Source organism: Convolutriloba macropyga, chromosome 5, assembly GCF_964194025.1.
Source record: "Convolutriloba macropyga chromosome 5, txConMacr16.3, whole genome shotgun sequence".
Classification (NCBI taxonomy): Eukaryota; Metazoa; Xenacoelomorpha; order Acoela; family Convolutidae; genus Convolutriloba; species Convolutriloba macropyga.
In genome coordinates, this window is record NC_134472.1 from 26,516,497 (window position 1) to 26,588,585 (window position 72,089).

Here is a 72,089-nt window from a genome sequence, read left to right on the forward strand (position 1 = left end):
CATTCGTGACAAGACTGAGGATGGGACTATTTCAATTCATTACGTCCCTACAGACAAAATGGCAGTGGACATCTTCACAAAGTCCTTACCCGTTTCGAAAGTGGAAACATGCAGAGCAGTTTTGATGGGAGCAGACTCTACGCAATCAGCTCAAATCTGAGTGGGGGTGTTAGAATATCGATCAAACTATAGTCTTAAACTTAGTGAGAATTAGAAAGAAAGTTTGACTTACCAGATTAGAAAGACAAGCAATATGACTTCGATCAAAGAAATTATATAAATGAATCGTCAAGAAATGGTGCTGAGAATCAATATTCGGTTCAAATTGGTGAATCTAGATAACTATTAATAGAGTTAGATTAAGTGATGTAAAATCTTCCCAGCAAGTATTAAATGATGATGGTATCTCCGGAAGTGTGAATGAATTCTTAGAAAAGTGCAAATGCATTCCATTTATGGTTCCCTTTGCGACTGATTTGCAGAAGCAAACCATATTGGGTAACCTTTGCGACCCCCACTATAAATCACGGTGCTAAGATTAGTTTTGTATCTTGACTTTTTCACACTGATAATGGGTTTATATACAGCTGATTTTTGAGTCCTTTTTCATCCCCAAATTCAAATCACCATCTTGATCTAATAATCAGATCTCTCCTGTAAATCTCTAAATTCTTCATTTTGTTATTCTCTCATTTTTTGAGAAATTAATTCTTTTACTTAATTAAAAATTCTTTTTATTCCGCTTGCGAAAGTCCGTAACCCAACAGTCGTTTTGACGCTACTTTCGTTTGAGAAATACTCGGCAGATGCTACTTGGAAATCGAGGCGAATTGCAATCCTTTTGTGGATTATGGGAATTGTTTTTAAATTTTATTAGGATGCTGTGATCTTGAAAATAGAATAAATCTGATCCAATAGTTTGTAAGAAATCATAAATGATCCTTACAATAAAGTGGAAGAATCAAATTTGTTCCTATTCATGTGAAAAAACATACAAAAATTTAGAATGTTTAGCATCCTTTTTTGATGCAAAATGTTTAGCATTCTTCTTTGATTTTGGCGTTTCAAGATTTTTGTTTTCAATTCTGGTTTATTTATATCACTTAACATTCATCAACCAAAACAGTCAGCTTGCAAGACTCGCATTGACGACAATAATTCAACTCAAGGTTTTCGTTTGGTTATCGTTCAAAGCATACTTGGCTAGAAAAATGAATTCCTAAGTAGCAAGACAGAACATGAGATTGGGTTATAAGAGATGCTCAAATTCGATAGCTTAAGACCAGTTGGTGTAAAGGTTAGAACTATAGGATTGCATTTAAGAGATGTTGATTTGAGACCAATGCTGGTCGCAAAAGATGCTTTTGCATCAATCCTCTATCAGGAAATTGGCCTGTCAGTTTTCTAAGTCACAAGCATAAAATATAAAATATTCAGGTAGTTTATATTTTAGAGTAAAAAAAAATTTTGTTGGTTGTTTTCTTTGCAACTTAGTTGCTTCTGAGTTGCATGCTGGCTCAAATCGCAATGAGCCAACACAGTAACAGTGTTGCCTGCACAAAATTGCACAGAACTTTTCAATTTGCCTTACAAGGTTTGTGTCAGAGATGTAGAGGAAGTGGTTCTACAAATCACTACTTGAGATAAAAGAAAAACCCAGGGAGACTGCACCACTGGCTCATGGGGCAAGCAAGGATAATAGAAAAAACCACAAGGTACTGAAGGATGGATATGAGGAAGAAGATGCAGACATCATGTTGATAAGGAACATTGTATGCTTCCAACTAGCACCGACTCTAGATGCAACGATCCTTATGCTGTTACGAAATGATTGATTTAGGTAACGGCATAAGAGATAGAGCAAAGGCCGGGAATCATTTACAAGAGATTTTAATGTCAAGAGACGCCAATCATAATGAATTTGTGGCCCAGCAGGCTCGAATTTGGCCTTAAAAATCCGAGATCGGGACAACTTCTTTATCAGAGGATAAGCTTTGTTCATAAGCCTTCAAGAAGCAGGGACGGAGTCTCAGATGCCCTCATCAACGCTCTCATCCTCAATTGTCTGCTAATGAGGCCTGATTGTTTTGTTGTACAGGATTACTTCAACCCGGTAGTAAACTTCACAGATTTCAGGATCAGGATGCAGAAGTTCCAGGAGATCACGTCATAGAGACACAAGGTACGAATGGTTTTAGTTGCACTAGCAGTAAAGTTCAACATGAAGAAGGTGTCCAAGAGTGAACACTGCTTTGTGTTTGGCATCCCGGACACTCTTGCAAAAACTGCAGGGGGAAGGAGACAGCGCAATGTAGCCAAAAAATATTATCTAAAAAGTCGCCCCTAGAAATTACTAAAAATTTGATTTCTACTTCTGGTTGGGACTGAGAGCAAAAGTTGAAACTATGGATTAAAACTCAACAAGACTGACAGACGCTTTCCAATTAAACAAATGGAATGAGCATGCTGCATTTTATCTTATTGGAAACAATTTTAAATTTTAAAAACTCCAGATAAAGCACTGTATTACGAAACTAGCTTCACATTTTGAGTGAGAGTAGGAGGTTGTTCTCTGGTTTGCTCAGGACAATTAGAAGCTATTAAGAGTTAATTTTTTGAAATATAAACTGCAGGACGTAGTCATTCTAAGCATTGTCCTGCATGTACGCTACATGTGAATTTTGGCTAGCACGTAATATGTAGCTGACATATAGGCTTTTGTTTTTTCGAAAAATGTCGCAACAACATTTGCATTAAAGAGGCTCACTTAAATGCTAAATTTGGTTAATTCCTCAAGGTCATATCTATTATGTTCATAAATTATATACATTAATTTACATTCCACTTCAATCACTTTTTTCATTGCAATTCAACGCTTATCACTGGTTGCTTGTTCCACAAATGCAACCCTTGGCAATATTGTAGAAAAAGACAAACAGCTCCAGAGCTACCAAAGCACTCCAGCCTATCCACAGTCCAATGTTACCTCCAAAGTCTGCCATTAGAGACTGGAAACTGTAGGCTTCTTTTTCAGATATTCGCTCGAAGTTGAAGTGCTGGAAGAAGACCTAGAGAAACAAACAAATATGTTTTCTGGACTATTTGCAGCATTACATTTAAGGATATCGCGTTTTACCAGAATTGCGTTTAAATAACCCTTAATTGAGTTTATCCCATAAAACACGTATTTTTTGGTACTTCTATTGATTATAGATGGTTAAGACGTGCCCAAAAAGCAGCAAAGAAAACTGATTGCTGTAGAAGGCCACTTGAAGGACCCTGTGTCCACCTGATGACCATCTAAGGGGATAAAGATGATCACTTTCGGATGATAAATATTTTTGTAACCTTATTAATATACTGCAATCCACATGAACACGATTTCATTATTACTTCTCTTACATAATGAAGGTTTCAAAAAACTAATATGTACCAAATTTTCTGTTTCCACTGAAATTCATCAATGAAAAGCAAGATGGGAGATTGAGAAATGACATTTCTAGGGAAGAAATTGTACTTATGTAAAATAGTGTTGGAAATTGTACCTCAATGCGGACGAAGTTCTTCTTTAGGTAAACGTGCAGCTCCTCAGTTGCAGATTGTGTAGCTGCATCGTACGTCTGGAACACTTGGTTGAACCACCAGTGCAATCTTGCACTTTTCGACTCCTAAAATCAAAATTTTGAAAAAATTTATTCATTTTTCTTGTCCATATTATCGCAATTTTTGAGTGAGTTCACTCTTTTTAGCGGATTCTATCCCAGGTTTAGGTCCAGATCATAGCAGGTCAGGTTTAGGTTTGATCATAGCTCAATTTGGGTCAGGACCAAAACCTGGGATGGAATTATGCTTAATGCTCTCGATTGGTCATCAAGTGACAGCCATCATAATTATATGTGCCATTATATTCAGAGGCATGAAACTTTATAACTGAGGATATCTCACTATATTTCAAGTAAGGTGGCTGATTGTTATTACGTAATTTGTGGAGCGTCGCCTGTTAAAATCAGGAAAATGACTGTCATTTCACCAATTTTTTGGAACTATGAGATCCCTATTTTAATCCCAATTTTTGGAGGTACATTATCGTTTTTTAAGAATTACCTTGCGTAGGATATTGATCAAGTAGGGCGTATATGGCAATGTGGGCCACTCAGACTCCGAAACAGACATCTGGTACTTCTCACTTCGACACTCTGGTTCACATGGACAGGAGACAGAGGGGTCCTCTGCTGTGATTTTCTTGTACAATTCATTCAGACAGTTTCGTTCTGTCTCATCCCAACTCTGACAGATTTTATTGGTTCTCACTGTGTCATTTGGCTCATAGAACTCACCTAGAAAAAAAAGGCAACCAAGGTTGAGGTCTCACACGGAAGCAATTACATAGTTTCACAACTGAATATAGCGGTGAAATTACATAAATTTACCACTTTGAAAAAAAAGTATCCAAATTATGTAAGATAACAGGTGAATGCGATGAAATTACATTAATCCATCGCCTATCTTAGTGGTGAAATTACATAAATTCACCTCTTAGAAAAAGTGTCAAAAAATATAAGATTATGGGGGCAATTATTTTTTTGGGGGGGGGGGGGGGGGAGGGGGGGGGGGTAAAACGAGGTGAGATAAGGGGGCAATGGGGAATAAAGGAGGAAATGTTAGATTTAACCCCACTAAAATTACCCCCCCCCCCACTCTTATATCTTTTTGACACTTTTTTCTGAGCGGTGAATTTATGTAATTTCACCACTAGAGTAAGCGGTGATTTTACAAAAAATACTACATTTCACCGCTAAAATATGTAATTTCACCGCTAAAAATTGCAATTCTTATAAAAATTTAACGTTCCTGTACTACAGAAAGTAAATTGAAATTGATTTAAATTCAAAGCAAAAATCCTAGAAGTTAGTAAGAAGTTGGGCAGTGGAAAAAGTAGCGACTGACCTGCGGGAGGTACGAATCCGTGTAAGGCCGGTAACTTATAGTAAGTGGTGAAACGTGGTGACTTTTCTTAAGTTCACTGCTTACTCTAGCAGTAAAATTATTCAATTTCACAGCATTTCATCGCAAAATTATGCACGAAATTCGCGGTGAAAAAAAGAACCAAATTTTTACCGGTTATCTTACATATTTTTCCGATTTTTCCTCGACCCGGGATCCGATAAATCTAATGCGTTATTTCTTATAAAAACAGATCTCTCAAAAATTTAAAAACCAGCGCAATACGACCTTAAATATTGGATTGGAAAAATAAAGAAATCAAATCTTTTTGTTGCGCCACTGAACCCACCCGCTTTTTTTCGAAACCAACCCGCCAAACCTCGCTGGCGGTGTTAGATATTTTTCACTTAGATATTTTTATCGTGAAAGATTTGATATTCTTACACTATGAAAAATTAAAAATCCTTTGTATCAGATCTTACACGATAACAATTCTCCTAAGTTGAATTTTCCTCGTCGAAGATCTGATAAGAAACTTTATAAGATAATTATTGCTACTTTTTATAACAAAATTTTAATCAATTTTCTGACTGGTGTAGTCCCAACGGAAAGTTTGCCAATGTCCAGACTTTTGTGCTTCTCACCATACTTTCGTGCGTTTATGTTCAAACTTTCGTGCGTTTTTCGATGTTTCCAAACTTTCTAATTTTGAGCGCACGACGCCCCCCTCGTGTGCCCATCTTCGGTCTGGACATACTTGCTTCCGTCTGGGGCCCCAACCTGGGAGTTTTCAGTCCAAACGTAAAAGTGTCCTTTAGTAAGCAAAACCCAGGTTAAAGTCTCAGACATCTGCTCGGACCCTCTTCAAGCTCACGCCTGCGCATCGCAGGCTTTATTTTCTTAGGCTAAAAAATATTGCACGGCACAAAATTCTGATCAGTCGCTTTGGTCTGGAGCGCTCTGATCAGAAGATATGTGGGTCTGAGTCCTCAACCTGGGTAATAAAATTTTGACAATTAACAATTTTACACTCAAAAACTATTCTAAGAATAATTTTTTTGTTAAAATTGCCCTTCCTCATTTTTTTATGTTTCTCATTTATTTGCTATGTTGATATTTAGTACATGTTGATATTTACTAACATTGTTCAGAAACTAAATGGAAGCTTACTACGGTACATGCGACCCAATAATGCTTGTTTTCATCTGTTTATTTAACTATGCAAATTACTCGGCGCAATTTTTGAGAACTAAGCAGTTTTATTGATTTTAACTTTTGCAAGAGTTTTTTTGCAAACCAATGAAGTTGTCGACGCATTTGCAATGATCCCACAGTTTAGTCTGAATGCAAAACAGGTCACAGATCTCGGAACTGTATGGCCACTGTTCCCTGATGGAGTTGGGCACTGAGAGTTCAGTGGGAAATGACGTAATACAGGGTCCAAATTTTCCCCCGAGTCGCTCCACGATCTCCTTCCTGACTGCAACTTTGGCGACTGTTCCGGAGGACACTGTGATTCCGAATGACTCCGGGACGGGGAATTGATCAACAGGCACTATTGTCACCTGAATTGGTCTTTTACCAAAAGTTGATGTTGGTGAGGATTTATTTGTGACAGAATTCGCCTCCTGATTTTTGACCATTTCAACGTTTGTACAAAAAATGGAAAAAGCTAATATGCCCTCAAAGCTCAGTTAAAAACTTCAGCAAATGATGGTTTGGTTTGACATTATTAGACTTAATTATTAGAGTTTTAGAATTGACATTATTATTAGAGTTTTAGTTTTAATCTTTAGTATTAAACTGCCATCATTTGAGCTTAGCTGATTTGCGAATGAGAGCAGTTTAGATCAGAGGAGAAGTTCAAAAACTCGTGGACAAAATATGCAAAAATCTTGTTAATTTGGAAAAATTGCAATAATTACAAACTTGACATCAAGAGCGTGCTTGGCTTATAAAAGCACAAGTCTTCAGTAGTGTTGGAAATGATATTTAAAGTACTTGTTGGAAGAACGCCTGGGAGAATAACATGAAATTTTTAAAGATGTTTTTTCAAGCAAAACTTGAAGTTTTGAAGTTACGTGTCTCCATTTCATAATTAAATATTGCGATTTAGCGATTTAGTTTTAAACCATTTTTTTCTAACAATTGAACAAAAAAATGAGTTTACCTGAGCTCCCCCGTCATGAGCGAGTGATCCGACATAGTTGTCGAAATCGAGGAAGAGAGTGACCTTGAGCCCATACTGCTGTCCAGTTTTGGAACTGCTTCTGATCTGCTGGAACTGGCCCGTGTCATTGTCTTTCTGCTTGTTCAGAATCGTATTGAAGGAGAAACAGTTCCCGTATCTGGAAACAAAACCAGGTATCATTGCTCGCAATTTCTATGGAGTTTCGATGGCTGTTGTTGTTGTTGTCATCGTAACAATACTTTATATCGAGTGATGGTAACCAACAGATTTCCTCATTTTGACTCTCAAATAGGGATCAACTCTTGTTAGCTGGTGGACCTCTTGGTACTCATCAAAACCAATTGACTACACTGGAGCCTCTCATCAAAAATAGTCTTCATTATTTGCTCTTTTGGGTACCAACAAAATAATAAGGAGTGAAAAAACTTATGTTCTGATCATTTGCTGCGCTCTAAATTGACGCAAATTCTGATCAGACCCACTATTGCTCGATATTTTTGCTAATCAGATTGGCTCCCGCTCAAAAATTTTGATCAGACCATTTTGCGTTTAAACCTAGCGGAATCAAATCTTGCAAGAATTTTGCAAGATGATTAAAAACTTAAAAGCTTTTTGCAAAAAACTTGCAAGATATCAATCCAAGCAAAAAAAATTAATCAGGGTACTAATGATTTAAATAACACCTTTGAAGCAAATTATTGTTCATGAAACAAGTTAAAAAGCAGAAATCTAATTTCTTTCCCCGGGTTTAAAAAAATTGCAAAAATCTTGCAAGAATGTTAAAAGAATCCTGCAAGCCTTTGGATTCTGGAAAACTTTTTGGGTTTTTTTGGTAGCTAAAAATAATTGAAACCAACTAAATTGACTCTTTAAAGAGTTTCGATTAGCAGAACTGACTCAAATTGACTCTTTTTCTAAAATACCTTTTGAATATAAAATCTTACTAGTTTCTTGCAAGAATTTAAATACGAAAAACAATTTCCGACAAACAAATAGAAACATCTCGAATTAACCAAATCCTTCTTTTTAAAAATTTAAATTTACCCAATGAACAACGAACTTCAAATACAAAAACAATTTCCGACAAACAAATAGAAACATCTCGAATTAACCAAATCCTTCTTTTTAAAAATTTAAATTTACCCAATGAACAACGAACTTCAAATACAAAAACAATTTCCAACAAACAAATAGAAACTTCTCGATTTATCCAATTCCTTCTGTTTTAAAATTTTAATTTACCCAAGAAGCAACGAAAACAATTACTTTCAACTTTTTTCTCTCATTTTTTCAAACGCCTTTTTTTACTTGAGTTGAGATAATTTTCCTACAAACTGTGAACTATTTTGTACGTATGCTCTTATCTTTTAGGGTAATTTGTTGCCGCTTCTTTAAATCAAATTCATTGATAACCAGTGAACAATTCCAACGAAGGAGAGTTAGCGAATAATTTTAAAAATAAAGACGTTTTCTTCGAAACATAATTTTTAGAGTGTTATTAGCTTTCTCAATTTCTTAGCTCTAAAACGGGAACACGTTTCTTCATTTTTAACGGTCGTACAGATTGAGTACATAAGATGCTACAACATTTTAGAGAACTTAAAAAATCTCTCTTTATCATTTTTGTCCTTCCTGGTGTGCTGTTCCTGGATAAATAATATTTGTGATACTTTATGAAAATAACATCTTAATAAGACATCAAAATTTCAGCCATCAGAAAAAATTACCACACAATAGCAGAAAATAATTGCTGTGAACACTAAGTTAAAATTTTTGTGTCGCAGAAAATGGTGTTTAAGCAAAACTTTACAAACTCAGGCTGGAAAACACTGTGACCGGAGCTCAACAAGTTATAAACAATTTTTTCATGATTACTTAATGAAAAAGTGCATAAAGTTGTTTACATTACATCTATGTTCAAGAAACACTGTTTTTTGAAACGATTAGCATAAAGGTTACCCTGACAGCCAAATATTGACAAACCTCATAATTGAATTCATTTTGGGTCGCAGATATGTATCATCGAGGGGAACAATAAGATATCAGCCTGTCAGAATCATTTAAATGCAGCTTTTTAGACTTCCTTGAAGACTGATTTTACAGATTAATTTTTTAAGATGAATATTAATTTCAAAGAGATATTGACTCTAAAACTTTAATAATAAATATTTGCGGGCTTCTAAAGTTGATCAATTTACTAGAAAATGCATGGTTTTCGAGTTGACAGTTTTTTTCCAGCCGATTTCTTATATTATTTCTCTCCTCGAACCCACTAACCGGGTGTCTTAATGTAAAACGCAAATTCCTTTAAGATCAATATATTGCCAGTTAATTTCAAGATGAAATACCTGGATGTTACTCTAAATAAATTTTCATATGTAAAACTGAGATTAACTATGTTGTACTTAACATAACTCGAGGCCCTCAAACTCTATATGCTGGGCTGATGATCATAGGTCAAAGCTTCAAAAATAAACAAAGTCATCAAATTGATCTAGAAACAATCGCAGTGATGAACGGATCCACTTACCGAGGGTTTTGAATCTCCTCGAAGTCATTGGCAATGTTGCAGAGTCGACCATCAAAGATACACTGCACCACGAAGTCATCTAACTGAACACAATCAGTATGTATCAAGCAAAAGTTCTCATCTGAAACTCAATAAAGCTTACGGTGGAATGTCAGATAAAATTCAACCCTAGTTGAGAGGACCAAACACAATTTGTAAGAAATCTTCGCTATATTCGGTTGGAAATGATATTTAAAGTATTTGTTGGAAGAACGCCTGGGAGAATAACATGAAATTTTCAAAGATGTTTTTTCAAGCAAAACTTGAAGTTTTGAAGTTACGTGTCTCCATTTCATAATTTAATATTTTGATTAGCGATTTAGTTTTAAACCATCTTTTTCTAACAATTGAACAAAAAATGAGTTTACCTGAGCTCCCCCGTCATGAGCGAGTGATCCGACATATTTGTCGAAATCGAGGAAGAGAGTGACCTTGAGCCCATACTGCTGTCCAGTTTTGGAACTGCTTCTGATCTGCTGGAACTGGCCCGTGTCATTGTCTTTCTGCTTGTTCAGAATCGTCTTGATCGAGAAACAGTTCCCGTATCTGGAAACAATACCAGGTATCATTGCTCGCAATTTCTATGGAGTTTCGATGGCTGTTGTTGTTGTTGTCATCGTAACAATACTTTATATCGAGTGATGGTAACCAACAGATTTCCTCATTTTGACTCTCAAATAGGGATCAACTCTTGTTAGCTGGTGGACCTCTTGGTACTCATCAAAACCAATTGACTACACTGGAGCCTCTCATCAAAAATAGTCTTCATTATTTGCTCTTTTGGGTACCAACAAAATAATAAGGAGTGAAAAAACTTATGTTCTGATCATTTGCTGCGCTCTAAATTGACGCAAATTCTGATCAGACCCACTATTGCTCGTTATTTTTGCTGATCAGATTGGCTCCCGCTCAAAATTTTTGATCAGACCATTTTGCGTTTAAACCTAGCGGAATCAAATCTTGCAAGAATTTTGCAAGATGATTAAAAACTTAAAAGCTTTTTGCAAAAAACTTCCAAGATATCAATCCAAGCAAAAAAAATTAATCAGGGTACTAATGATTTAAATAACACCTTTGAAGCAAATTATTGTTCATGAAACAAGTTAAAAAGCAGAAATCTAATTTCTTTCCCCGGGTTTAAAAAAATTGCAAAAATCTTGCAAGAATGTTGCAAGAATCCTGCAAGCCTTTGGATTCTGGAAAACTTTTTGGGTTTTTTTGGTAGCTAAAAATAATTGAATTCAACTAAATTGACTCTTTAAAGAGTTTCGATTAGCAGAACTGACTCAAATTGACTCTTTTTCTACCTTTTGAATATAAAATCTTACTAGTTTCTTGCAAGAAATTAAATACAAAAAACAATTTCCGACAAACAAATAGAAACATCTCGAATTAACCAAATCCTTCTTTTTAAAAATTTAAATTTACCCAATGAACAACGAACTTCAAATACAAAAACAATTTCCAACAAACAAATAGAAACATCTCGATTTATCCAATTCCTTCTGTTTTAAAATGTTAATTTACCCAAGAAGCAACGAAAACAATTACTTTCAACTTTTTTCTCTCATTTTTTCAAACGCCTTTTTTTACTTGAGTTGAGATCATTTTCCTACAAACTGTGAGCTATTTTGTACGTGTGCTCTTATCTTTTATGTGGCTTTGTCGTTTTGCTTGTTTCTGAGAACAGTGTAAGTACAGTTTTTTTTGCATGACTATACCGGTACTCTAATATTTTATTTCGGTAACTCCGCCACTGCCGGTAAGTCCGGAATGAAAAAGGAGGAGGGAAGAACCAGAAAAATCACACTGGAAAATCTCGGAAAGTCGGTTTTCAATTGGACCTAATTAGATATGCCATCAGTTGAATAACTAGTTCAGCTCAATCAACTGCCGAATGCAGCCAGGTAACCAAGGAAAAAAACATCGGAGATTTTTTCAAATCTTTCCAGATACTTGCAGGTCGAATTCAAAATCTTGCTAGATTATTTCAAGATGATTCAAATCTTGCATGAATCTTGCAAGCAGATTGCAAATAGTATATATTCCGTTCCAAGATTGCTTGCAAGATTCTGGCAACATTTTGACTTCTTCGATCACCAGGGAATTTTGTCTCCGTTCAGACTCAAGTGCTTTTGAGTTTACCTCTGACAAGATTATCATCCACTTTTGAGGTTGTTCATGTAATCTCGAGTCCAGAAGAAAAAGAATTGCGCTCGAGTTAGTCTGATTAGAAGTCGATTTGGTACAGGACCTCAGAATGGGTCACCAATTGACGGGGTAATTGAAAAGTAGCCGGCTCTGGGAGTTACTTACTTACACTTATTTACTATCACAACTTAGAGTGCGATTTATATGACAGTATATTTTAGAATCCGCAAAGGTCCCGAAAATTTAGGGTAATTTATTGCCGCTTCTTTAAATCAAATTCATTGATAACCAGTGAACAATTCCAACGAAGGAGAGTTAGCGAATAATTTTAAAAATAAAGACGTTTTCTTCGAAACATAATTTTTAGCGCGTTATTAGCTTTCTCAATTTCTTAGCTCTAAAACGGCAACACGTTTCTTCATTTTTAACGGTCGTACAGATTGAGTACATAGGATGCTACAACATTTTAGAGAAGTTAAAAAATCTCTCTTTATCATTTTTGTCCTTCCTGGTGTGCTGTTCCTGGATAAATAATATTTGTGATACTTTATGAAAATAACATCTTAATAAGACATCAAAATTTCAGCCATCAGCAAAAATTACCACACAATAGCAGAAAATAATTGCTGTGAACACTAAGCTAAAATTTTTGTGTCGCAGAAAATGGTGTTTAAGCAAAATTTTACAAACTCAGGCTGGAAAACACTGTGACCGGAGCTCAACAAGTTATAAACAATTTTTTCATGATTACTTAATGAAAAAGTGCATAAAGTTGTTTACATTACATCTACGTTCAAGAAACACTGTTTTTTAAAACGATTAGCATAAAGGTTACCCTGACAGCCAAATATTGACAAACCTCATAATTGAATTCATTTTGGGTCGCAGATATGTATCATCGAGGGGAACAATAAGATATCAGCCTGTCAGAATCATTTAAATGCAGATTTTTAGACTTCCTTGAAGACTGATTTTACAGATTAATTTTTTAAGATGAATATTAATTTCAAAGAGATATTGACTCTAAAACTTTAATAATAAATATTTGCGGGCTTCTAAAGTTGATCAATTTACTAGAAAATGCATGGTTTTCGAGTTGACAGTTTTTTTCCAGCCGATTTCTTATATTATTTCTCTCCTCGAACCCACTAACCGGGTGTCTTAATGTAAAACGCAAATTCCTTTAAGACCAATATATTGCCAGTTAATTTCAAGATGAAATACCTGGAGGTTACTCTAAATAAATTTTCATATGTAAAACTGAGATTAACTATGTTGTACTTAACATAACTCGAGGCCCTCAAACTCTATATGCTGGGCTGATGATCATAGGTCAAAGCTTCAAAAATAAACAAAGTCATCAAATTGATCTAGAAACAATCGCAGTGATGAACGGATCCACTTACCGAGGGTTTTGAATCTCCTCGAAGTCATTGGCAATGTTGCAGAGTCGACCATCAAAGGTACACTGCACCACGAAGTCATCTAACTGAACACAATCAGAATGTATCAAGCAAAAGTTCTCATCTGAAACTCAATAAAGCTTACGGTGGAATGTCAGATAAAATTCAACCCTAGTTGAGAGGACCAAACACAATTTGTAAGAAATCTTCGCTATATTCGGTTTCAAACGTAAGAAAGATTCGGTATCGTCGTTTTAGGACGCAAGAGAGATTCCGTGTATTCGGTATTTAAACGTAAGAGATCGTGGGTAGGTTTTGTTTTTACTGCTTTTAAACGAAAAACTCATGATTAAGTTTGAACAATTTCAGACAAGAACTGATAACGTGGACTGTTCTTGATAATGATAACCTGAAAATGAAACATAATAACCTACCTGGACTCCGTAATGTTCCAGTTCAAATGCATCAAAGAGAGCAAACTTCCGGAAGTCAGAGTAGTCTGGCATTGACGAACTCTCAAAAACAGCCACCCAATCGTACCACTCGATTCCCTCGAAGTCCTTGAACCATTCCCAGTTTTCGTACCATTGATCGTAGTTCTCCCAGTACCACTCGTCGCTAGAGTTTATCATTTGTTCCACTTTAATTAATTTGCAGACGTATGAGAATTTAGTGTCTGTTAATGTTTAAAAAATGATGTTGTCCATTGATTCAATTAAATGTTAAATAAAAAACGGAGGAAAAAATGACTCTAAAATTAGGCTTTGCTTTTAAATGCTCGCTTTACGATACTTCGCATTAATTGTTTCTTCCTTCTGTATTGATAAATAATAAGAAACTTACGAAGACAGAATTCTATTGAACGTCTGATATGATTTAACTTTCAGGTGAAAATTTTTCACTCACTGCTAGCAAGAACCTCGTAGAGTTTTCAGAACAATCGAAGGATTCTTGCAGAAGAAAATGTTTAATCCACGAAATTTCTTTTGGAGATTCAATGAAGAAGGGAAAACCAAAATAGTTCAATTGCATGAATATAATTGTATAAGATACTCACTAATACTCGGCAGGCCAATGTTCTCTGAAACCACATTTCGGAGACACTTTCAAATATGCAAATGTGTCTATCAATGAAAAGAATTATACTCACGACCCAGACGATAACCAGGCAGGCTCTGAAACAATATAACACTGATAGAATTAAATAAAAAAAATAGTCAGCATATTAATTCTTGATGCTGAAAATTTAAGGTAATGAGGCATCATTTCACGATGTGCTTGCTAAAAAGATAACTTAGGACCAAAATTATCTGGAGCAAAATAAACAATGATCAGTCGTTGCTTTGTTCAAAATGGTTCCCTAATTGATTATCTGCATCAAATCCAATTATGATCAGAATTTGAATCATCCTTAAGTTTTATTATAGTTTAATGAATCTACGCAAAAGTAGGAGGTAGTTCTGATAATGCTCGCAGATGATAGCAGTTGATTACTTAAATTAAACTATTCGTTCGAACACACTCCACTGCTTACTACAGCACTCTTAGCTAAAAACTGGAATCAATACTTAGTCACTGTTTTTCGCAAAAGAAGTTTTTCATATGGACTTAAACAATGATTTTTTTTTGCAAAATTTGCTATTAATTACTTATTGTTTATATGTTATTATATGACATAGGTTTTGAAATGCCAAATTTTTTCACAACCACAGATATTATAAACTGCTAATCACCAATTTATATTTTAAACCCAAAATTAACAATCCGTGGGATTTTTATGTTTTTATTTACCACCCTTGTGATCAGCGGATTCAAATCTTGCGAGAACCTTTCAAGATGATTCAAAACTTGCAAGATTATTGCAAGAATCTTGCAAGGTGTCAATCCAGCCAAGAAAGTAAATCTGGGTACTGATGTTTTAGAAACACCTTTGCAGCAAATTATTGTTTACTAAACAGGTTACAAAATGACATCCATGGAAAATGTTTTAGTCCTGATACAAAATAATGCAAAAATCTTGCAAGAAACTTGCAAGGTTGACGACTTTAGAAAAAAATTCTAAGTACTTTTGATAGCTAAAACTAACTGAAGACCAAATGAATTGACTTCTACAAGGATATCGATCAGCGGAGCTGATTCAAATTGACTTTTTCTTAAATACGTATGCGAAGTCTTTCATGAATGAAAAAGGAGGCGGAAAGAACCACCAAAATCATACTGGAAAATTACGAAAAGTCGGTTTTCAATTAGACTTAATTAGATATGCCAACAGTTGAATAACTAGTTCAACTCAATCAATCAACTGCCGAATGCAGCCAGTTAACCAAGTAAAAAAATATCGAAGAATTCAAAATCTTTCAAGATACTTGCAGGATGAATTCAAAATCTTGCAAGAATCTTGCAAGCAGATTGCCAGTAGTATGTATTTTCTTCTAAACCTGCTTGCAATATTCTCGCAAGATATTGGATTGTTCGATCATTGGGAAACTTAGGTTTTTTTTCATTTCTGCCTTATTAACATAAATCGCGGAAAACAGTTACAAGCGCGAGGATATGTACTGGCCTAAAAAGCCGTTTGGTAAGTAATGCCCACATTAAACCATATTCACCTTCTGATCTCTTGTTCCTCTTCAAAAACTTTTTTCTGTCCTGCATGATCTTCTTTTTGTCGGCTGATGCATATCTCCTTCGTCGTTTCACTCTGGTGTCCTTTTTAACTTTTCTGTTTTTTAAAACTGACTTGCCCTCAAGAATATCTCGTTTCTTGCGAAGCTTTGCCAGATTCTTGACCATTTGTCTCTCAGCCAGGGACTTAGAGGTGTTTCTTCGTTTTCTTCTCACATGTTTTTGCAAAATTTCAGGATCGGCGTCACGTTTTTGTCGAAATGGAGCGACGGTTGCAGTTGAAACGTTGCTTGTGACAGGATCATGTTGAAAGTATGAGATATTGAATCCCATCCATCGCTCCGACCAATCCGTTATCAGTTCCACAATCACTATGCTACTGGGGGAGTCAAGTGCGAGTTGCCCGGCCAATATTGGGGGCAATGGGATGTCCCCACAGAAATCTTCCTGTCCCTCCATTGCAAGAAGCTCGTCAGTTTCCCCATCGTAGAAACGGACAACGTCTATGCATTCGCGTATGCCGTTTTCTTCTTCAAATTGAACTTCAAATGGAGGGTTAATTTGCAGTGACACAACTTTACCAGCTAAAAATGATAACCAGACATCAATACCCTGATAAACTGGGTAAAAGCTAATCTTCTATATAGAAAGAAAGTAAGTATTTCAGCAATCTAAACCTGTAACTTTCAAAAGAATCATTAGCTACACAAAAAATATTTTTATTAATCGATCTTTTATATTTCGATCAAAAAGAGCTAGTTTCAAAAGGGTTACGATTTATATTTTTTAAATCTCAGAATTGGTTGCTCGTAGTACTGACTATTTTATTCAGGGGTTGTTGAGCGAGTCGTCTGATTTACGGATTTTTATCTGACTTCCTGAATTTGCGAAACGTAATACACACAAGGGGTAGACGGGGAGAAGCACTATGCAACAATTAGACCGGATGGTAGCTTAGGTTGTCTAAGTTGCGTTTGGAAAAAATCATGAAAACAAAAAGGTGGGCTAGTCAACCAAAACGAGTACAGGAGTTGTTATTGGGTGACGATGATGAACGTACTAGAAGCCATTTCTAACTTAACAACTCGTACTATATCATGTTTTCCGGGAGAAAGATATACGTAACACTTTAACAAGAAGCCTCCGAATTTCATTTGAGTATTTTTTGAAAAATATTACCAATGGAAAAATGATTTTTTAAAAATCCGTGTCCGGACAAAACAGTCACAGACAAAACAAACCCAAATTTCACAATATTCCCGGACTAAACAGTCCGAGACAAAACAAAACCAAAAAAAGTTGTCAAAACAGTCCAATACATGCACCCAAACAAGCGAGTACACACAAACACACACAAAAACAAAAATACAAACCTCACCACCAAAAAAATCATCATTTGAAAACTGTTTTCGTCATCTGATTTTCATACAAAGTTCATCACCGTTCGTTTATATCTTGATTGCTTTTTGTGGAAACATGGGAGTGAACATCTCCAAATAATTGCATTGGTGATCGCAAAATTGAAACTAAAATCTTAAACAAATTTTCGATTTTTTTGAATTATCTTGTCATTTTCGATGTTTCTTGAGCATAAGGTGACTGATAAACTTTCAAAATCTAGCCGACATGCTATTAATGAGATTAATATTACACTGTTTTGGTAATGGACATATTTAAAGCCGCAATTTGTAGTAAATTAAGTTATTTTTCAAATTTTTAATCATTTCTGACAATCTTTGCACTCCGCTATTTTTTGTGCCTAACATTCAAAGGAAGCATCTCTCTTACACTAACATTTCAATCTCTTTGTTTCACCTACACATACAAACAACAATCTTTTCAAAAATGTGCACCTATACATAGACCCAAACAAGTGCCACAAACACAGACTGAAACAGAAAAACAAACTTTTCACAGAACAAAATTTTTTAAATTTTTTTTCGGCTGCTGATCTTCACACAAGTAAGTTGTTTTATGGCTTAATTGTATTAAAAAAAATCGGAGTGGACATCTTGAGGCAATTTTGTCGGTAATCGCAAAATTATCACTAAAAACTGAATTGAACATTTTGCAGAATTTTTTTCAGTTTGCATGTTTCATAAGCGTAATCAGCCTATTCCTGTTTTTTCTAAATGTCACAAATATTGGAAGCCAGAATTAAAAAACAGATACTTGGTATTGAATGTTTTTTTAAATTTAAAATGCAAGTTTTTTCAAATTCAGTTTTTTTCGTTTTTTGCACTCTTCATAAAGTTGTGTGTAACAGGTTAAGGAAACTTAAAAGCTGTCCCTAAAATTTCCTGTTTGATAGCGTTGGGAAGCCTTGGTTATGTGTAAATTTTACGTTTTGGCCCGTGAACCCTTTTAACTAACAGTACTTTTAAAGAATATGAAATTTTAATAATTTTTATTTGAACGGAAAGAAAAAGAATTTTTTTCATCATTCTCATAAAAATTGTTTTTATATACGGCGTTTAAAAACAATAAATAATCTCATTTTTCAATTTAAAAAACACCCAAATCTGGAAATGATCAGTTGGAAGCACAATTTCAAAATGCAGTAAAGTGAGATATTATTTTCTCAATTTCAAAAAATAAGAAGTCGTATAATATTTTCTTCAACAAGGCAATTCGCATTTTATTTATCTCTGCAATTCGTCTGTCTTTCTTTTTATTAGGTGAGAATAGTTTGAACTGCCTGCACGGGCAATATATACCTGCACAAGTAAAAAAGATTCAACTTTTAGTTTTTCACTTTTACTACTTCGAGAGCTCTAAATGCCTGAAGCCTTCATTTTTCCAAAAAAAACTTTTTTGATAGAGAGAAAATGACTGTTGGTACAAGTCTTTTTAACCACCAGAAAACCAGCAGACAAATAAAAGATCATTTTTCAACAGAATTTTGAGAAAAAAAAACGAAATAATTAAATTTTTCTTTTGGTCAATTTGTTAATGTTTGGGTTTGAAACTGTAAGGAATTGGTGACAAATTTCCATTTAACCTAAATAAAATCACTACAAAAGATTTTATGTTTGATTTTATCTTTAAATTCATTGCGATTTCGCATATATTTTCCCTCAATTCGAAAAACAGTTTCAACAATAAGTTTTTAGCATAGTGCTCAAGCGCTCCCATGGGATGGGTAGTTTTTTACGCAATTATTTCGGTAAGAACTGAGAATTAGAAACCCTTGTAAGGAAAATTTGGTTTCAGGTCTGAAAATATTAGGAAAGTTAGAAAAACATAAAAAGTTCAAAATACACTGTTTAAATTCAAAGATTTCAAGCGTGGACGCTTCAACTGATTCTGGATTTCTTTGTTAATAACTAGTCTGCTCAAATTATTGATTGTTATCGCTCCCTTCAATCTTTTTTTTCAACAATTTATCAAAAACAAAAAATGCTGTCAAATTGTTTGAAACTTGGTCCTTGAATAATCCTTTTTTTGCTGAACGGCCAAAAGGCCATAACTGCTCCAAATTTGAGCTTTCCTCCCCTCGACAACATTTCTACAAATAATATAACTTGAAATTTCGCTTTGATTTTCAAATCAAGCATATTTTATCTAAAATTGATGCCACTCACATTGATGCACGATGCGAGGATATAATGTACCCAAATCAGTTGTCTACAAATCAAAACATTGATTAAAAAAAACAAATGCGTATTTTTTTCGGCGCAAATAACCAAGCAATATGAATTTTACTGAATCAAAATGGGCCTTTCAAAAATTATGATTGTAATTTGAGATTTCATTTGTCGTTGAACAAACAGTCTCCGTTAATCAATTCAAAGACTTTTGTTTTGTTTTGCGCCATTTAAGTTTTTGAGAAGTTTTGGTTTTGAATTCATGATATCACCAAATTAGTATCAAAATGGATACCAACGGCTCTAAAAAAAACCAAACTAACTCTCCTGAATGAGCGACGGTTTTCAGTCTCTTCTGGCCGCAATAACATTGACCACAAAGACAATTTTGTATTTCAAAATTTCTTCATTTGATTTGAAATTTTCAGAAACAAGTATAAAACATGACGTTCCTGAATGATGTGTTTGTTGAATAAGATAAAAAACAATCAATGATTATATCATATGATGGCTCAACCAGCGCTTTCTGATCTGTATATAACAACTGATTTAATGAAACAATTTTTACGGAGTTCTTGTTTTGTTCCAATTGTTTCTGCAAAACGCAAAAATAGCAGCAAATAACAAAATTCGTTTGACTGGAGGCAGAAAAAGTTTTAAAATGAGGATTTCTGCACCGTCCCACACCATATTTTGCAATAAGAGCCATTTCGTGGAGAAACTAGTGCTCTAATTTTTTTTGTGAAATGTTGAGGATTGTTGTGTTGCTTGAAAATTTTTTTATCCTTTGAGTAAATTTATTTTGTTGACTGAATTTTTAGCCTTCAGTTGTCATTACAAAACTACACTAAGGCACCATTCAGTCTTCATAAAATATGGGAAGTAGAATATATTACTTCCATTTTTGCAATTAGATGTAACTATAATTAGTTGGTACGTGTTTAAAATTTTCCGCACCAGAAACTAACTAGGAATAATTGAATTTCACTCAGCAAGCTCTATATGTTCCAAAAAACACAACTCAGACAGGTAAAACACCACTAAAATTTTTAATATGTTAATTTTTTGAGCACGATTGCATTCAGTTAAACCATATTTAAGAAGCAAAATCATTGATTTATCCCCATTGGAAAAGAAAAGTTTTTTGCGAATTGAAAATTTTCGGTGATAAAATTTCTAAATAGTGTTAGAGAGCAAATTTTAATGAAACTTGAAAGATTAAAAAATACAGCCCCGAATGTTTAAACCCGAATGTCTAAAGTCGGCCCAAATTCTTATCGTATTGATAACTGTTGCCAATTTGATTTAATACGAATTTTTTAATTAAGTTTCCAATTCACGGAAAGTTAAAGGAATATCAATAGGCTTGACTCAAAATGGTATGGGTATGCCGGGTTATGATGTACAAAGATAGTACATGCTCAGACTTGATGCCATTGTGCTGCTCAGACTTAATTTTGTTGCAAAATGACATTTCGGGTCATTGCATGATGTATTTAGTCGTGTAAACGGTCCGTAACCGTTTAGCCCCCCAATCCTTCCCCTTGTTAATTAGTTCAAATTTATTCAGTTCATATTCATAATCGCTGTAAAAGTCATATCTTTTACTTTGAATTTTCATGACTTTCAATGCCAAGCTTTTTTATTCATTATCATACATGAGTTTCATCGTGCCACACTTAACTTTGATAGTAAATGCGGGTATAAACCACACCTTTGTAAGCTATCATTTAACAAGCATACAAGCTTATAGAAGAACATACAGCAAAATAAACTCTTGAAAATCAGTCGTTGTCTCTGAAAGCGGATCAGACCAAATAAAAGATAACAAATTTCGGCGCATCCTCGGTTTTAAAACCGAACCATCGACTCACAATACAGAGACAACTTAAAATTTCTGACTCGTAGTTTTTCACTAAAACTTTAAAAAATCCCAACACCTAGCTGAATAAAACGTGCTAGAGATGTTTTCCATCTGATATTTTAGCACTTCAAATTTCTAGGCTGTCAGGCTTTCTAAGTAAGTTACAGTTCGATGACCTTCCCCCTGCATCGTTCATTGCACTCCGAACTTTATGATGCAATCCGCTCAATGAAGTTCCCTAGTCCATGCGGCTAGATGTCCCACGTTTGCTAATAAGATTGACTGGGGCCTGAGCGGGTGAGGCTACGGGTTCTCTTTTGAACCAACGAATAGGCTGACGACGGGGTTAGTCGAACATATACATAGGTAGCAAAGCCTGATCTTTCTTAGATTATAGCACGTTCTAGTTCAGCTAAAACTCTCTGACCCTAAGTCTAGCGAAAGAACATTTCAAATTTCAGGGTTTGGTTAAGCCCTTCTTACATTCAAACAGATACTCTAGCTGATTCTGATTTACAGTTGTGCAGCTGCTGACACGCAAGTGCAAAAGTTTTTGGTTCTAGGCACAAAACTTGCTAAAAGGCTAAACAGTATCCTCAACAGGTTAGGGTGTTTCTTTGCGACCGTGATCAGACAAAACCCTCCCCACAGCGCAAAGCGTGCATAATGAAATTTAATAAAAAGCAGCATTCAAGCAAGATTTGGTAAAACATAAGACAATCAAACCATTAATCGCTGTCCACAACAGCAGTATAAATAGCATTCAAGTATTTTTAGATACAAAAAACAATTAATAAGCGTTCAAACAACATTTTAAGTGCTAACTTAAAGTGCAGTGACTCATAACACTCATAGTGCAATAATTTTTTTTGTGAATGTCATCGTGCAACCATAAACAAAGTAACCATTAACCAAAGAGAAAAGCCAGAACCATGTCAAGCAAAACCAAAACAAAGTCCACCTCCAAGGCTCAACTCACGCAACTCTTGAAGTTCAAAGTCATTGAGTGGGAAGCAGCACAAGACGTACTCGACGAGCAAATGCAGCAAACAGAAGCAGCAACAGACCTCGAAGAGCTCGTTGACGAATTTCGACAGCAAAAAGCGGAGCTTGATCGCATGTGTAACAAACTCATAGAACAGCAGTTGACACAAGAAGAATTCGACACTGTTAATACAGAGTCTGCACGGAGAAATTGCAAATGGCTGAGAACCAAACAAAAAGTTAGATTGCTTCATGGGTCAAACCATCAAAATTTCATCTCTTCCGACACCTCCTCGGCAGAAACCAACAAAATACGCGGCAAGGTGGTTGTTTCAGGAAGCAGACGTAAACAACCGACCGGAATGAGACGTAAAACGCCAATGCAAAATGCAGGTGAAAACGCTGAGAGCTGGGATGAGGTTTCAGTTCTGATGACCATGATGGTGTACCGTTCAAAAACAGTCATCGTGATCTTCAAACCGAAAGAACAAGTGTAGAAAAATACAATGCTCAGCAACAGAAACCAAAAGAGAACAGTGAGATACAGGAGCATCGCAGCTTCAGTGAAGATGCGAAACTGGTTCAGAGTTGTCCGATTGTTGATGTGAATGTTCCAAATCAAGGTTTTGCTACCCTCAATATTTCTAGCGATCAACCATCAGACACTGTTACTGGAATTCCGGTACAGCAACCGGATTTCAACATCAAGCAATGCCTGACAATTTCACTCAAACTTTTGCAGACAATCACTATGCGGAGGATCAGAAGCAGTCACGTCATTTGTTCGGTAGTCAAATGGATCACTCATTTCCAGAGACAAACAAAATGATGAACGCTCCCAACGGAGAGACCAACCGTCACTTCAATTTCATGCCACAACAGTTTTCTGAGCAACAGTTCCAACAACGACCCCAAAGTTCTGAATGGACCAACCATCAAGTGATGATGAATGCGTTCAGTCTACCAAAGATTAGTCTTGACCATTTCTCAGGCGATCCTTTGATGTGGCATCAATGGTACAGCTTTTTCAAGTCAACTAGTCAAGACAATCCAGCCCTTTCAACTGTTCAGAAAATTACATACTTGCAAAACTCGGTAACTCACAAAGCAAAAGACTTCATCTGTGGTTACTCTTACAGCGGAGACTTCTATGAGGAGGCTTTTCAGGAACTTAACAGAAAGTTTGGAAAGCCGCAGCATGTTGTGAGTGCGTACATCACACAACTTGAACATTGGTCTAGGACCAGAATGGATGATCCCAGCAGCTTTGGAAGTTTTGCGTCCTTCCTCAGACATTTGGTACAGACCTTTCAACTTCACCATTTTGAATCGGACCTGAAGGCTTCTGCGGTAGTTAAAATTGCCAAGGGGAAGTTGACAACATCAATGACTATTCGCTGGAATCAACATGTAAGGCGCATGAGAATAGAGCAGCCAAATCTGGCTGACTTTGCAGATTGGATAAGCACATATGCAGAGGCTTGCGAGGATGTCTCTGCACAAAGACCACAAAGGACAGACCGGGTTGAACGGCCTTCCCAAGGCCAGAAACACTCCAACATAGTTCTTCAAGCCAGCTCAAGTCGTCAACTATGCTCTGGTGATCACAACCTTGGTCGCTGCAAAGAATACCTGAGCAAGTCTGTAGCTGACCGTCAGCAATTGGTGAGGCATCACAACTTGTGTGTCAATTGCTTGAAGAGACATGAGAGTGGATTTTGTAAATCAAAGATTCGATGTTTTTGTAGACAGATGCAATGGGTTTCATCATTCAACTCTCCATCGAGACGACTTCAGGACTTTGCAGAGAAGTGATTTCCAAGCAACGAGTAAAGGGGGATTTCAATCCAGGAACAACCCGGTGCAGTCAAACTACGGTAGAAACTTCAACCATACAATGTCTCAGCTTTCGTCAACAACCAGTAACACGCCAAATACCAACAACAGAAGGGGATACAATCAAAACAGTTTCAACCCTCGTAACCCAAGCTATGGAAACAACAACTCGCATCAAACTGCCAATCAGCAGCACATCAATCCCCAGCAAACTAATGACAGAAGTAACACTCACTTTCAATCAGTGACTAGCAACCAACAGAATGATGATTCATCAAAACTTTCACGGGTGCAAAACCACTCTTGTAGCCGAAATCGGGAACCCACATGGGTCAGAGCTTTTATTCAACTACAGGCAATACCTGTCACGCTCTTCTACAAAGACTTCAACATAGAGACCTATGCATTTTTGGACAGTGGAAGTGATAATACACAGATCACACAAAACATTGCTGATGGTCTTCGGATTAGAGTCCCCAAAGATATAGAACTTCCTCTAGCTTCGCTACATGGGGAGCACACAGTGACAACAGCTGATGTCATGATTGGAATTGGTTCACTTCACAGCTCAAAACCGGTGACAAGTCTTCCTGCGTACGCAACCTCCATTGAGCAGTTCCAGATGCCAATTGTCCCCGCAAAAATGTTGAATAGACTTTGTAGAGACCATGATCATTTGGCAGAAATCAACTTCCCACAAATTCGTGACAACAAAATAGGAATACTCATAGGGGTAGATGCTTTTCTGGCTACTGTTCCAAGACATTTCACTACCGGCAAACCAGGAACACCCTAAGGAGTCAACACACTGTTAGGATGGACTTTGACAGGCCATGTGCCACAAGAGTACTTTCAAACAAACCATATAGGAGCAGCAACCACAACATCACTCTTTTCAACCATCTCAAGCGAGGTAGTGACGACCCGGACGAAAATCTTCTACATCTTTTTTGGACCTTTGAAGGTGGCAACTTTAGTCAGGGTTCTACGAGGGGATACAATGAAGAAGACCAGAAGGCAATAAAGACTTTGACAGAGACCACACATCACAACGGGGAAAGATATGAGATTGGACTCCCTTGGTGAGAAAACGTCACGCTACCCAACAACTATTTTATGGCAAGGGTTCAGTGGCACGCCCTGCAGAAGCGATTAGAGAGAGACAACCAACTGAAACAGAGATATATGACCACTATCTTTGAAGATATGGATAAGGGACACATAGCAGCTGTTACGAACCAGGATGCAAAGAACATTTGGTACCTACCCCATCATCCCGTCATCAACAAGCAAAAATCAGACAAGATAAGACGAGTGACAAATGCAGCCTCAAAATACAAAGGGGTTTCTTTGAACGATGCACTGCTAAGGGGACCGGACCTTTTGTGCAATCTACATGGACTTCTTCTACGGTTTCGTCAGTACAAGGTTGCAGTAACAGCAGACATAGAGGCTATGTTCATGCAAGTTGGAATCAGAGAAGAAGACCAAGATGCTCTCCGTTTTTTGTGGAGCGACAATGATCAGGAGAGGACATCCAAGTACCAACGACTCATCTTTGGAGCAACATGTTCTCCTACCTGCGCAATTTTTGCTCTGCAAACTTCGCCAACGATAACAGACAAGAACATCCAAAAATCTTTGACTCAATCACAAAACAATTCTACATGGATGACTTCATTCAAACATTCTCAACAGAGGAAGAGGCAGCAAATACAGCGACTGAGCTGAAACATAATCTCAAAACAGGGGGATTCAACCTCGCCAAGTTTCTCAGCAATAACCCTGCTGTGCTGGAAAAGATTCCAGAGGAACACAGAATTGGAGTTCTAAAGTTACAAAGGATACTTGGTCAAACATGGAACCCTGAATCCGATCAACTTCTTTCTGCGAAAACCAAACTGAGCTATGAAAGAGAGAATATCACACAGAGAAAGCTTCTCTCAATGGCTGTTTCTTTGTTTGATCCCATTGGAAAAATCTCGCCTTTTGCAATTCGACTGAGGTGCATCTTGAGAGAAGTCGTCAAACAAGGACACAATTGGGACCAGCTACTATCAAAGGAACATTACGACAAAATTCAGTAATGGATGGAAGACTTCCAGAATATAACTTCAATTCAAATCCCCAGATGTCGAGTTCCCAACGTCGATGGAACTCATGAGTTGCACATCTTCACAGACGCATCACTTTCAGCAGTATCAGCAGTGGTATACCTGAGGACAATCTCCGCTGACGGCTCAATAGCTACCCACTGCGTCATCAGCAAGTCCGAGGTGGCACCAATCAAACAGATGAGCATTCCTAAATTGGAGCTCGAAGCAGCTACACTGGAAGAGAACTAGCAAGCTTCTGTGGGACCGAGATGACAATAGATGTGAAGAGCAAAACATGTTGGACCGACAGCACAGCAGTACTCAGCTGGATCAAATCAAAGGATCGACAGAAGATGTACATCGCAAATAGGCTCAACAAAATTGCTGAGAACTCAAACAAAGACAAGTGGCGGCACGCACCAGGAAAAATGAACCCGGCTGATCATGGTACCAGAGGTCTAGCTCCATGCGATCTTCAAAAATTGTGGATAACAGCACCTTCTTTCCTGATCAAACCTGAGAGCGAGTGGACATTCTCCGGTGACAAAACAGCTCAAACACACGCCACTCAAGTTGATGTCAACTCCAGTGAAAAACCGTTTGTAGATCCACACAGATTTCCAAATTGGCCTAGACTCTTTGGCACAATTAGAACAGTGTTTCCAGCAGTGCGCGTACTGAAGAGGTTGATCAAACGCGACGTACCTTGCGAATTGGAGGACTTCGTGGCTGACGAAAACAAGGCTCGGAGCTTTCTCTTGAGGATATCTCAGTCCACACACTTCAAGAACACAGTTTCTCGACTTCAAAGTGGACTATCCCTAGACATGAAGGACAAACTATTACCATATACACCCTTTCTGGATAGCGACGGACTACTTAGGGTTGAGGGACGAATTCAGAAATCTGGATTGCCTTTTCAGAGGAAACATCCGGTGATACTCCACAGCAAGTGCAGAGTTGCCAAACTGCTTATTGAGAAAGCACATCACGACTGCGGTCATCATGGAATTGAACATCATGTTCGTGCACATATCCGAGCAACGTTCATGATAGTTGGAATCCGCAGAGCTCTAAGAACTTTAGGGAAGTACTGCTTCATCTGCAGACGCTGGCGAGCAGACAATATCAGACCGAAGATGGCTCCTCTACCAAAATTTTGCTTTCCGGAGCACTCCAAACTCTACCCATTTGTGAATACTGGAATGGACATGTTCGGTCCCTTTTACATTGAAAAATCCAGAACCCAGACAGAACTCAATTATGTCTGCATGTTTACATGCTTGGTCACACGAGCAGTACACTTGGAAGTTTGTGAGGACCTCTCTACTGACTGTCTACTAATGGCTATTCGACGTTTTGTATCCAGACGAGGATACCCTGATGTCATTGTTTCGGACAACGGGAAAAACTTTGTTGGAGCTAACCAGGCAATGAAACTCAATTTTCAGGAAAACTACAAACCAGACAACAATTACATACGTCTCCAGCTGGCCCAACAGAACATCCAGTGGACGTTCAACCCACCTCTGGCACCGCACTTCGGAGGGGTTTAGGAACGACTTATCCAGTCGGCTAAACGAAGCCTACTTGTTGTTCTCGGAAGTCGCCGACTAAACTTTTCAGTCTTCCATACAGTCGTAGCGGAGGCAGAAGGAATTCTTTATTCACGCCCACTGACGCATGTTGGGAGCACTTTGACCGACAAGGAACCATTAACACCGAATCATTTCCTGATGAGAAGACGCCACTTCTGTCTAAAAAAGACTTCAAGGAGTCACAGACCCTTTTGGACCACTATTGGTCTCGTCTTCTCAAAGAATTTGTACCGGAACTTAACAGACGGACAAAATGGCAGCAAGCCAACGCTGAGCTCAAGGAAGACGATGTTGTTTGGCTCTACAAAGATTTTACACCCCGAGGAATTTGGCCCATTGGTCGGATCGTCAAAGCACATGTGAGTAGAGATGGAGTGGCAAGAAGCTTCGACATCAAGACCAGTACTGGCATGGTGCAACGTCCCGCAGTGAGATTGGGCAAAGTCTTTGAAACTGACAATGATTCTTCTTCTTCGTTGGCAGCGGAGGGTGAATTAAAACTCCTTCAATCATGTCAAATTGATGCAAAAAAATCACTTAAGCGGAAACTTTTGAGGCAGTAAATTTGAATTTCTGATGTCAATTATTTTGTTCTTTTCTGATAAATTTATTTGCTAAGTTTTGTTGTTGCTTGCCGGAGTGTAAACTGTCCGTAACCGTTTAGCCCCCCAATCCTTCTCCTTGTTATTTAGTTCAAATTTATTGAGTTCATTTTCATAATCGCTGTAAAAGTCATATCTTTAACTTTGATTTTTCATGACTTTCAATGCCAAACTTTTTTATTCATTATCATACATGAGTTTCATCGTGCCACACTTAACTTTGATAGTAAATGCGGGTATAAACCACACCTTTGTAAGCTATTATTTAACAAGCATAGAAGCTTATAGAAGAACATACAGCAAAATAAACTTATGAAAATCAGTCGTTGTCTCTGAAAGCGGATCAGACTAAAGAAAAGATAACAAGTCGGGACGAACTGCATAGCCTCAAAGAATTATAATGAGTGCAAACTGTGCGTACAGAAACCTGAAATTCTTTTAAGATCCGATCTTACAGATCAGATTTTTGCTTTTTCTCTTTTGAAATGCAGTGATGTATCGCTGAAATGCTCTGATATTCTAGTCTAGGTGCGATGGTTCAAGGAAATGTCAAAGAGAGAATCAAATGAGCTGTTCTGCGAAGCTTAAAATGAGCTAATAATCACAATTGAGTAACTATTAGTTATTGAGGTACATGTACTGAAGCAAATATCAACCAAGACTTTGAAAAACAGCCTGAAAAAAAGCAAATTGAGCGGCTATTACAACTCTCACTAACCCTGTGCCTGTATCTCCCAGTAGCACTCGATGGAGTTATCGTAATGATCAGGATATCCAAAAGATGTGAACCACTTGGAATCGTCTGCCGCATACAACGTTGCCCAGCAATCCTTCGGACATTGCAACTGAAACCAACATCAAAAAAGTTTTCTCTTGAATACCCGTCCGCAAAATAGAACTAATTTAAAGACACAGTGGGCGATGTGATCTCACAAAGTGAGAGTTGTAAGAAATAAGAGGTTCTTTCCCGTGGCAAAACTTTGTTGAAAAGCGATTGCAGTGAAAGCAGTGAACTTCTGTTAGATTTGCGGTTATCAGCGGTGAACTTTTTATATGATTATAACAATTTTTAGCGGTGAAATTTTTATTTTCACCGATTAAGCGCTGAAAATAAGCTATGTGGTGAAAGTAAAAATTTAAGTAAAATAACTAAATAAGTAATAATTCAAAATAGAATGCAAAAAGATTCGCGCTGTCTTTTTACCGGTGAATTGACGTAAAATGTGCCGATTAAACGAATGTAAGTGCGGTTTACCGGAGTGTATATTCTTCCATCACTTACATTTTTTAGCAAGTTTTAAAGTTGACACCTCAATAATCATTCCGGAAATTTAGAGCTAATACAAGAATTAAGTTAAAGAATAAAGTATAAGTAAGTAAGTGCTATCAGTTTTTACAAACGTATTAAGGTTTTTTTTAAAATAAGTGGAAATTAGCTTCACAATTGAGTATAATTACTTAACATTTTGGTACCGGTAGAGGGTTGTGCTCTAAACATGAGAATATTTGGAATAAGTAAATATTACAGGTAGATCTGATGACTCATCCCACCCAGTTTCACACTCCACCTCCCCATCACAGGGAACTGCACACACTGGGTCATACTCCCCACACTCAATGTATTCGCTCAGACAGTCGCCCTGATACTGAGGATAGGGACCATCTGACTGGTTATCCCAGTAAACGCTACAGTTGAGAGTTTCTAACACAAACACCACAGAAAAACTGGATTACAATTTATTCGAATTCTCATGGGCAAAGTTTTGACGAATGACATATGTGGCTACCGTAAGCTTCTTTTGTCTGTTTCTGTAAATCTTGTCTGTTTCAGAGTTTGAAATTAAAAGTATCTTATGAAAGCAATTTTGTTCTCTCTCTTAATTCTTTTTTCAGACCCCCCCCCCTAACTACCGTAATTAAACCACAATCAGAGGGTATAATTTAATAAAAGGTGCTATGATGGGGAAAAAACTCCTTATTATTTAGTTATGAAACTTGATTACTTAAGAATTTCACCAATTCATTGTTTTAAAGATCATCCAATCGATTGTTTATCGTCAGACATTTGAGACAAAATTTTGCGGGTTTTGAAAAACTGTGGTTATAGAGCTCGCCGGTTTAATAGAAGTATTTCGACGAGGGTAAATTACCCCGATGGTAAATTGGCCCAGAACCAAGTTTTCCACGAACTCATGGACGAGCGTCTGGATACATTTATGCATCTCGACAACTAGAGTCCAGTTGTTGAGAAATTGATTACATTGAATCAAAATTTAACTGCATTGTAAGATTCCTAACACCAAAAGTGACCAAGATAATCATATTTGAGCAAGTGTCAAAATGACACCATAAATAAACAACTGCAACTTTTTGCTTTTGTTCTGTCATAAATACTACCTCCAGTTTCGCCTGGGATGAATCCCTCATCCCAACAGTCCTCACACTCACACTCTCCATCACACAACCACTGTGGTGACACACATTCCTGTCAACCATAACAGTGAAAAATAGCCATATTTTACCTTACGTAAATTACAACATACAATGTTTCAGGAAAACATTTTTTTCTTAGATTAAGATCTTGAAATTTCACGTGAAAACATATGTTTTCACGTGCGATTTCAAGATCTTAATCATAAGAAGATTTCATTTCCTGGCAGAGTGCCAAATTGTAGTTTTCAACTCCTTTTGATGCTGTTTTTTTTTCTAAATACACAAAATATCAGTCCATTAATATGACTGGGTTGCTTAGATCTCATTTCTTACCCCTGTTTCTGGGCACTCCTCGTAATTTGCTGGACACTCTAGATCCCAGTCGTATCCAAAATCCTCCGAGATCTGTAACATGAGCTGTGATTCCACATAGTCATCCAGACTAGCCAAATCTGCATAGTTCTTCAGTCTCTGTAGCTCTGAAAGACGCACAGGGTTGTTGTTGCAAAAGGTCACGGCTGGAAAGTCCGACTGTGACTCCCTGTCAATTGTGATCTGGGTTACCACTGGGTACTGTAGGAACTTCATGACCAAGCTATGCATCTGATACGAAAATAGTGCAATCAAGCCCAGGTAGGCGATCACCCAGAAGAATTTGAGGAAGTAGCCAGGGCTCTGGAACACATGTGGTGCAATGGCCTCGCCGAAGTTGGATGCGGAAGTCAGAGCAGCTTCTAATCTGGAATGTCCTGTATCATCAACTTCTTCAATTGATGGATCTGAGGCTGTTGATTGTTTTCCACCATCACGAGGTGTTTGGTTCCTTGATTAATGCTTTCTCTCGTCAAATGATCAGTGCAAATCCAGTCTGGCCAAACATTCGTCGAAAATCTGGTAAAATTCTGAGTTTTCTCTGAGAGGATGTTCCAACGTGTTAGACCTTATAATAAAGGTTATTTTTTATGGTAAAATTTGATTTCAAAAAGAACTAAGCATAGCAGAAATTACTAAAAACTAATGTGACGAAAATACTAAACAGTACAAAAACTGTGCTCACAATCATAGCAACTGGTTGCTTAACGGTTAAAAAAAACTTTCTCCTCGGAATCGAAGGCAACAAACAGTTTGAAAATGTTCTATAAAGTTAATTTAAAATAATTTAATTGATGTATAACACGTGCTTTTGCGGTTAGACCATATTGGGTAACGCACTTATTCTATAAACCTATTTGTCGTTGGGGCTATGTTCTTATGAGAAAATCTGCGATTTTAGTGACACTTTTTGAATCAATTTCTTGATTTTCCGTCCTTTTTTCATTTCGGAGGAGGGAAAATCAAATTTTACTGTGGCAAAAATGTATTTGAAGCAAACGTTTATATTTTACGGATCCAGGTCATTTTTGAGAAGATTTTGTGAAGTTGCATCCATATCGTTTTTTGTCAATTCAGATCATTGTTGGAGACTTAAGAAATTTTCGTTGGATCTTAGGGGATTCAAGAAGTATCACATTAAAAACAAAAAAAGATTTTGTGAAATTGCCCTTATAAAATAAGGATTGCCAAAGTTATCAAATGATAAATTGTCGCTAAATTCCCAATACGAAAAAGGAAATGAATATAATATCTATGTTTTGAATTTCTCTTTCTCTTAGCCAATAATAACGCAGTGTGGAAACCCAGAGGAGTTCCTGGTGAGATCTAGTTTTCTTCTGGGAAATCCATCATTAGGAAAACCAGATTTGTAATTCGAAATAGGATTTGCCTTGGTATTACAGGGAATGTGAGTAGTTGGAAGTTTACGAATGGGATAAATAAAAAGAAAGCGTTTCCAATTTTTCTCAAGAGTTACTGTTATTTGTAGCACGGGGAAGAAACCAAAGATTTTAAAAAAAAATGAATAAAGAAAATCGCAATCAAATTTTACCAAGACTTCGGTTTTTCAATTTCTTATAATTTAGGCCAGAAGTCTTATGATGGTGACATATTTTATATAACGTAGGCCACTCATATTTCAAGTTTCGTCTACGACACATTCTGAAACTTCGCAGGTTTGAAAACTTTGTAACTCTAGTTACATATATGCGCATTTAGTAAACATTTTCTTTGCCATCTTTCTTTGTTTTTAGCCATGTTCGTAAATATGAATGATTGTTGTCTCGGCTCTCATAGCTTGGACGAATTTGTATTGGTAATTTGATGATGGAGACCTTTACAAGCACAAATATTAGCCTTCAAAAATGACCTAAAAGGTCTGCCAAACGGTGAAGTCTAAGTTGTGTTTTATCTGAAGGCGAGAGAAAGCATTCCTTTTGTAAGGAGGAGGTCCATCGTCAATTTTGGTGGTCGTTCCGATGGTGGTTGCGACTGGGACTTCATTCGATCCGTCAGATGGGGGGTTTGCCCTCAAGTTGGCGTAATTTGTAAAGGTAATTTTAGTTGGCTCTGGCATGTAAAAGCCACGGACATTGTCCGTTGACATTTTGGACAAACTTTTCAATCAAAGTTATAGAATGAAACGCGGTCGAGTTTTTAATTCTAGCTTCGAAAGTTATAAAAATGAGTTTGAAAGCGTTGATTACCAGCGGGGCGTCTGAGTTAAGTTGTATTTATGAACAAAGCACGTTTGTCCATCTGACATTGATTGCTTTTTAACGTCTTCACAAGAACGTTCAAATTTGATTTAGCGCTCAAAATCTAATAATTTCTATGTTATAAGCTACAAAATTACTTTCTTTGATTTTTGAAGCGATGAGCAAAACTGACATTTTGAAGCACTGTTCAAGCAAAACAAGGATTACATTGCATAGCAATTGTTCATAATTATTATTATAAAACCTGTAGTTTCAGAGCTAAAGCCAACATATCTTCAAACTCTTTATCGAAAAATGAAAAAAAAAACAAGATTCAAACGAGATTTTATTATCACCATTATATAACTTGGGATGTCAACACAATGTATGACACGATTCAAGCAAAGGGTACCCCATATGTACCAATTGAGCAATTTTTCAACGCCTGAAACCAAGACGAGCATTTTTTTAAGGTGTTTAGGTTTTTTCTTCACTGCACGTTTTAGATTATATTGATCCCTGAATTTAGAAAAAATATGCGCTGGCCTTGTGATAATTTGACTTTTGATTGCTTTTTTATAGGTCCTATTCGGACATTTTTAGTTGCCACTGCAGAGTACAATAAAATTTCCTAACGAATCCCTTGGTTACTTTGCATGCTTGTAGTTCCACTGGACGGAAAATTTGACAGTTCATTTATGCAAAACTAAATTAAAAAATAATAATAATGTCAGCTAAATTCTAGCAATGTTTTCAAACTAATTTTATTTTTGATTTCAACCGTAAGCCAATTTGAGACAATTTTAAAGTACGTAATCTGTAGCTTAAACAGCCGATAATTAATTGACAAAAACAATAATCCCACAGAAAATAATTAGATTTCATATTGTCCTCTTAAACCAAAATTGCTTTTTCATAAGAGCTTTGATAACGTTAGTGTAACTCGCCACTTAATACAACAACGGTTAACAAAATTTGTTATTTGATTTTCAATAATGCAAGTTAAAAATGACTAAATCTGCTGTTTGCGCTTTCACTGTCTTTGTCGTACTTTACTAAAATTGGTGCAGTCTTCAGGGAGCGAAATGAAGGCATATTTTCATGACTTGAGTACTTGTCAACAAAAGCTTTTTATGACCAACAAATTTAATGACAACGCGGGAACTAAAACATGGATAAACAAACACAAACACAGACAGCTCGAAGCAGAGCAAAAACATTTGAACTGAAATACTACATCATATCATTTCACTGCACTAATTTATTGAATGATGAACGATGACTGATTTGAATGGCAACTGAAATTTTGAATGTCTCCGGCTCGACGTTCACGTCTCGTCGGTGGCGTCGTGTAGGGACCCAGAAGAAAAATCGAAGTTTTCAAAAAAATCCGGGCTTCTGGTTTGTCAACTTGTACGTTTTTCATTATTTCCATCTTTAGCATGAGAATGAGGAACTTGTTGAAGAGTTGTTGAGGAACTTGTTGACATTTCAGTTCACGGAAGCGCGAAATTAGGTGTTTTTAGCACTCGACCACGCATGACGCGTATTATATTGGATATGATACTTTGCTGCCGGCTTCAAGTAGTCTGTGTGTTTACCTTTTGTATCTCCTTTTATTTTTCTTGTGAATTAACTAATATGGATTCGGATTTTCTCCTCCACGAGTTTCTCTCGAGTTCGTGGTCCTAGTTTGTCCGCGCAGGGGACACTGACATTCAAGTTGTGTGTCAAAACTTGTCAAAAGTTCTATTGTCAACTGTCACGATTGGCTTTCCGGGCTGATTAATCTTGGATGAAGTGGGGCTCACTTTGACAATGTTGGAACCCGAGACAAGAACATCGTAAAGGCCTCTTCCAAATTTTTCTGTGATCTTGTTTTTTTCCGTGGGTTTTCCGGTTCAGTTTATCTGGACGGCCCATTCGGATGAAAAAATTGGGCGGCAAAAGTTGCATGTGCGAAAAAACTGTGGTTTGCCGTCATCACTTTTTAATCGCTCTCGTTGGCTTCGCGGGTCGTGTGTGTTATCCCATTGAGATTGATCGATTTGTCGTTCTGCAGAATGGCTTTCGGGGTGACTGTATCTTCTAAAGATTATTTCATAATGCCCTCCTACGAGAGATTTGACAGTTTAGGAGTAGTAAGTTTTACGGTTATTGGGGTGTTAGGTTTTCTACCAATATGCCTTTCCGTTGGCAATACCATTGTTGTTTTATGTTTATATATTTGAAATTGGCGTACTATAATCTTTAAGGCCTGCTTTATGTAGACAAATTTGCCGCCAATTTTTCCTCTTTATTACAAGCAAGTAAATTATTAATGGTCTGTATTAGTCTTTTTATCAGTTCAATTGTCCGATGATCAATAACTGGTGCTTCAATGATATCAATTTTGTTCAATCTCATGTTACAAATATTCTTTACTTGATATCTCACAAAAAAATTCGCTTGATCTAATCTGATTATACGTGGTACGCCACGATTTTTAGTATGCAAGCCAAAAACTTTGTTGGCTTTGTGTCGTACGAAAATCAATTTGTATTTCTTTGTTCGGTTCAGCACATGGTGTATGTGAGGTAAAAAGCATTGCTGGAATTACAGGTTTAAGATCCTCACCAATTGGGGTGTAAATTTTGCATTCTTTTGATTTAACATGCAACTCTCTGTTCATGTATGGCCACCGGCAATGTTTAGCCATAAATATCATGCCCGAATCACCCGGGTGGCTAGCGTGGATGTCATCTATCAGAACTTTTTGCAATACGTTTGAAATTGCTAATACCCCGTCAATGCTGAAGCATCCGCAACGTTCAAGCTGGTCCCGCCATAACGAATGTATATATAGGATGATGAATTTTTAAATCCCAATTTTTGGTTGTTTAGGACGCAATCGCGCACCTCTTTTAATATGGAGTCCTTATTAGAAAATGAAGCTATTAAACTCTAACTTAAAACTTTCCCTGCTAAATTGTTGAATGCTGGGAATGTGGGACTATTGGTTAGCTGGGTACTGATATTAGACGAAGCAGCCGGTGAATTGGGTATTGAGGATGTTGGAGGGTTTTGTTTCGAAGTCACGGCAATTTTTTTGATCACGTTTTTTCTAGAACTAGCAAAGAACAACTGATTTTGACTAGCGAATCAGTCAAACACACTGAGTGTAGTTTTGCATTTTGAATTTGTAAATATTATTGAGTTTCTATTAATTTTTGGAATTCATTTCTAATGAATTTCGTTTCGCGCTTTGAGAGCATGCTACTACTCTTAATATATTAGGTAATATTGATTTGAGTTGGATTTTTGTGAGTGTTGTGTTGTGCCGTGTTGATTGGTCTTTGCGGCGCGGAATGTGCATATTTAGAATTATTTGGATTTAGACTAGTATTTGATACTCGAAATTGTTGAGCAAGTGATCAGTTAGAAACCCGCATGCGTGAATGGGGCGGAAACGTCTTAGTTTTGTTGATTGAGTTTTTTTACGGTATTGTTTAACGTCGTAGCTTGAAGTGTGGGATTGTCTGTTCTATGCAAGGAGTGCAGTTGGGGTGCGGATCGTTTTGAAACTGGATTTTCTCATCATATGCAGATACATTTTTGGCTGTTTGATTTGAGAAAAATAATCCACAAGAACCTTTTCTTGCGCCTGGCATACGTTCGAGAGAAAATTGATATGGCAAAAGTCATCTAACCAACGGATTAGAGGGCTTCTGGTAGAATTATTGGAACTGTTTTCTATTAATTTTGAGAGTAGGGCTCTATGATCAGTAATCACTTTATATTAGTCATTTTAAAAAAAAATTGTGAAGTATTCGAGAGACTAATCTACTCGTTGCAATTCCAATTCATTTACACTGTATGGCTCATGAATTTAGAAAAGTCGAGAAAGAAACTATTGGCGTCCACAAGTCTACTGTTAATTGCTCTAAGGCCGCTCGGAGGCCGGCGTGCGAAGAATCACATTTAACTCGCGCTTGCAGTAGAGGGGTAAAACGAAAATTTTCTTGAGCACTCGCGGTGCAATTTTTTTCCTTGAATCAACTCTCGTGTTTTTCAATCTAGACAACTTGTACTGATATGCGTAGAAAAGGACGTCATGGATGCCTTATTTCAGCAAGATTCGGAATAAATTTACTAAAATAATGTACTAAACAAAGAAATGATCGAAGCTTTTTCAATGTTTTTGGTGCTTCAAAAGGCAATATTGCACATGTTTTGCTTCCGATTGGAGAAATTTCTGTATGCGAAAAGTGATAGCCCAGTCAATCGTTTCCTAGTTTTGCAAATTGTCAATTAACTATATACAATAGAAATCCATATCTAATCAAGGGAGACAATCAAAGATATACTTCTTTTCTTCGTCTTCTGTAACTGCTAACTATTAGCATGTCATCTATGAATCAATAAGTATTTTTTAGTCCAATTAAAGTTTAATCCACTGCATTTTGGAATTCCGCCCACAACAGGCCATAGAGTCAAGTTTGAAATCGGTATGTGTCTTTCATATCGCAGCCTATAATGTTGCAGTTAGAATGTTTAGCAGTTTTCTTTATCAGGCACAGAATTTCTTAAGTGTGATTGTACAGACTAAAAAACAAATATTTAGTTTAAGTTGTCTTGGATGTTGCACGTTTTTTGAGTACGTTCAAGGAAACACGCGAGGTTTCAATAACAAAACCGTACAAAAAGTCTCAGCCGCCAAAATTTTTTAATTTTTTGTCGGTTCAAAAATCTTGAATTTTAAAAATTTATGATATATTTTTTTGTCTTTTCCGGACATTTAGACGCTTGCGACCGTAAAAATTGCTAATATAAATTCGCTGTCCTTGGCATGTATTTTAGTCATGTATTATCATTGAATTTTAGTCATGTATTAGCATAAAATGGGCAACGAATTGAATTTTTAAAAATAGTTTTCTGAAACTGTTGTTGTAAAAGGCTGTTTAATTTGCGAGGACGGAAGGAACCCTGCTTAAACATAGCAAAATGTGAAGTTTCCGTCGTAATTTTGATCGCTATTTTAGTTATTGATCCAACCCCAGGTAGTGGGGAAGGTACAAAGTTCTCGAATGCGTGTTTTCTTCTTTTGTTCAGTCAATTTTTGTCGATTAATATATTCGTCGTAGTAAATAATGAATGGTATGATTAGAAAGCTCTCCAGGTTTAAATTTTTCAATCAAAAAGATACCTCAGACTTTCTCTGTTTTCGACGAGTTGTCGAGGTTCAAAATTTTTGTGATAACTTGAAACTTAGGTGCGTTTTAGTTCGCTTTTAGGATTATTTTTGCTTGAAATTTTTTCCACAAAACTGTTAATTCGAATCATTTTGGCCTAAAACTATTTTCCACAAAAATCTTAGTTCAACATTTTTGCAGCAAAAAGGAGAAAAAGTCTGTGTTAGTAAAAGAGGAGCTGAGGTGAAGGCTAATTTTGGTATCATAGCGGGGTTTACAAGCCAAAAGATTCTATTTCCAATGCTGGGCACTTATTTGAAGTTCTTTTCCATAATTTTTGGACCCTATTATATATTCAAATGAGGGCTTTGTTAAACCCAATTTGCGATCAAAAGACGCCCAATCTATCTGGTTTTCTGTTAATCATCCGTCATGATTCTAATGGCTTCCATACCGTGTTTCGCGACTTTTGTTTTTTTTTGTTTAAATTTTTTCTGGTTTGCTTATCTTTGTTGCGTTTTTCTAGTATAATGTCCTAACTATGTTAATTGAAAAACAATTAGCTGTATAGAATTAACTGAACCTACCTAATGCAATGATTGCATATCTAATAGTCGTTGAGACTTTGAAAATAGATTTTCGAAGAAACCGAACGTTAATGGTTTTTAATCTCAAATCTGTAATCTTTTGTACTTTCATGCTAATGACTTGACAATGGTGCATAAAGTTGAATTAAAAATCATTCTATTTGGTGGTTTTAATTCTAACTATTGGTTTTATGACTTTGATGCCAATAGTTTTCAAAAAAAATTGTGACTGATTGATTTTTGTTCATAATTGTGGTTCTTATTTGAACTCCTGTCTCCTTATGACAGTTTTTAAAACTACCATTGGAGTTAAAAACATCAGAGTTTTTAATGGTGAAGTTTTTCGGAGAATAAATAATGGTTTCAGTGTCTTCGACACATTCCTCTGGTTCTTTTCTATTAAATTTTTGGTTTTTGTGTGGATTTGTTGTCCTTTTTGTCATAAGAAGTGTTCTGTTCAGTAAACTATCTCATTTATTGGCTTTCAATCAATTTCTTCCACGTATACGATAAGGTGTTTAACGTTTTCCGTCAAAGTTGTTGATTCTGAAGCTACGAGTTGTCTTTCAAGATTAGTGATTTTCGTATCTTAGTTCATATCTGAAGGTTTTTCTGAAGTCACATTATCTCTATACTGAGATATCTCATTAGTGTTGAAAAGAAAGACAAATTAACAAATCCAAAGTTTTCCTATGTTTCCCAAGTTTAGCAACTTCCCAAGCTGTATAACCTATATTTTTAATGAATTCGACACTCTTCTCTCGCTTTTTTGGATTATAACTGTAATTGTTGTTTAGTAGGTATTTTACTGATTAATGAAATGTCCCAAAAGCTTCTCTTCCTTTTGAGTAAGGTATGCGATCTGTTGATAGCTAATTTCTTTAATGAATTTGATTTCATTCTCTTGCAAGAATTTCATATGTTTTTTTTTCATTTTTTGCCAACTTGAAACTTAGTCTCATCAATGAGAGGTCCCATCCAATGTCTTTTGATTTAAACTTCACTTCATTTAAAAGTTTTATGTTACAGATGATGCTTTATATCTTGGAAAATACTCGTTTTTCTTAAAATTTTGATTGTTTAATTTTTGTGCTTCATTTTCTTAACTTTAGAATTCTTGTGTTAAAAACAGTTCTCATTTATTATCAAATTATGCCCATGAAAAGGTATACGAAAAAAATAATATTTGAAATAATAACAGATAAATTTTAGATAATAGCTGATTGCATAGACCGTTCAATATTTTGTTTTTTTTGTAATTGTTTGAGAATTTTTTTGTAATTGTTTGAGTGTTTCAGTTTTTTCTAATTGTTTGAGTATTTTTTTAGTCTTGTTCTATGTTTGGTCTCACCAAAAAAATATTCCTTGTGGACTTATAAGTGAGTATATCAAGAACTTTTAATTAAAAGCTAATAGTTTTTACGACATTTGAAACTTTTTGTTCATCTGTTTGCCCACTGATTGTATATTCCCATTAATGACAGGTTCCATCTGCATAGTTTTTGAGGACAAGGAAACTAATTTTTATAGTTTATATTTTATCTAATGGTTATTTTAATTTGAATACGCTTTGAAATTTTGATACTGAGCTTTACTTTTTTCGTTTTACTGTCGTTTTTATTGGTTCCTACTCTTAATGGCAGGAATCATGACCTCTCTAACTGGCATGGCATTATATATTTTTTGGGTAGTTTACGTTTGAACCATTTTTAATACACAAACATCTATCTGATTTTTTTGCTTATCTATATATTTATTAGACAATTAAGTCAAAATGTAGATGAGCGGGACGGAACATTACATTACAGTGCAGAGGTATACCCAAATCGTCACGGGCATATATGCCCGATGTTTGTATCTCGTGTTCGTTTTACTAAATTAATACATTGAAAGTGGTACAATATTGCGGAAAATAGCTATTTTAGCAGAAACCGGCAAAATGGAAGGGAATATAGTCTCCCGTGTTCGCAAAAGTGTCCTAATTTTAGCCGCGGAATACAAGTACAAACTTAATAACCTATTTTTCGCGCAAGTTGTATCACGCATCCGCTCCATTTGTGTATTTATTTTTCGCACGCAATGTAGCTCGATTTCGCATATAATCTGCAATTAAGCCTAACTTAATTAATACTTATTTAATTAAGCCTAACTTATTACTACCAGTAGTACTTTATTACTACTTTATTACTACTTTTAGTACATTATTACTACTTATTTCTACTTATTAGTACTATTTACTACTGCTTATTAAAATGGGCCAATCCCACATTGATATACAAAGTCTTTGCTGTGCGCGGGATTTTTCGGAAAAAAATCAGTTTTTGTGGTAGCATGTATTTAAAGCACTTTAAAGCTTTGAAGGCTTCAATTAAATCTTTATTAAAGTGCTCATTGCATGCTCATATTGCATGCTCATAATAAATACCTAAATTGAGCGGAAACGTGCTACAAGATTTGTTACCTAATTTTCGCACCGAATGTTCTTTTATTTCGCAAAATTGGCGGAACCCATTTGCGAAAAGTAAGATACAAAGGATGGCATCTAATTTCGTTCATTGTATGTAACTAATTTTCGAGCCAATTTTACTAAGGCGGAAATTTTGGGGTATACCTCTGCATCGTAATGTATATGCGAAAGCAAACCACCGAGACGTTATAATTTAAAAATTGGTCGACTAATACTCTTCATGACCAACTCTCTTCCACATATTTGAATTTCGCTTGCAGAAGACATTACTATTCCACTTTCTTTAACTTTTGATTGAATTGAACACTTTGCATAAGATATTGCATGGCAGATTAAAGTTTTAAATATTCCCATAGACTAAAAAAGGATTTCCCTCGATGAATGTTTTTCTATGGGCACTATTTTAAACGGAAAAATTTTCTGTTTTCTGTGCAAAGACGTCGGCTGACGTAGACAAGTAGTATATGTAAAGCATTAGTTGGTGAAAGCAGATTGGTGAAAAGCAAAATTTAAAAGCTACTTTTCCGGTAAAAAATTTCAAATCAACGTTAGAGTTCAAAAATTTCAAATCAACGTTCAAATCAACAAAATTTCTGCTAAGCACCTCTGAAGTAGCTGATATTTATTTAGGCGGTACAAGTTATGGACAAATTTTAGTCAAGGACATCAAAATCGGTTTCTTTAGATCACGCGTGGGCTTCTTTACTTTTGATAAGCGGATGTCTATATATTTGAGAAAAGATAAATTGAGGAAATCAAAATTAAATGGGAACGAAATGAAAATGTAACATGAACTATCTCGATTACGATAAAAACAGAATTCGAATTCGTAATTTGATGTAACAAAAATGTCTTTCAACGTAAATAGAGAGAGAGAGAGATAAATTATTTACACATTTCAGAATCTAATCATACAATTTTTCTCGGGAGAAAACAATGATAGAAATTGATCTGCTTTCCTGTTATCAACAACCCCTACCCTAGACAATGAATTTGTTCGCTAAAGTTTGTGTGCAGTCTTTTTCATGTTTTTCTAGTAAGTTTTCTTTAGAGCTCTAACAGACAATATTAGGTCAACGCTTTTTTTTGTTGATGTGATTGTTTCGGACTTCAAAATTTATTCCAAAGGAGTTGTCTTTTCTACGTGCCAACCATGGCATTTAGATACCCTACTAATTGAAGAGTTCAAAATAATGCAAAAATCGTGTATCTTATAACATTAGAACCTTGATTCAGTTTTTTTGCCAAGATTCATATCTTGCAAGGTTTCTGCAAAATTATTCCAAGAATTTTGCAACACTTTTCAATTAGGTCTCAAGAATTTTGCCAGATTCGAATCCCGCTATCACACATTGCCAATTCAATTATATAAATATTACTCTCATGTCCTTCAGAAGGGATAACAGGAAACAGCTCAAGGTCAAACAAACTGTTTCAATTGAGTTCACGTTTCAGATAACTCTACTGTGCTGTAGCAGCTACACAAACTTGTCTGAACACCTTCAACAATGCTTTGTGTTTTTCGTCCTGCCTACTTCTCTCGTCCAGATCTTGTTTCGATTTCTTCTCAATGTACACGAGGCGTTTGGCTAACTCTGCGTTCTCATTGTACAACTGGCGAACTAGTTTGTCATGTTTACTCGCGTCCACCATCTGAAATTTTTTTAAAATAGTTTGTAATAGTTCTTCATCTTTTGTCCTTTTTCTATAATATTTTACAATTTTACTACTATGATATACGGCGCAGATGTTGGTAGGATATGTACAGGTTGGGATTATTACGCCAGCTCTCAAAGTTTAATAAGTTATTTTTAAGTAACCCATGATACTGAAGCGCTCGAAATTAAAATTTATACGAAAATGAAATATGTTTTTTGAGAAGCTTTGAAAAAATCTCTTACAAATACAACTATAACCAAAGAATCAATTACAACAAACTGAATCAAGGGCAACCTGTATTTGATAGATTTTGCATGTTAAAAAACCGTTGAAATGTTTATAACGTTTGAAATTTTAGTATAAACGTATTTCGGCCTTTGAGATGTGTCCAAACTTGAAATCAAATCTGTATTCTGAAAGTAAAAGAATTAACCGATGATCAAAAAAATATTTAGACGCAATACAAGACAATGAATGGCAGTCATTATAATCAACTATAGCGATTAATCACAAAATAAATGAATTGATTTGATTGAATATACAACGGACTGTCCTATTATGGGACAATAATTGGTATATGCCCGTCTTGAGGTATTAACCTGTTGTTTACTGTCGTTTAGAGTTTTCTCAAGTGTTGTCTGTAGTTGTGCCACTTTAGTGTTGAGAAGAGTGTTCTCCTTCTCCAGGTTTTTACTCTTTTCACCTGTCTCAAACTTCTCATTGGCTAATTTGCTCAACATAGAGTCCACCTCGTCACGTGGCAGAGTCTTGATTGCTGTCGCGGCTGAAAAAACGGGACTGAATCAACCCAGAACGGGTCGCCGTAGAGTTTATCGGCAATAAAAGTCGCCGGTTGGAAAAGTCGCCGGAAAATATTCAGGCCCCAATTATGTATGCTTAGGAAATTAATTACTTCCATAAGGCCAAGCTTTTAGCTATTAGTTAGTTTTTATTAGCTATTAGCTAGCTTATACCCTTGGATGAAACGGTTATAAATTATTTATCAGAACTTGAAATTGTTTGAAGAAATTCATCACAAGTTTCAAAGCTTACAATTTTACAAGTGGTAACGAACTTTCGAACAGTAAGCATACCAATGCTTATAATTACGTAGATCTTTACGCACGTTTTCTGAAAGACATTATCGATGAGGAAAATATTTGATCTCCTGACCCTGGGGTTTTGAGATACTTCATTAAACCGACTCAGAAACAATATTGGTGAAGTGGCAAAAAATCAAGACCAGTTGGATCATTTTCATTACCGATATATTGCATTTTGCTTATTTTCCAACACTCTAAGGCTTGACTAAAAAATGGGCTTCAAATTTTTACCAAAAAATAATTTTAAAAAATTGAGTTAAAAATATAATTTTGCAACTCAAAGGAGACGGCAATTTACAAAAATGTCGCTAACGTGGCTAGCTGACTTTTCTAAATATTCTCGGAAGGAAGGGTACAAAAACTGAAGTTTTCTAGCTTTTCACTTGAAAGATTACGGTTATCCTCTTAATTTTTGCTCGAAAATTGAACACATATTTCCTTTGGAAAAAATTGGACCCCGACAATGTTTTTCGAGCTGTTTCTCATAACCACGATGAGGCAGTTAAGCAGGAAATTGCAAAAATTGGGATAAATTGTTACACAATAAAAATATTGTTATCTTAGATTCCAAATTGAACAAACTTGGTAAGCACTTTGATGACAAAAACGCCATCATATCACCAAAAAAAGTTTTGCTGTACCTTATTTGAAAGGCCTATGAAAATATCAACAGAGAGTTGCATGCAAATAATTTAGGGAAACTGTGAGCTGCCTCGGACATAATGATTAGATTGTTAAATTCAGTCAAACAATAGAAAAAGAATCTTTAAATTCCCAAAACCAGACCATCAGTTGCCCTCGCAAAATGATTTTTTTTTAAAACGTGATCTTAAAATGCACAAAAAGTTTGGTTGTCAAAGTTTAAAGAACGACGTTCTCACTAAAATTTTTCCTTTGATTTTCGCATTTTTGACAGTTTTTAAACTGCTTTTACATAATATTTTTTGTAGTTTTTGTTTTCCATTGAACTTAGAATGCAGAAGGAATTCACATCAAGTTAAATTTTTAAAATTTTAGTTTTTGTTGATGTTTTATGTGAGTAAACAATGAACCCAAAATTTTGACCAAAAAACTCATGATACTGTGTGACATATTAAGCAAAGATGAAAAGGCTAGTTTGACCATTTAAAGTTTGAGAATTATTGGTACCAATCGATTCATTCTTTTTTGATTTAGGACCAATGAAAGGTTCTGTTTTTAAAATAATGAGCACTAATGCAAAAAATAAAAACTCGGAAATCTAGGGGGTTCCAATTTCTACCTGAAATGTTAAAAATAGTTTGAGGCGTGAGCGCAAACTTATTTTCACAGTAACAGTTATGAGCACAACAAAAAGAAACAAAACCACTTTTCCCCGCAAGAGCTCCACAAGAGCTTCACCTGCGCAACTCTCAGCTAATGAAAAATAAAGAAAAAATAGATTGTACAGTATGCAATAGCAGTAAGTATGACGCAAATCAAATACCTCATTTTTCTGAATTTTGACACTCTTAGGGCCAATTTTTGATGAAAAACGTTTCATTGTTAAATATTGGAGGACACCTGAAAAAATCGATGACAGTATTTCATTCAACAAATGTCTTTGAAAAAAAATGCTATCGATCTGATTCAATCAAATTTAAGATCCAAAATTAAGACATAAGAAAAAAATTAAAACAAAAACATCAAAGATCAGAAACAGAAAAGGACAGGGAAAATACAAAACCCAGACACAGCTCAAACCGACAAAATAATTGCCCATCAACCACAAATTGACAACTTTAGGACAAAACTTTTAGAACAAAACCTTTGAAGAAAAGTCTATAACCCAATCTTATAATAGAATTGTAACCACAAAAAATTAATATGAGAAATAATTTGTTACCCTCACAGCAAACCATTATTTCGCTGCCTTAAAACCACTTTCATGAGAACAAAAATACATGGCTTCTCGAATTTTATCAAAATTTTATAAGGTGCAGAAAGGGGTGTATTGAAAACGTGATTTTAGTTGGTCATATCCTTTCGAGCAAAGACATTCCTAATTTTGCGCCCAGAAGTTAAAACTGAAACAAAAATGAGATCAAGGGCATTTTTTGGAGACACTGGTGGTAAGGGATTTTTTATCCCATTCAATTTCAGTGTTTATTGATAAATCATGTGGATGCCCGTGCACTCAAAAGTAAAAAAAAAACGTTGTAATGATGAAGGAAAAACCACCTCGAAGGAAATCAAAATTAACTTTGACCAATTTTAGGTGGCACTCAAGTAGTGTAATCAAAACAGCTAACTCATTGGCTCCAGCGAAATCCATATTAAATAAAAACTTTATTGAGATATTTTTCGCCTTTCCTTCATAGAAAAAATCCTATGTAATGTATATCAGAATGCGTAATTTTGACAAATTTATATGGTTGTAATAACAGAAAAAAGCAAGAAAATCCGCAAATGTGAGCGAAAAATGAAGAACTTGTGTTTTTCTATATTTCTTTTTAAATCCTATATTGAGAATTTTTTATTACTAGAGAGAAAAAAACTTCAATTTCAGACGAGGTGTTCAGAAGCATAAAACATTGCCATGAAGCAGCCATACAAAAAGCATTAAACAGAGTTATAGAGTTATAACACATTGATGGTCAGTATAAAAGATAACATTTTTACAAAAGGAAGAGAATTTATTATAGTTTATTTTAACTAAATACCTCAACAATGGCGGATACTTTTGATGGATACAGTGCTGCACGTTTCATGCCATCAACTTTCCACGCATTGACAATGTTAAGAAACGGACTTCAAGGAGGTCAGAAATTACTCTCTTCAATGATCTTCTGCGCTTCAGACTCGTTATTTCTCATTGCCCTCTTATTAGTCTCTTAATAATAATTTCTTAATAATATTAATCAAAGGCCTCACAAGATATATATTTATCAATGTGATATCTATCATTTATTTGATACCCCTATCTGACACTTTTTACATACATAACTGTTTACTGTTTTGCGCGGAGCTGAGGGGATTATGGTTTGATCATTAAAAAATAGAACCCTTACTTAGTTTATCAGGCGTCATCCCTTCCATCAGAGCAGCGCCTTGAAGCCGCGATTGGACGGTGTCTTCTTCAATTATAGGACTTTCTTTAGGCAATTGGTCTAATCTTCCTGCATTGGACTGCCTTAGTTTATTTCTACCAACTGGTGTAGAACTGACATCCGGGAGGTTTTTGACGAGTAGTTGATGACATTCAAGCTGAAGGTCAAGTGCCTCACTGTTCATGAAGACAGTTTCGTCTACCAACGCACTGAGCTGTTTCTAAAATAATTAATTAGGACCTTAATGATTAGACAAAATGAGTCTGCATCCCTGGTGATTCCGGAATTTTTTGTTCCGACCCATTTTAGTGGGGGGGGGGGGGGGGCTAAATGCTCAAATGGGTTTTTTGTTCAGTCAATTTTCGCCGATCGATATATTAATTGTACAGTGTTGTGAGTGGTATCATTAGAAAGCCTGTCGTGTCAAGCGTAGAATTTCAAGTTAAAAAGATTTTTTTTTGAATTTATCTTTATCCGAGGAGAAAAGGAGGTTTAAACATTTAAGAATGCCATTTTCACTTCCTATGTTTGGTTCACACTTTTCGTATTTTTTGCTGAAATTTTGTTAATGTTTGCTCAAAAATGTGAAAATGATACAAATGCGAACCATAATCTGTAAGTTTGATTTACGTTTAAAGATAAGAGAGTTGCTGAAAAGATAAAAAATACTTTTGAAGAGAAAAGAGTGTTGTTTTACGTAAATTTGTTTTACGATCGAAGATGAAAGAGAGTTGCCGAATTGATTGAAACATCAGTGTTGGCCAAAATTTTGGCTAAATTTTTTAAAAATTCTGAAATTATTTTTTCATTCTTTTTTCCTGAACAAAAGTACCAAATATTCCTATTTAGCCCACTTTGTACAGAATTATCGGTACTGTATACATAAACACTGCTGACATAACTTTCGCTTACACAGATAGGGAACATTTGTACCTTTGGTTCTTCAGAAAGTGTTCCTGAACTAATAACATTTTAGCGGTCTTTCATTTATTTTTGATATTTAAAGATTTCCGATTGCCAAAAAATCTTATACGCACTCATCTCGAAAAAGGAATTTCCTAACAGCCGCACAGCGATACAAAGGCCAGTTTTGATCTTATCGTTGACTTTTGCGATGATAACAGGTCCGTATGCTTTTTTGGGTCTGACTTTTAACTTTTTTTTTCTTTTTTCGTCCCAGTTAAATAAAATTGTCCCCTGAGGCCAAGTGATTAGATATTAGTTTTCTTGAGTAAAACTCACGATTTTTATTGCCTGGAAAAACAGTTTTTGTAATTTTTTTTAAAAGTCATGAGGTTTTATAGCAATTTGATATAATTTTGTGGTCTAGTGATAAATTATATACGATAAAAACCTCTATTTCGCTATCTAAAGAGCTTATAATGAAACTCACAAATAATTTCAGTTGACAACTAATAATTTTTTGAATACTGATAAATATCCAAAATTCATCGTTTATCTTTGAATTTTATTCAAATTAGCTATTTCGGAGATATTTGGAACAATTTTTTTTTATTATAAGGGACAAGCAGCAATAGCGTGACCAGTTTGGGTCTAAAAGAGGAAGTTTACAATTAAAAACTCCTCGGATTGTAATGGCGCGCTCTCAGTTTTTAAGAAAAATATTCTTGATGTTGTTTTTTTTAATTTGTTACCCAACGGAATGACATCAAATCCAAATTCTAAACGTGCAAATAAAAACCAAAAAACGTACATGATAATTTCAGAAGAAATTCTATGGCTTTTTCTGGCATGTACACTGTTTAAGTAAAATTGACCGTAAAATTTGAAATCTGCCTGTTTTCGTTGTTTTAGCAGCCTTTTGCCAAAACCACAGTAATGGCATGTCAATTTCACCTTCTAAGCAGTAAAAAGTCAGTCTATTTGTCTAAATAACAGTCAATCTAAAGCTGATGACTGTTATTTACTAAAAATTTTCAAAAAAAAAATTTAGAAATTATTTTTTACAGATTTAACAAAGTTACTCTTATAATCTGCTTCTTTTTTAGCGTATTCTCAGCAAAACATACGTCGCATTCTCTTTCAAGAAGATTCGAACTATTGCAGTTTTACCGATTGAGTAATTGCTTTTAAGCATTTTTGGTTATTTATCTAATAATCACAGGTTTTATATCATATTAATGTTGAATGAGGGCGCAATTAATTATATCTAGTATTTTTTATTATGATTTTAGCGAATAGATTATGATTTTATAGGCGTCGACGCCGTTTTCTTTAAAAATTTATTTGAATTTTTGAGTTTCGCCCATGTTTGTTGTTTTTAATCCTGTAGCTTCTGGATAACAACAGACTTCATCGGCCTTATATGGAGGTAATAATTGATTCATTTAATTATTTCAGATTATAGCTATTGGTTTCTATTACTTTGAAATTAATTTTTTTTTCGAAAAGTATAAACGTATATGTTATCTTCGCCCTTTATGTTTCTTAGTTTATTATTATTCTCAATAATGGCAGGTCCCATAACTTTTATGGTGAAATTCGAGTCAATTTGTGCAGTTTAGTTTTTATCTAATGCTATTTTGGCTTTATCTGTAAATTTTTTGGATCTTCTCCATTTGTTCCCCCGCCAGTACGTTAAGATCCCAGCTACAGAGGACGTGTCATTATATAATATGTCATTATGTATAAATATGTCACGTAGGTCAAGAGGTGTCACAAAATATGAACGAACCCACTTAGCTGGAGCAAATACGTAAAATATCCGTTTTTTTTTTAAAAAGGTAGCCAATTTATAAAGGTAGTTTTCGTCGTATTTATTGCTTGTTTATTTAATTCTGTTATCTCTTTGTTCTTCGTCTCCTTAATGGTTCAACAGCCTTCTCATGGTGCATTTTTTAATGTGTATAGTGGTTTGGGCTTAATGCATTTTTTTAATTGGACGCACAACTTTTTTTTGAATAGTATACGATCTTTTAAATGCTTTCAATCTCTTCCTAATTTGGTGGTCATTCAAGTGAAAAGTGTTGTTAAGCAGGGTCGGGACATTATATGCGAACGCACATTTCCCTTGACTCCTTTTTTGTATAAGATCTGATAGAGAACTTACAGAAGATAAATTTCTCCTTCACGATGAAGTTTCTGCTAATCAGATCTAACAGAAGACAAAATTTCAGCTTATCAGATCAGACACCAGAACAAAGTTTTGCAAGAGTAATTTTGGTCTGGTAAGATCAGATAAAACAGCTTAAAGGAAGAACTTTTCTCAAGCTGGAATCTTAATTGTGTAGGTTGGGATAAAAAACAACTTATAAGATAAAAGTTCTTCGTACGGAAACTATAAGACCTTATAGGACATGCCGTCTTATTTGATTTTACGTTAAAACGGTCTATAAAAACGTCAGATGTTTATAAAAACATTATATAACAAGCTATAAAAAGCAAACAATCAGATTTAAAAATAAACTTAAAAAACAAAAAAAAAACAAATTGCAACAGTTTTTTCGACTTAAAATTTCTTTGAGTCTCAACCACTTCTTATAATGTGTTTTGTCAATAAGCGCCTGATTCTTCTTTAATCTTCTTTGGACTAGTATCAGAATCTTGAATTGCAGAACCCTTGTAGTCTTGTGGATTAAAATATTCAGAAATCTCGAAATCTTGAAGACCGTTTATGCTGTGACTGAAGATAGTATTACAAACTAAAACCCGTTTTTGCGGCAGCAAATGTTTCTTTTTTTGAGTTGAAAAATGTTATAAACTTTTTTAATGTAAGACCTAATGAGGCATATTTTTTAATGTGTAAAATCTGATGTGACGAATTTTATCCTTTATGATCGGATAAGACAGAACTAAAATCGTATAAGATCTGATAAGATGAATTTTTGCTATTCAAGATATGAAAAAGTAAAATGGCATCGAGTAAGATCTGATAAAAGGGCGTTTTATCGTGTAACATCTGTTTTTATCTTATCAGATCTGACAAAAGGATGCACCCTTCAGATATCCCGAAAAAAAAACAACTTTAAAGGAGATCAAAAAGTTTGAAAGATCTTACTCAATACCAATATAATCCGGTAGAGTACCGAAAACCACCCAAAGAGTCCTCCAACAGAATCACTGTTTTAACGAATTCAGAAAAAAATCGGAGCCTTATAAAAAATAGAATTTGTGGGTATACTCTATTTTGCCCCTCCACCCAGCTAATATCTTTTACATCCTGGGGCGCACGTGCTTTTTCACATAATAACCTGCTATATAACAACATATAAATTGTTACGGGAGGTGTAAAAAACAGTGGGGCGCAAATTATAACATGCACTTAAAGAAGGTAGGAGGCAGGTAGGGCGAAAATCGATGGGGGTAATTGCAGTTTAATTAGCGAGGAAGGGACTGCAAAAATGACTTCATAAATTTGGATTGTACAAGCAGTTCCTATATACCATACATTGGAAAGTAGGATATTGTTAAAATGCATCAGAACTAAAATTTAGTAGAACTATCTTTATTCAAAACGGCATAATCGAAGGTATCTTTCGATTTTGAAGATGCGAAAATGTTTATCTCAGTTTTGAGTTTTGATAATAATAATAATGATGGAGAGGGTAGAGGGTGGTTCGGATAATAAATGTTGTTAGAGATCTTACGGTATGGTTTGAAAGGTGGGAAACAAGTTGAGAGCATTTGTTGGGGGTTGGTTAAGGGGTTAATGTGGAGTTTGGAGGATAAATGCAGGTTGGAGGGGGTCAAAGAATGGGGTTGGGGAGTTGGCGCCAGTGAGGTTATTGTTTTTTGTCACTTTTTTAGGGTCAAAACTTCTCACAAATGTGATCTTGAATTTTACCGGTCTCAATTACTATACATTGAAAACCAAGCTACTGTTAGTGCCCAATGCTCAAAAACAGAAATGAACGTCCTAAAATAGACAGAAGGTAATGTTCGCAACGAAAGACGTAATGCTTACTTACTAAACATCAGAAGCTAAGCTGAAGTCAACGTCCAATCTTTGATACCGAAGTTAACGTTCTTATACATAATTCAACATCTTAAAAAAAGTTAAAGTTCAATCATGAAGGGTTTTGCTGCTACAAAAAATCTGAAAAAAAGGATCTATTCTGTTTTGCCCCCCCCCAGCGTGGGCTTATATTTTTTACGCCCCCAAGCGCACGCGCTGTTAAAAATTTTTCATCGAATTGTAAAATACCAAAACACTGGTATCTGCTTATGCAAACATAAAACGACTAACGCCGGACAATTTGCTCTCAAACAACAGGCGGGTTAATTTAGTAATTTAATTCAGAGGGGGCGAAGAAAAACGTTGCTTTATGAGTGCGCAAAAATACGAGAAGAGCGGAATTCGAACCTGCATCTTCTGTCGTTCTAGAGTTACGCACTTACCACGCAGCTATCCGGTCGCAGTAATCTCCAAGTTAACAATCTCTTTAATTTCTCATTAAAAGCAATAAGGTCAAGCAAAAAATCGAGAATTCAAACGTGAAAGAATCACTCAAGAAGTGAAAGCCAAAAAACGTTTACAATAATTGCTTCAAAGTTGTTCAGCCCTCAACCCTCAAGTTGATAAAGAGCAAAAGACATGAAACAAATTATACCTTTTCGGACGTGGTTAAAGTTACAGCAGGGTTCTCAGTTAGGTCAAGTAGGATCCTCAACTTCTCCTCTGGGTTATGACACGCTTTCTATAACAACAGAACACTTTTCAACTTGGAAAGAATGAAACACATTTTTTGATGGTTAAGTAACTTTCATTCAAAGCATCTGAAATGATGAGGTTAATTAATCTACAGGCCGTAGAAATAAAATTTAAACTGAAAAAAAAAAATTCAGAACAATACGTACTGTTATGAATGAAACCATATTAACAACCGGGTTTGGCAGAATCATCGAAGGAAAAACCCTTAATTTTTTTAAAAGAAGATTAGATTCATCTAGAATCTAAACTTAAAGTCTCGATCAATAAAAACTGCAACTAACTAATGATCCTAGAACACGTGACGAGTCATTGTCCTGGTTGAATGAGTCGTTACTACTTAGAAGTTGGATCGCAAAATTCTCCATCTTCGTGTTCAACTCGTTCACGTTGTCAACCAAGTCTTCACTTCGGCCCTTGGTGAACAAAACATCCATCACAACAATTGTCAACTTTATATCAAAGTTATACTTTCTCTAAGTTATACAATCAAACAGTTATAAGTTAGTTTTAAAATAATAGTTATAAAATAGCTGATAGGTAATACCTGTCCAGTAGAGGATAATATGACGAGCTGTTTGGCTGAAAATTTCAATCTAACTTACTTTAATATCGGATAGTTCGTGGGCATTTTGTTGGGTTTTGGGCACTTTCAAAATCACTTCGTGAACGTCGCTGATTGCTTGAGGAGTATTGGGTTTAAGAACCTGAAATGTGTATATTTTAAAAGATAAATTAAGAAACCTCGTTACTTCAGAGTATTGAACGTTACCATAATCATTCAGAAGATAGAAAAACTATGTGAAAAGCGGGAATACGAGAATTCGATCCAAAAATTTTATTAGATTTGAGACATTTTTTATTTTGCCTGTTAAGTCTGTTATTTTAAGTCTGTTATTTTTTATTTAAATTTAAGTCTGTTAGCTTCAAAAAATCCTCTTGCGATCGCTATAAAAAATTTATCAAGAACAAAATCGTTTAAAAACGTTGGTTTAATAACTGATTCCGCCACAGGAAACATTTATCTTAAGCGTGAAAAGGTCACATTGTAATTAATACTTCTGGGAAATGCTTGAAACTTTGTCCAAATAAAATAAAAGATACACAATTCGTTAAAAGGGAAGAAATACAGAACTCTGATTAGGGATCAAAAACCACCGACAAAATTTTAAAGTGTCGAAAATCGGAGAGTCACGAACAAAAAATAGGACAAATTATTAGCCGTGCATCGCATCAGAAAACAGTTCAAGACCAAAATCAAATGTTTCAATAATGCGCAAAAAATTCTAACATAGCCGGAAAATAGCCCCATTAGACGCTTGTGGCCTTCCATGAATTACAACAACTAAAGAAGTAAGATAGACAGATCGACCATCGTTCCATTAATAGACCACTATACTTTTTGGGTTAGGTTCGAACTGTCAATTTTATGACACATACGGTCTATAAGGAAAAAGTCCTAAAAGAGCTTTTTCAAAATTGATATTCAAAATGAAAACTGAAGTCTAATAATCAAGAATCTGTGCATATAAGTTTGGCAGTACTTAGATGCACACTATTAACTAGTAACTTTTCATAAAATTTAAAAATTCATAAGTGAATTTAGAAGTCATTTTTTTGAGTGAGGTAAGTCACGCAATTGACCTAAAAGCAGAAATGACGTCACGTACACAAATTTTACCTGCAAAGCAGTAGAAGTCACTGAAGTCATTGAAAAAGTCAACTCCAAGAAGTCAAATCGTAAGAATCATCGATGGAGACGACGAGTTAAAAAAACATAGGTCCTGACGTACAATTCAAAGAATTTTAACTGACTGAACAAAAAAGCGACCTAGAATGGACTATGAGTGAACTGGGAAAACCATTTCTGAAAACATCAGATCAAAAAAATAAAAACTGAAACTAAATGAACTATGAATGGATTGGGAAAACCATTTAGAAAAAAAATCTGATCGAAAAAAACTGAAAAACAGTAAAACCCAAAGTTAAATTGCGGGAGCTGAACAAAAAACCACTAGCGAGAAAGCGAGTGTTTGTTCAAAAATCATGAAAATGTATCAACAGATATTAAAAAAAAGACAGCGCCCCAATACAATTCAAATTCTTTGAATTGTAAAGAATCACGATGTCCCCAATAATATCTGCTATCGCCTCGCGGCTATTAATAAAACACTTTGAGTTAATATAGAAAAAGTAAAACCCTTCTCTAAATTGGAGAGGTCTCTGTTAGTGAATAGGGAACATTCGAAAAAGTAATTTTTGTTCTCATTTTTCTCTCTGCGAAAGTGTCAAATCACAGAATTTCGTACACTATGTCAGATGTGTTTCTTTCTAAAAATTAGTGATAAGATTGGTGTTTTAAACAAACGTTTTTAGAAAGTAATGTAATAAATAGCCGACTTTGCGATCAAGTGAATTTATCTCAAACATTTATCTCTGACGAGTAGTTAGATTCGGTATTAGCTAGTTCGATAGCCGGAGTGTTCTCAGGGAGTATAGCTAAATCTTAACTGAGAGAGAGGGGAAAGGAATAGAAAAAAGGAGTGAATGGGGGTTTAATTGAGGCGGCTGGATTAGAGGAAGGAGTCTTATGTCTCCAAGATTAGGAGCGGGGGGGAGGAGTCAGAGAGATGAATGAGGTAGATCTAAACCGCCAAGTAATATGATCTAAGAGAAACTTAACGAAAAAATCTAACGAAAATTTAACGAAAAAATCTATGAGATGAAGTCTTGCTGGTATGAAAAAATTGCATAAATAACACCAATAGCACTATTACTTCCAAATTTAGTTTGAGAGCAAATAAATCGTTCAGAATTTCTCTTTGTTTTTTATCATCTGATCAGATGAAATTAATGCAAGCGTTGCCAAAAAGTGCGTTCGACTGAAATTTAGAGAGGAAATTCAGCAAAAACGGGAATAAGTTACATTAAAATTATTCAGATTTTATTTTTCCAATTTATTTTTCTTGATCAAATTTTCACTTTTTCTTTACATATCGCCGATAAAAAGGAAAAAACTTTTTCTTAGCCCTCAGGATCTAGTTGTGATTTATACAAACATTATCCGAAAACTGAAAAAGGGAAACAAGTCAAAAAGAAAATCAGAAACATTGCCTTGAGGGGGGGGGGGTGATGACAGATCGCGCTGAAATTTAGAATCAACGCAAAGCCAGAAACCTAAAGTACATTTAGTTAGGTTAAGTGCAGTTTAGATTGTCTCTAGAATTTCTTTACTTTCTGTGGTTGTTTTAACAAATTTAAAAAAAAATAACTCGCTCATTTATTGCGAAACTGATCACATTAGAAATGAAGGGTTTTTGAAAGATGAAAACAGATTTTTTTCAATTCACATGCAAATTACAAATTTTCTCTGTATCATTCAAACAACTCCTAAAAGTGAAATGAAAAATTTGATAACAAAGAATGTGCCTCAATATTGCTAAATCAGAGCTTTTAAGGACAGCGTGTAACGTTTTCTGATTTATAAAACACAAGTAGAGGCAGAGTGCAAAAATTGTCGCGAATGTTAAACTAGAACGATTACTTGATATGCGCTGCAAATTGAGTTTTAAATATGTTTCAAAATATTTGCGTGTTTTTTAAATTCTAGCTTGTAACACATCTGCTAGATTTTAAAAAACAAATTGGCCTATTTTGCTCATGAAGAACTCAAAAAGACGAAACTTTTGGATAAATTTATGAGAATTTTTTTCGAATTTTAGTGTCAACTTCACAGTTTCAGATACAGTTGCATCAAGAAGTTTTCAATTAATGTTTCAAACAGAACATGAAGAAAGACTTAAATGAGCCGTGACACAAGTAAAAATTCGAAACTAAAATTTTGTTTTTAAATCTAGCTGGTAACACATTTAAATCTTGCTGGTAAATGTCCACATTTAGTTGTTCAAGAAAAACATTGCAGACTCAATTGGACGCTGACAAACCTGGAGTAAGGATCAGTTGCCAAAAAAAAATAGAAGTGCTTTCTTTATGTTGGTATTTGTGTCTGCGAGTTTGATTGTGTAATGTGGGTGGTGTGTGTGTTTTGCAAGTTTTGTCTGAGTCTGTGTCTTTCAATTTGTACGATATTTATCTTTCTAGAATTAAGGTGTTAAAGGGTTTTCGTTTTGTCTGCCCAAAAAAACTGCAAAATTTTTCAGTTCAAACCGTACAAGTAATTTTTTTTACAAGAGGTATGTTGGAACATACTGTTCTACGCAAAGACTCGCACGATTCATCTTGTTTTTATCGATACGAGATGATACATGTGTCAGGGAACGTTTACCTCTACTCTATTTTATCGTCTTTTGTGTAACGTTTCCTTAAGCTAAATTAATTGACGCGTAGAGTTGACAAAAGAATGACGTGTTGTGGCAAACTTTGGAGCTTTTAATGTTTTACCTTTTTTTAATGAAAAAAATGAAAGAAACAAGCATTTGTTAACATGGGCATTCTCAAGTTTAATGTTTCTGTTCATGATGAAAGTATCGCGACCCTTATTTTTTGCTCAAAAAGAAGTGCTTTTAACATATCTTCTTAATTTAAGAAAAAAAAATTTGCTACCACAACAGTTAGTTTCGAGATTTTCATAAAGTTTATAAAAACTATTTGTTAGCGATCCGACGGGGAAAAACAAGAAAGAGGGAAACGTTTGGGAGATTTTCTAGCCCAAAATTTTCTAGCTCCGCAAAATTTGACCACTATTACTTGAGTAATCGGCAGTTAAAAACTTGACATTCAAGTATTGTCTTAAATAAGGACTCGCTTCAGTCATTGTTCCGACCCTTCTTGAGGGGGGGGTGGAGGAGGGAGGAACTATATACTCAAATGTGTTTTTTTGGTTCAGACAATTTTGGCCGATCGATATATTCATCGTAGAGAGTTGAAACTGGTATCATTAGACAGCTTGTCAAGCGTCAAATATGTAATTAAAAGGATTTTTTTATTTTCGTTTTTTACAGGGAGCTATCGAGGTTTAAACTTTTGAGAGCGAATTTTTGACTAAAATTTCGCCAATTTTGCAAACAATTTGTAAACATTTTTCAAGAAAGTGTTGTTGATCCTATTTTTAAAGACAAAAAATATAAATGGCTTTTTTAGTTTAATCTTTTGTCAAAAATTTTGGCTAAATATTTCACAAAATTCAGTCTTTTTGATCAAAAAAAGCACGAAATAAGTTTCTTTAGTCCACTTTGATTCAATTTGCAGGAACTGCACACCTAAATACCACCAAAACGACCTTTGTAGACTCAAAGTGGGCTTTTTTTACTTCAACTTCCGTTGAGAGTGCTCTGTAATTAAAATTTTGCCATTTTTTGCTATTTTTATTCGTTGATTATCAAAAACGCAACATTTATTTTTGATTTTTTAACTAACAAAATATCTATATCTATGACGTTCGAAACATTAAGTGTTCTTAATGGAAGAAGAGCATTAGCAGGGCCAGTTTTAGACCAATCTTGGACTGATACAATCCAAAAACAATTCGGATTGTAATCAGTCGGATTTTTATTGAAAAAAATTCGATCTTTATATATTATTTAAAAAACAGAGCTTTTCAAATCAAAGCTCACTAGTGATAGGTCCTATTAGCTTCCCAATTAACTCTAAACTAATTATCTAGTATATTGCTTGAACACTCATGGTCGTTTTGACTCTTGAATATTTTTGGTTTTTTAAATAAAGAATGGCTTATTGAAATTTGCCTCCTTTTTTCTTTTAATTTGGTCAATTTGTAGCTGAGTGTCGGTAAAGAAAGAATGCTTCTTCTTTCTAATGAATTAAAAGTCAATTTTTATTGCGGTTTTACGCCTTAAGTTATGGTTTTCTGGTTTTGATACTACTAGATTTCACATTTTTTTAAAAAAAATTTAGGTATTTGCCAATGTTTCATGTTTTCTAGATTTGTCACAATATCATGTTATTGGCGTTCAAGAAAAGACTAACTTGATAATACTAAATTTCTTAAAGACATAGATTCTGGTTTCTTGCGGCTTCGACGCTACTTTCTTGAAGAAATTAGTTCAATTTTTTAATTTTGTCTTTAGATGTCGCTTTTACTTTGTCTTTTTAGTCGAATGAAGTTTCCGGAAAGACCCAGTTTCATCGTCTTTTCATGGAATGATAGATGAGCCAATTTTTGCATATTAGAAAAAAGCTGATGACGTTCATGATTTTGAAAAAAATTGTTTTCCAAGGTTAAAAAAATTTCATTGGTTAAAACGTCTCAAGGGCTTTTTTTAAAATAATAAACGGAAATAATTTTTTTTTCGTAAAAAAAAACAAGTATTACTTAATTTTGCTTTTCTTTTCTTTTTTGTCTACTTGTCACCTAGTTACATTTAATAGAGGTCGGATAATACTTTATCGGTGTTCGAAGAAGGAGAGACCGAAAATATTTTGAGGGCCAAAGTACGGCTTTACGGCTTCGAAATTGTTCTCTGGCAAGTTTTAATTGATTTTTGGTTTGTTGTCTAATTGTTGTTCGTTTTTAACCGCAAACAAAATTGAATACCAACAGTTCTTAATTCACTTCTATAGATGCATTAGTAATTGTAAAACAGAGGGATTTTTTTGTTGATTACAAATGGCTTTCATTACGTTGAAATTAATTGTTTTTTTTTTAAAATAAGCGAATTTCTCAACTTTACTGTTTTTTTATTTTTTGTCTAATTGTTGCCAAGCCTTGTTATGGACTGGTCTCAAATGTTTTCCGGTGAATTACAAAGTTTTTCGTTTAATTTCAGCTTTATTTGGTAAATTTTAGAGTTTTCAGCTTTGTTTTTTAAAACGGACATAAATTTTTTGATGTAATTAATGTTTGTTGTTGTTGTTTGGTCTTGCTGTTCGCCTTGACTGGAATTCTTAATGTTTGAGAGCAAATAAATCCTTCAGAGTTTTTCTTTGTTTTTTTCATCATCTGAGCAGATGAAACTAATGCATGCGTTGCTAAAAAATGTGTTCGACTGAAATTTAGAGAGGAAATATAGCAAAAACGGGAATAAGTTACATTAAATTTATTCAGATTTTATTTTTCCAATTTATTTTTCTTGATCAAATTTTCACTTTTTCTTTACATATCGCCGATAAAAAGGAAAAAACTTTTTCTTAGCCCTCAGGATCTAGTTGTGATTTATACAAACATTATCCGAAAATTGAAAAAGGGAAACAAGTCAAAAAGAAAATCAGAAACAAGTCAAAAAGAAAATCGCGCCGAATTTTAGAATATACGCAAATCCAGAAACCTAATGTACATTTAGTTAGGTTAAGTGCAGTTTAGATTGTCTCGAGAATTTCTTTACCTCCTGTGGTTAATTCTGATAATTTAAAAAAAAATAACTAGCTCATTTATTGCGAAACTGATCACATTAGAAATGAAGGGTTTGTGAAAGATGAAAACAGATTTTTTTTCATTCTACATGAAAATTACAAATTTTCTCTATATCATTCAAACAACTCCCAAAAGTGAGAAGAAAAATTTAATAACAAAGAATGTGCCTCAATATTGCTGAATCAGAGCTTTTAAGGACAGCGTGTAACGTTTTCTGATTTATAAAACACAAGTAGAGGCAGAGTGCAAAAATTGTCGCGAATGTTAAACTAGAAAGATTAGTTGATAAGCGCTGCAAATAGAGTTTTAAATATGTTTCAAAATATTTGCGTGTTTTTCAAATTCTAGCTTGTAACACATCTGCTAGATTTTAAAAAAACGAATTCGCCTATTATGCTCTTGAAGAACTCAAAAAGACAAAACTTTTGGATAATTACATGATAAATTTTTTGAAATTTTAGTGTCAGCTTCACAGTTTCAGGTACAGTTGCATCAAGAAGTTTTCACTTAATGTTTCAAACAGAACATGAAGAAAGACTTAAATGAGCGGTGACACAAGTACAAACTCAAAACTAAAATTTTAGTTTTTAAATCTTGCTGGTAACACATTTAAATTTTGCTGTTAAAAGTCCACATTTAGTTGTCTAAGAAAAAACATTGCAGACTCAAATGAACGCTGACAAAACTGGAGTAAGGACCAGTTGCCAAAAAAAATTAGAAGTGTTTTCTTTATGTTGGTATTTGTATCTGCGAGTTTGATTGTGCAATGTGGGTGGTGTGTGTGTTTTGCAAGTTTCGTCTGAGTCTGTGTCTTTCAATTTGTACGATATTTATCTTTCTAGAAATAAGGTGTTAAAGGGTTTGCGTTTTGTCTGCCAAAAAAAACTGCAAAATTTTTCAGTTCAAACCGTACAAGGAAATTTTTCCAATGCTTATAAGTTTCTCCGAATTGTTTCACTGATAGAACCAAATGGTTTTTCGCAAGTTTGAGAGGTATGTTGGAACATACTGTGCTACGCAAAGACTCGCACGATTCGTCTTGTTTTTATCGATACGAGATGATACATGTGTCAGGGAACGTTTCCCTCTACGCTATTTTATCGTCTTCTGTGTAACGTTTCCTTAAACTAAATTAATTGACGCGTAGAGTTGACAAAAGAATGACGTGTTGCGGCAAACTTTGGAGTTTTTAATGTTTTACCTTTTTTTAATGAAAAAAATGAAAGAAACAAGCATTTGTTAACATGGGCATTCTCAAGTTTAATGTTTCTGTTCATGATGAAAGTATCGCGACCCCTTATTTTTTGCTCAAAAAGAAGTGCTTTTAACATATCTTCTTAATTTAAGAACAAAATTTTGCTACCACAACAGTTAGTTTCGAGATATTCATAAAGTTTATAAAAACTATTTGTTAGCGATCCGACGGGGAAAAACAAAAAAGAGGGAAACGTTTGGGAGATTTTCTAGCCCAAAATTTTCTAGCTCCGCAAAATTTGACCACCCACTATCACTTGAGTAATCGGCAGTTAAAAACTTGACATTCAAGTATTGTCTTAAATAAGGACTTGCTTCACTCATTGTTCCGACCCTTCTTGAGGGGGGGGGGCTGGAGGAGGGAGGAACTATATACTCAAATGGGTTTTTTGGTTCAGACAATTTTGGCCGATCGATATATTCATCGTAGAGAGTTGAAACTGGTATCATTAGACAGCTTGTCAAGCGTCAAATATGTAATTAAAAAGAGTTTTTTATTTTCGTTTTTTACAGGGAGCTATCGAGGTTTAAACTTTTGAGAGCAAATTTTTGACTAAAATTTCGCCAATTTTGCAAACAATTTGTAAACATTTTTCAAGAAAGTGTTGTTGATCCTATTCTTAAAGACAAAAAATTTAAATGGCTTTTTTAGTTTAATTTTTTGTCAAAAATTTTGGCTAAATATTTCAAAAAAAAATTCAGTCTTTTTGATCAAAAAAAGCACGAAATAAGTTTCTTTAGTCCACTTTGATTAAATTTGCAGGAACTGCACACCTAAATACCACCAAAACAACCTTTGTAGACTCAAAGGGGGCTATTTTACTTCAACTTCCGTTGAGAATGCTCTGTAATTAAAATTTTGCCGTTCTTGTTCTTTTTTTATTCGTTGATTATCAAAAACGCAGCATTTATTTTTGACTTTTTAACTAACAAAATATCTATATCTATGACGTTCGAAACAATAAGTGTTCTTAATGGAAGAAGAGCATTAGCAGGGTGGGCTAGTTTTCGACCAATTTTGGACTAATACAATCCAAAAATAATTCGGATTGTAATCAGTCGGACTCATTTATTGGAAAAAATTTGATCTTTATATATTTTTTAAATAACAGAACTTTTCAAATTAAAGCTCACTAGTGAAAGGTTCCTATTGGCTTCCCAATTAACTCTAAATTAATTATCTAGTTTATTGCTTGAAAACTTATGGTCGTTTTGACTCTTGAATATATTTGGTTTTTAGTTAAAAAATGGCGTATTGACATTTGCCTCCTTTTTTCTGTTAATTTGGTCAACTTGTAGCTGAGTGTCGGCAAAGAAAGAATGCTTCTTCTTTCTAATGAATTAAAAGTCAATCTTTATTGCGGTTTTACGCCTTAAGTTATGGTTTTCTGGTTTTGATACTACTAGATTTCACATTTTTTTAAAAAAATTTAGGTATTTGCCAATGTTTCATGTTTTCTAGATTTGTCACAATATCATGTTATTGGCGTTCAAAAAAAGACTAACTTGATAATACTAAATTTCTTAAAGACATAGATTCTGGTTTCTTGCGGCTTCGACGCTACTTTCTTGAAGAAATTAGTTCAATTTTTTAATTTTGTCTTTAGATGTCGCTTTTACTTTGTCTTTTTAGTCGTATGAAGTTTCCCGAAAGACCCAGTTTCATCGTCTTTTCATGGAATGATAGATGAGCCAATTTTTGCATATTAGAAAAAAGCTGATGACGTTCATGATTTTGAAAAAAATTGTTTTCCAAGGTTAAAAAAATTTCATTGGTTAAAACGTCTCAAGGGCTTTTTTTAAAATAATAAACGGAAATAATTTTTTTTTCGTAAAAAAAACAAGTATTACTTAATTTTGCTTTTCTTTTCTTTTTTGTCTACTTGTCACCTAGTTACATTTAATAGAGGTCGGATAATACTTTATCGGTGTTCGAAGAAGGAGAGACCGAAAATATTTTGAGGGCCAAAGTACGGCTTTACGGCTTCGAAATTGTTCTCTGGCAAGTTTTAATTGATTTTTGGTTTGTTGTCTAATTGTTGTTCGTTTTTAACCGCAAACAAAATTGAATACCAACAGTTCTTAATTCACTTCTATAGATGCATTAGTAATTGTAAAACAGAGGGATTTTTTTGTTGATTACAAATGGCTTTCATTACGTTGAAATTAATTGTTTTTTTTTTAAAATAAGCGAATTTCTCAACTTTACTGTTTTTTTATTTTTTGTCTAATTGTTGCCAAGCCTTGTTATGGACTGGTCTCAAATGTTTTCCGGTGAACTACAAAGTTTTTCGTTTAATTTCAGTTTTATTTGCTAAATTTTTCAGTTTTCAGCTTTTTTTTTTAAAACGGACATAAATTTTTTGATGTAATTAATGTTTGTTGTTGTTGTTTGATTTTGCTGTTCGTCTTGACTGGCTTTCTTAATGTTGGCATATCACATCAATCTGATGCATCATTTTTATTCCGCTGAGTTATCGGATTTGGAGGCTATCTTTTCGTTCATACACCAATTTTTTTTGAAAAAAAACTTGTATTTTTGGGGTTTTTTTTATCTGTTCCTCATATGGTAGAGAATTATGCCAAAATTGTGGATGAGCGGGGTCGGAACCTTATGTGCAATCGCACATTGACGAGCCTCCTTGTTTTCGTCTAGCGGCACTTTTATAACTCGATGTGAATTACGAGATAAATCTGTCAAACTTTACCTGGATTAAGGCTTCCGGAACAGTATCGCCGGTTCTAATCAACTTGACAATATTTTCACTGCTCAGCTGTGCAGTTGACTTGACTAATTCGTTTTCTTCACTGAGTTGTTGTCCAAGAATTCTCTGAAAAGCAAAATCAATATATCAAAGACTTTCGGAAATATTCTAGGAATACTTTTATTTTTTAATATTAGTATTCAGAAAACGTAAACGTAAATTGGAAGTGTAATTAGGAATACATATTCCCACATACGAGACGAAGTCCACATATACATATTAGATCAAATAAACACTTGGTTGCGGCGACAAATTCAGCATGCCATATGGACGGTAATGTTTTAAATGGTATGTACATCTCCATTTAAGACCAGAATAAAGTTTTTTTTTTTAAAACAAAAAACATTTTTGACATCAGTTCTCAACAACCATTCGATGAAGCTTCAAAATCTATTAACAGTTTTATGTGCACTTTATGATGGGGGAGCACTGTTGGGACGGTGAAACACTTTTAAGAACCCCTGAGAAAAGCTCAGTTAAATATGATTTTTTGTTTATGGCTCATTTATTAATCAGAGACTTCATAAGCTCATCAGATTCCAGCTTGAATTAAGTATCTCAAGTACGAGAAGAAAATAAGACAGTTGCCTTTTGATCTTGTGACAGTGGACAAGAGTTCTTTGCCAGAGTTTTGACCAGAGATGCCGTTGAGTCACAAACACCGATCTAAAATAATTGAATGTATACTATGTATTAATTTAAAAACCTTTTAACTACTTTACAAACAATGAAAGGGATCTATTCTGCCCCCCCCCCCCCAGTTTTTACCCCCATAGTTTTTACACCCCCCCCCCCCCCCCCCCCGGTACAAATTATATGTTGTTATATAGCACGTTACTTTTTTTATTAAATTGACTTGGTACCCGCGATGCGGGAATCACTTTGTTAATTAATTACAAAAACAGGACCAATTAACAGGATACTGATAGTATTTAAAGCTGAAAGCCTTTAATTTCAACAGAGAGTTCAGCTGTTTCCGAAATAACACTGTTGGATATGTCCAGCAAAAGTTGAGATGTCATTTCGCTGGGTGAGAACATTTGCATATTTCACAACTCTCAAGACAAAATACTCTTCCAATTTGACTGATTTCGTCCAATTGAAATTGGTCCTCAAAAATTGTTTTGCTGCAGAACGGTTACTGCGTGGTCCCTTAAAAAACTTTCCAATAATCATCAAACTTAAGGGCAGTATCACAGTTGCAGATTTTGTTCAGCATAAGAAGATCATTTCGAACCAAAAGCGAATCTTTGTAAAGCAAATCGCATATGCGCCTGGGGGGGGGGGGCGTAAAAGATAGAAGCCCACTAAGCTGGGGGGGCAATTAAGCAATATGTTTGCTTTAGGATTGGCATTGTAAGTTGTCGATAGATTTTCCCTCAGAAAACCATTTTACCCAGAATTCTCTGAATAATTGTTTTTTTAGCGCGACAGGTCCTTCCAAATGATCTCAGCGGAACGTTGTGCCATTTCTTACTCAAAGGGGAGGTGAATTTTTTTGTACAAAAACATTCAAGTTCCTAGCAGATGATTATTTGATGTCGACAGAGTTACATACAGGAAAATCTCTATGGGAGACATGACAAGGTCAAAACGCTACTGTACATAACACCGCAGAGGTACAGAAAAATTGAAATTGGCTGTTTTTGCAAACGTAAATAGTTTCATCCTGTGGCGAAATGAGTTACATTCAAAAATGGAAACTAGTGATGACATTTGTGTTACGTTTTAGAGATCTTTAGGTAACTAAAATCCCAGTGTTCCCCGCTTTGGTCACTCCTATTTGTTAAAACTTGTAACACCCTCTATCATTTCACACCAATTTTTATCCTTGATATAACTGGTATCATTAACATTGGTACTATATGGCCATGCCTCAGCAGATATCACAACCAAACATTCGATTGAATTTAGTTAGTTACTCGCGGTCAAGTTTGACTGTGACAATTTAGGTATACTTCAGCGGGTTCATGATTTTTTAGCGGCCTAAAATGTTGAATTAGGGATCTGTAAGATGACAAGTTGAATGACAAAATAATACATAGGATTTTTAAAGAAGGTTAAGTTCTAAAGAACAAAACTAAATAAAAAGAGTGGGTTTAATGAATAATATTGCTGCAAAGTTACTTCTCTTGACACGGATTGAAGGTCATTTGGAGTGAATTCAGCCTCACAGTTAGCATAAATGCCATCTAGCAGAATCTGGTTTGAGTCATCGATGTAGATCTTTCTGTTCTTCAATGTAACGATATCCTCCTATAATCATAACAGCTCATTTTTTCTGCTCATTGTCATTTATTCCCTCTTAAATATTGTAGCAATTATTTGCCAAAAACTTCATTTAATATTTTGTTCAAAATGACGATATCCAATATCCATAATTAGCTTGACAGGTAACCCAATCAGCAAAACTGTGCAAATAACCAAAAAAATGTCATCCATCTATTGAGAGTAGTTCTACACGACATTGCGAAAATGTTCGTTCCAACTTAGAAAGATTCTTCGATCATAATATTACTTGGTTTGAGTTCATCTTAATAAGATCAAACTGCGCAAGATTAATATAGTTCAAATTAAAATGGACATACCTCTATTTCTGAACGTACATCTGATGGCAATTGACTCAAACTCTTGCTCAAGCTCTCCACAGTCTTGAACACCTGTTAAAAACTTTCCAAATGGTAAAAGTAAACCATTATAATACCCAAAAATTAGTTACAAAAGTCAGGAATGATACCTTAGTTGATCATAGTTTTCATTTGTCTAATAGATTGGGCTTTGAAAACCAAACCAATCTACCATTTCTAAAAAGCATAAAAACTGTCAGCTTGTTGATATACAACCTCATTGTGTTTCTCACAGTGAAGACTCAAATGAAGCTTATCATAAAACGAAGATTTGCCATTATCTTTGAATGAAAAAAAAACAAATTTTAGGGAATAAAATGTTCTACAAACAATCAGCTCAAGCAAGCCTAGATTACAAGAAATGAACGAAACAATTTCAGAAAAACTTATAAGCGTCTTTCAAAATATGTCTGCCCAAAAGCGACCAATTTTAAAGTTTGATAGACAAAATAACTGCCGCAGATTTTATGATTAAAAGATTTCAACAGAAGTGTTTGAAACGTTTGAGTAAAAATAAAACTCAAGATGATGTCATAACCAAGCATGACCTCATTTTGGAGCAGCTTCCCGGACGGAACTCCAAGTCAAGATCAGTACTGGGCCCGTCAAAAGGCAAGTCTACAGGCACATATAAGTACTGTGCAGGTCTAAACACAAATCTGCAAGTCTGACAAGTGTTTGCCAAGACTTTAATTACACTTGCAAGTTGATTCCCAAGTCAAAACCAATGTTTCAAACATTTTCGAGTGAAAATTTCAAATTCCAAAAAATTTTGCAACATGCAAAGATTTTTGCATTAAATTTTATGCACTTTCTCGGGGCGCCTGACAACTGATACCAGCTAATAGCAAGTGACACAGCGGACCCGGGAAGGTTATATGGGGCCCTTTTCAGGTATTTCTGAGCCATTTTTAGCCGGTTTTTAGCCGTTTGGAGCCGAAATTTAGCCGAAAATCAAAAATTCGTGATTCTTTCAGATTTGCAAATTGACGAGCATTCCTATCAAAGGAAAAATTGTGGAAAAGGGTAACGCAGGGTAACCCCTGTCTCAAGGCCCTGTTATCCACCAGCAAGCGCTGGATGATACTGTTTCGGCCTAAAATGTACCAAATCAGCCAGTATATGGATCTAACCAAAATGCCTCAAATATGCCGATTTCGACGCTTCAATCCAATCTAGCCAGTGAACCAATTTTGCCATTAGTTAGTTCAAATGTGTTACAATTGTTCGTGTAAAGATTGATAATAACCCGTATGAGGTATAATCGAGTTTATGAGATATAATCAATAATCCATGATGTCGGGGGTTCATGGCTCGTTGTTCCATATTGTTTTAAATACTCATTGAAATAAGATTTCATATATATATATATATATATATAATTATTTATATATATATATATATATATATATATATATAAATATATATATATATATAGTTTTACAGCAATTTTTCAATCATGGGCGTTCAAATGAGCTATGCCCCTTCACGATTAGATTAATAGTTGGTCAGAAATTCAGATTTCGAGTTCGGTACCCTTTAAAAAATGGGTATTTCTGATGCTCGTTCTGATGCTCGTTGAGCTATTTTTGACTTTTTTGGATATTTTTGACGCTTTCTAGACGTGCCAAGTCTTGGCGAAGACTTGCTTTAAGACTTGCACGTCTTGGCCATGACTTGCAGTTAGACTTGAACGTCTTGGCCAAGACTTGTATTCATGATCAAAGCTCTGAATCAGTACTGATATAAGACTTGCCATTTGACGTACCTAGTACTTATATTCAGTAGCAGCTCAGTCCGGGTTTGCTTCGTTTCTTTGATGGAAAAAATATTGAATAAAATTAGACTTCTATAATTGGTACTTAACTGATAATTAGCGGAAATTAATTGGATGACAACTTGAATCATTGTTTTGTAATTCAACGTTTCTCTACTCATAGTTCTGCTAGTTGATGGGAAAAGACTTTTTCCCTTTTGATTTTCTGCTGACTCTTTGTTAAAGATGTGAATGTCAACTGAGCATAATATCATTAGCAGATAATTGTCTCCTATGATACATCCATTTGCGGTCCTTATTTTGCTTTGGCGCCGTAAGAGGTGACGAGTTGATAGTATGCCCACAGTGAATATGCAGAGGTGAAAAGTTCTGATTGAGGATAAAACTTATTCGTTGACCATAGTGCTGGTATCTTCTCTGTGACGATATGCTTCAAAATAGCAACTGAAGAATACAGAATAAATATATCTGGGTGGATCTAAGGTGGGCTGCTCAAAATTTTTGCAATGATGTCTTTAATTATCCTATCTTACAAATCAAATTGTTTTTGTATAATGCTTATAGCTTATTACTTATGCTTATAGCTTTGGCTCATAATCCTCATATGTTAGAACCTCCAGAAGAATAGCTGGATATTTTTTCAAAAATCATCGCTTGGTAAAAATGATGAACTAAAAACTAAATATTTTTATATTAACCAAGCTATGATTTACTTTACAAAGAATAGTGATTTATATGACAAAATCTTAAACAATTCTCAATACTAAAGATGAAGATTTGAACAGTGACTATAATAAGTTTCACAGTAACGTAGAATTCCACAGTAACGCAAAATTTAAGCAGTCATGTCATTTTTCAAATTTTGATTAGTACGACGACTTCTATATTTTTTCTCTAACTTCTGCTGAAGACAAAACCCAAACCGTTTTGTAGGCACTTCTACGGGAAATTGCGAAAAAGTGAGGGAAATTTGAGGACTCTCTCAATTGTTTTTTAGAAATCAAATATTTCGACGATTGTATATGAGCGCTGTCTATTTTAAGATTTGTTCCCACTTTTTTCAAATTTTTAACGCCATGAAAAGTCAATTGGAAGTGGTGATTAGAGACACGTTGGTGTACTAAAAAGAGAAAGGCGAATATCGAGCTTGAAGTGTGACACTGTTCCAACTACTTTCAAAGTGGTATGAGAAATTGATGTTTCCCGAAGTTTCTAGTTTTTGAGAGTAAATATTTTTTTCACATGTGTCAATTAGATTTCTGTTCACAATGATTTTTCACTTAATTTTATCAAAATAATAGAATTACGCTCTAATTGCGCCTATTTGCAATTGTTTGATTCCCTGAAACCGTAGCTAATGCTTTATATGACGTTGAAAACAGCTAGTGTCATAAAATATAAGTAAGTTTCGTGATGTTTACACGCATGTTTGATTAATTCTATTATCCTAATTCTTAGTTCTAATAAAAAGTTGCCCATAGACTGCTAATGAGGCCTAAGTCAATCAATTCTTTTTTCAGCTAATCGCTCAATTTTTTAAGACTTTAACACTTAAATGTTTTTCAAAAACATTCGCAATTTTCTGCTTTTAAGCGGTGCTCAATTTTTTGTCTTCGGCAGTACTCTAATTAAGAGCACGTCTCATCAGTTGCTATTTTCGCAAAAATAAAATTTCATAATGCTTCCAACTTTTAGCTAGTTGCTCTAATAGTGGTAAAAAAAAAAAGTAATGCGAAACTTTGAGCTATGACTACATTTTTTTGCATTTCGTTGTCTTTTAAATTTTTTTGTCCTTCCAGTAACATGGATCATAGGGTTATCTTGAGGTGTAATTGAGTTTAATTAGTTGCTAGAGTTCATGTCATTGTTATTTGTTCTCATGATAATATTATCTGCTTTTCAAAAAACTCTTGGATTTTTTCAAATCTATCCGTTTTTGATGCTTTTATTGTGATCTTGTCGCTTAGTCTCAATGATAACTGTTTTAATGGCCTTCTAGTGTCTAGAAAGGAATTTTTTCAATTTATAGATTTCAGTTTATATCAATTATTTCAGATGGTTTTGGTACCATTTGGTTTTGAAATATTAGTGTAGGTTTTTGAATTCTGACTTCATTCGGTGTTCTATTGATCCCTTTACCCCGGGGAATTTTTAAAAAAATGTCTCCAATTTTTTAAACTGTGCTTTCTTAATGATTTTTAAACAGTTTTTAACCTTGAAGCCACTGATCTTTGAAAAAATCTGATAACATGCCAATAATGTTTTTGGCACCATTGTGCTTCGTTTCTCATTTTTTTTCGGCAAGGATGTTGACAATGTTGATGCCTTTTGCGGTTCGGGGGTGCTATGTTGGAGGCGTCGACTTGCTTTCATTCTCATCTTTCCAGTCTGTTCTTTGATGTTTCTCAAAAATCCTCAGTCCTCAAAATTTACCTTAATTAGATTGTTTCCACGTGCCTTTTTGTTTCCAAATTCTTTTGTTCTGAATCAATATCAAGTTTGCGTTGATTGTGACTTTTTTCCGGTAATTGTTTTACGTTAATTTTATGTCGATAACATTCTTGGGGCCTAACTAACATAACCTGGCTGGATTTGCTAAATTGGTTTTTGGAAAATATGTGCTAATCTCACAGCTGGGCGAGTTAAAAGACCTGTAGTGGTTTTTACTTCACAAGATCTAGCAGTTTGGTCGAGGCCGGTGAACGTCCATGTCACGCATTCAAAGGGCCATATTCTTCTCGGAGTCCGCTCTTCCAGTAAACAAACAACATCGTTGACTTCAAGCTTTGATTCTGGATTGGTCCATTTCCTTCCGGCGTTCAGAGTGGGCAATTATTCTCGGACCCTTGTCTTCGTTGTCGCTTCTGACGTGCGTCAAAGGGCGTGCATCAACTAATCATTCTGTTTCTATGAAAATGGTTGTGATGATGTCCCAAGTCAATTTGGAAGAACCCAGATTCAAAAGAAGAGCTCGTTTTACTAGGGCGAAATGACAATGCCAAATTACAGGAGCGCTAAATGACAATGTCGATGTCCCTTGGGGGTCGATGGTGCTCAGTTGGGGGCGTCGATTTGCCTTCTTTTAAGTCTTTCTAGTTTGTTCTTTGATATTTCTCAAAAAAAACTTAGTCATCTTTTACCTATATTACATTGTTTCCAC

The 72,089-nt window shown here is 35.1% G+C and overlaps 2 protein-coding genes across 2 annotated transcripts in view; both read right to left on the reverse strand.

Moving 5' to 3' along the window:
* Nucleotides 1–2,763: 2,763 nt before the first annotated feature.
* On the reverse strand, nt 2,764–33,362 carry LOC142340325 (uncharacterized). Its single transcript, XM_075390900.1, has 15 exons — nt 33,139–33,362; nt 31,217–31,706; nt 30,848–30,935; nt 29,977–30,152; nt 29,169–29,295; nt 15,868–16,467; nt 14,409–14,433; nt 14,316–14,339; nt 13,693–13,876; nt 13,262–13,344; nt 7,115–7,292; nt 6,242–6,509; nt 4,105–4,337; nt 3,546–3,668; nt 2,764–3,068 (listed from the first exon to the last, which is right to left on the reverse strand). The coding sequence occupies exons 1-15, from the start codon at nt 33,360–33,362 to the stop codon at nt 2,880–2,882; spliced, it is 3,012 nt and encodes a 1,003-aa protein (XP_075247015.1). The 3' UTR covers nt 2,764–2,879.
* A 9,648-nt stretch (nt 33,363–43,010) lies between these two features.
* The window catches only part of LOC142339270 (uncharacterized), a 70,093-nt gene continuing 41,014 nt past the window's right edge, over nt 43,011–72,089 (reverse strand). Inside the window, exons 9-18 of the mRNA XM_075389173.1 lie at nt 67,114–67,185; nt 66,653–66,781; nt 65,114–65,191; nt 64,469–64,591; nt 53,782–53,883; nt 53,461–53,592; nt 53,079–53,165; nt 47,470–47,728; nt 43,937–44,121; nt 43,011–43,331 (exon numbers count right to left, since the gene is read on the reverse strand). Of these exons, the coding sequence (XP_075245288.1) occupies nt 43,140–43,331; nt 43,937–44,121; nt 47,470–47,728; nt 53,079–53,165; nt 53,461–53,592; nt 53,782–53,883; nt 64,469–64,591; nt 65,114–65,191; nt 66,653–66,781; nt 67,114–67,185 (1,359 nt within the window). The 3' untranslated portion in view covers nt 43,011–43,139. The remainder of the gene's footprint in view (nt 43,332–43,936; nt 44,122–47,469; nt 47,729–53,078; nt 53,166–53,460; nt 53,593–53,781; nt 53,884–64,468; nt 64,592–65,113; nt 65,192–66,652; nt 66,782–67,113; nt 67,186–72,089) is intronic.

Excerpts from the sequence above, each read along its gene's own strand:
- LOC142340325 (XM_075390900.1), bottom strand. The coding sequence starts at position 33,362 with ATGTCAACGGACAATGTCCGTGGCTTTTACATGCCAGAGCCAACTAAA. Across the intron at positions 29,296-29,976 it reads ATGAGTCATCAGATCTACCT|TTGCAATGTCCGAAGGATTG; the intron begins GTAATATTTACT and ends TGTTGGTTTCAG. Across the intron at positions 16,468-29,168 it reads CTGGGAGATACAGGCACAGG|CTGGTAAAGTTGTGTCACTG; the intron begins GTTAGTGAGAGT and ends TATCATTTTTAG.